A 72089-nucleotide genomic window follows, 5' to 3' on the forward strand; every position below is an offset into this window, starting at 1 on the left:
GGGCTTGTTTCCTTGATTCCTTCTCCAATCCCTCTGTCTTTTCCAATCTTTTTGACTTTCCAGGCTTCCCTGATCCCCAAGGGAATGTAATTTCTGGAGACATCTTGCAACATGAATCTTAACAGATCTTATTAATAAAAACAAACCTGGAGCCAGGTATTGGGGTGAATGCTGAGTGATCAGATAAACAGAATAAGCCACAGTTAACCTCACCTCGCCCACTTCTCAGCCGATCCTGTTTCCTCAAACTGGAAGCCTCTGTGTCCTCATCTGAAGGGATCTCAGTTGAACTGCTGCTAAAGTCTAAAAGCTTAAAAAGCTTTAGTCCCTGGTCCTCACTCCTTATATACCTTTCTGCTTCCTGCCATCACTTCCTGGGATTAAAGGCGTGTGTCTTTTCCAAGGAAGACATAAGATCTCAAGTCTTGGGATAAAAAGGTGTGTGCCACTATGCCTGGCTGTTTCAAGTGTGACCTTGAACGCACAGAGATCTGGATGATCTCTGCCTCCAGAATGCTAGGATTAAAGGCATGTATTACCACTGCCTAACCTCTATGTTTAATATAGTGGCTGTTCTGTTCTTGGAACCCCAGATAGGTTTATTGGGGTGCACAATATATCAACCACAACATCCCATTTAGGGCTGAGTGTCCCAAGGTCTCTCATTCTCTGCACGTTTTTTGGCTGTGGATCCCTGTATTTGATCCCATCTACTGCAGGAGGAAGCATCTATAAATTTTGTATGTGTGTGCTTTTTATTTGGCTTACTTTCTTGTGTTTGCTTTCCCGTTCTGCTTTGATTGTTTTTCAATTTTTTTTTTTTTGGATGACTGTCCGTTGGTGAGAGAGGGGATGAGAGGATGTGAGTACGTGGATTTGGATGGGTGGGGAAGTGGTCAGGATCAGGGAGAAGTGGGAGATGGGGAAACATAACAAGAATATATTGTATTAAAAATCAATTTTCAACAGAAAAATTGTGGTACAAAAAATCATCATGGGATAACCAATGTGCTAAAAGCTAAGTCACACATTGTATGTGTGTTAGCTAAGTTCTTTGCCACACCCAACTTCAATCACGGTTTTTCTACTAGCTGTTAGTTTTCCTCCAAGAAATTTCAAACAGGAGTACATACCATGTTTGTCTTTCTGAGTCTGGGTTACCTCACTCAGGATGATTATTTCTAGATCCATCCATTTGCCTGCAAACCTGCTCACTCATAGGAGGATACTAGATGTAGAACAAGGATGACTGGACTGCTACTCACATCACCAGGGAGGCTACCTGGAAAACAGGACCCCAAGAAAGACACGGGGATCACCCAATGATGGAGAAATGGATGAGATCTACATAAACAGCCTGGGCGTGAGTGGGGGTAACAACGGCGAGGGTCGAGGGAAAGAGAGCTTGGGAGAGCAGGAGATCCCAGCTGGATCAAGAACAGAGAGGGAAAACAAGGAATAGGAGACCATGGTAAATGAAGACCACATGAGAATAGGAAGAAGCAAAGTGCTAGAGAGGCCCACAGAAATCCACAAAGATACCTCCACAACAAACTGCTGGCAATGGTCAAGAGACAGCCCGAACTGACCTACTCTGGTGATGGGATGGCCAAACACCCTAATTGTCATTCTAGAAACCCCATCCAACGACTGAGGGATATGGATGCAGAGATCCATGGGTAGGCCCCAGGTGGAGCTCTGGGAATCCAATTAGCAAGAAAGAGGAGGGTTTATATGAGCGAGAATTGTTGAGACCAAGGTTGGATAAAGTACAGGGACAAATAGCCAAACGAATGGAAACACATGAACTATGAACCAATGGCTGAGGGACAACCAACTGGATCAGGCCCTCTGAATGGGTGAGACAGTTGATTGGCTTGATCTATTTGGGAGGCATCCAGGCAGTGGGACCGGGTCCTGTGCTCATTTCATGAGTTAGCTGTTTGAAACCTGGGGCTTATGCAGGGTCGCTTGGCCTGGAAGGAGGGGACTGGACCTGCCTGGACTGAGTCTACCAGGTTGATCTCAGTCCTTGGGGGAGGCTTTGCCCTGGAGGAGGTCCGAATGGGGGGTGGGCTGAGGGGAAGAGGAGGGGGGGGCGGGAGGGGGGAGAACTGAATTGTATTGTAAAATAAAACAAGAAAAAAAATTTCAAGCAAGACATTTCTTCAAGGGCTTTTTATTTATTTTTAAGTGTGGTCAACTTGAACTTCAGAAAAGCAAATCTGATCATATTATTCCAATGTTGATTTCTTTAAAACACTGTCGGTATTTCTGAATAGCATCCTGATTCTTGATGAATTTCATTTCACCTATCACAAGCATGTTTCTAAACACCATTTTAGCTTTCTCTTATAACTCTTTATAGAATTTGTTTTCCTGACTGTGTGAGAGAACACAATGACAAAAAATAGCTTGTGAAAAGTAAGTTTATTTGGCTTATGATTCAAGAGGGGTCCATAATCGTGGGGAGGTGTGACAGAATATGTCAGGCACAGTGGCAGCAGAGATTGGCTGAGAAACCACATATTGAAACATTTTTTGAGGCTGAGTCAGTACACTAGAATTATGATGGGCCTATAATCTCCCCAAGTCCTAGCTCCCCCCCATGATATCCTTCCTCTAGCAAGCTAAATCCCCGAAACTTCCTCTAAACAGCACCAGCAACTTGGGACCATGTGTTGATATACCTGAGCCCATAGGGGCATATCCCATTTCAATGGCCATAGCTTTTTCCCCTTGTTATTGAAAACAGATTCTTTTCTCCTACAATATATTCTGATCCCTCTAATCCTACCAATTTCTGCCCACATCCCCTGCCATTTGGATCTACTCCCTTCTTCTCTCTCGTTAGAAAATAAAAGACTTTGAAGAGATAACTACAAAACACAACAAAATAAAAATATAATAAGATAACAAAAAAAACCCTACCACATTGAAGTTGGACAAGGCAAACCAACAGAGGGGGAAAAAAGCCCCAACAGAAAGCAAAAGAATCAGAGACCAACCAGCTAAAATATTTATGCTCCAAACCTATGCTTACTGCTTCAGTAACTATGAGTTCATATGAGTTTTGTTCAGTTGATTTAGAGGGTCGTGTTCTCTATCCCTTCTGGCTTTAAATTCTTTCTGCCTCCTCTTTGAGGTTCTCTGGTCTCTGAGGGGAGAGATTTGATAGAGACTTCCCATCTATGGCTGCATTCCAAGGGCTCTTTCTGTAGTAATGTCAGGCTGTTGGTCTCTGTATTTGTTTCCATTTGCTGCAGTTGGAAGCTTCTCTGATAATAACTGCATAAGGAAGTGATTTATGAGTATAGCAGAATATCATTAGGAGTCATTTTATTTATACTATTTGTTTTTAAATTAGGAGTGTCTGGTTTTACCCTAAAACTCTAGGCTGTATATCATGTGGTTCTTGGTCACTCAAGCAGTGTCAGGTATGGATTCCATTTCATGGACTCAAACCACAGAATCTTTTTAAATTGCTAGCTAGTCAACATTATTTCTGACATTGGCTCTTAGCTGTTTGTCTCCACTATTCCTCAGGCATAGTAATCATTTCCCATTCTTTAGTAATTCTCTCTATATAGTCTATGCATCTTTTCCTGCAGGATGTTAACATCCTAGGTACTATCTTTCTGTCTAACTGTCTTTCAGTGCCACACAAACTGCAATGCACTTATCTGTGTCTGTCTGATTTAAGGTTTAGCTTTATAGCTCATTGATCAGAAGATTTGGTTATTTGAAGTGCAATGTGTTCATTTTTCAATATCTACCCCAGCTAACTTACCCAATTTACCATATGTCACTGTTTAATTACTACTCTCTGCTTCATTTTATACTTTAATTCTATAAGTATTATCTGCAATATTATCTTTTAATAACATGTGAATCTTTTTATGGGACCATTAGAAATCGTATGATTGCTCATTACACTTGGAACTGCAACTTTGTTTTACATACATATGCTGCCTGGTCCTCTCTTACTCTCCTACTTTATCTCACCTTCTTGCTTTCTGCCTCATGCCAGTATAAGACACAAGTGATATAAATAAACATTCTTTGTCCCTGGAAGAAAATGTATGTTTTTGTCTTATTTGATTTTATCATTCAGGAGGAAATATTAATCATTGTTCTTCCTCTGTCTAGATTCCTTTTATAACCACGTTTATTTTCCTGACCTGAAACTTGCTGTGTAGAGTATGGTAGACTCAATATACTGAAACAGCCTACCATAGGCTGAGATTAGCGGCATGTCCCATGCTGAAAATATAATTTAGTTTTCTTTATTGTTTTGGAATTTAGTGGTTCCAGGTGATACAATGTCGTTTCATTCTTTTATTGAAAGACTATAATAATGAGTCCACAGGGGATGGCAATAAGGTGATATAAGGAAATTTATTACACAGAGTTGTCTCAAACGATGAAGAGGTTGACAAGCCTAAAGAACTACAAAGTAGGCTGCTAGACTGGAAATCTGAAGTGCTGGTGCAAGAGTTTTGATACAAAGCAGTTACACTGGACATCACATCAAAACTAAATGCGCTCAACTGAAATACACTTCATATTCATTTGTTGTTTCTCTCTCCACCCCTTCCTTTCTCTACACCTCCTTCCCTCTTGTGATCCTTTCCGCTTTCCCTTCAATGGGTTGGAGGCATCCTCAATTCACTAATATTCTGGAGCACAATCTCATATATTGATGAAAGACTCTTTAATTTCTCATCAAATCCTTGGCATGAGCTTTTGCAAGTTTGACACATTAGACAAAATACACCAAAATGTTAGGTCTGTCCTTATGTCTGAACTACCCTTTGACAATTAAAATCATAGGTTTACAATCCAAATTTCAAATCTTCTCTTCTGAAGAAATTATTGTTGTTTTTCTTTTTCAGATTTACTGTAGTATAATATAGAAATAGATATTTGCATTGTGTTTAATTTCCCCTCACATCTTTTCTACATCTCCAAATTTGAAAAAAACTTGAACATTTCCTCCATGCATGATGACATGACAACTGATGATGTAGGAGCTTCCCACTGGAGATGGGTAGACATTGAACTTGACTTTTTTGGCTCTTATTTTCATCATGTCCATCAATCATTTTTAACGTGCCATTTCTATAAAGAAAATATTACCAAGAGGTTGTTATCTGCTTTCTTAGGATAAAATTCAGCCCTCCAGAAAGCAATATTTCTTTCCCTTTAATAGCAATTAGCCAAATAGTAAACAAAACTGAATGCCAATTGCAAATGTTTGTTGCCCAAAACTTAGAGAGAGTGCAATATGGGTCAACACTCAATTTTTGCTTTATTGTGTGAATGGCATAAATATAATGTAGATGATAATCAGAATTAAAGCCCACATTTACCTTTAATCAAGATCCATCTGCTTCCTTAGCTGTATGATATACGAAGCAAATGCCAAAATTTCCCACTGAATCAGTAAGAACATCAGCTCCTTGCCTTCTCTACCATGATGAATTGCACCCTCAAATTATGAGCAAATACTCCCTCCCATTAAGTTGCTTCTTTGAAGTATTTTATCATATCAATGAGACAAACAATGAATACAATAATAAAAATAAGTTGTATTAACTTTATATAAACATTTTATGATTCAAATGTATTTCTATGGATAATTTTCAAGAAGGCTCAAAATAAAATTGATTATGAACCCTTTATGTGATAAGAGTATACTTTTGGCTGGGCGGTGGTGGCATATGCCTTTAATCCCAGCACTTGGGAGGCATAGCTTGGCGGATCTCTGTGAGTTCGAGGCCAGCCTGGTCTACAGAGCGAGATCCGGGAAAGGCGCAAAGCCACACAGAGAAACCCTGTCTCGAAAAACCAAAAAAAGAAAAAAAAAAAGAGCATGTTTTTGGGCATTAATTTTGAATAAAAGAATGTTCAGATATACCCTGTCTTCACAATTTGTTTTTGGGGTATCATGAATAATTCAATTATTGTCTCCTGGCACAAAATGCAAGTATTGAGAAGGAGAGGGTGACCAGCTAAGTTTCATTTAACTTTTAATTAGTTTGAACTTTTTTTGACTTCAAGATGCTCATAGTGCCCTTTAAAATTTGGCTTCCTTTTTACAAATATTATCTAATGAATATTAGTTTTCAGTATTAGTTTTGACATACTATTTGTATAGCATTGTAAGACTTATTTGGCTTTCTTTCTCAAAGACCCATATCATTACTCACATCTTTGGTTATTTGCTTCCCTTAGAAAAAATGATGCATCTTTTTAGTTCCTACTTGATAGCTGTTTTGTATTTTGCTTACATTTTGTCTAAACATACTTCTATGACATTATTCTGTTTTTTTTTTCTGATTTTATCAGATTTAATTTTATATTAATTTGGACATTTTTAATCATTGAAAACATTTAATCTAATATCTGAGCATTAATAATTGTGATTTATACTTTTATCACATATATCATGGTATTTTCCTAAATTATCTCAATATATTATGAATTATTAAAATAAATTTAAGGACAAATGTATTATCTACATGTATATGTGTCTGTGTGTGTATGTGTGTATGTGTCTATGTGTATCTATGTATGTTGTCTGTGTGTGTTGTCTGTGAATGTATGTGTATATAACTGTGTTTGTATATGTATGTATGCATTTATACATATCTTTCTATATGTGCAAGGATATATATGTATTCTATATCATTGGTCTATCTATCTGTCTGTCTGTCAGTCTATCTTTCATCTATATCTATCTATCAATCTCTCTCTCTCTGCATATGTATGTGCCTAGCTGTCTGTCTGCCTCTGTGTCCATAACTTCTATATTGTTTGTTCCTAGTTCTCACAAATCAGATGCACATTACAGAAAGAAATCTGTTTTATTACTAAAGAAGGGTTATTTTGCTTTGTACATTTCATGTCCAAAATCAAATTGTCATGGAAGACTTAATGGAGACAAATGTCCATTGAGATTTTAAGTTTATTGTTGGTCTGTCCAGTTATATAGTTCCCACATCTTTCTTAAAGAGATGGTCTCAAGTAATTTTAGAGTTCCTGAAACATCCCAATGTTAAACTGTCTGACAGCATCATCTCTCACATCCTTTACCCTTTCCTGACTTAGTTTGTCTCCATTCCCCGTGTTTTCCCTTAAGCTGATAGAGTTTAACTCGATCCTCAAAGCTCATATAACCTGCCATTTGTTCACCTGGATCACTTCTAAGTCAGGAATGCTAAAGCTCACAACAACATCTTATCACAGGTAGTTGTAGATGATATTTTTCCTGGATTTGTGTCATTGTTACTTTAGATGTTTTTCTAGCTTATTTGACATAATTAAATCTTGAAAAACTACAATGTTCACATAACCCTGTACAGCCAACTCTAATCGGTCTTAATAATAAAAACCCAGAGTCAGATACCAGGGTGAAAACTGAAAAATCAGAGAAGCAGAGCAGCCAGTCACTAGAGTTCTTGCATCTACCAAATCCTCAGACCAAAAGGGTGAACTCCTGTCTCTTTCCATCTTATGATCCTCTCTTCACCCAGCCATATCACTTCCTGTCTCCACCTCCCTAGTTCTGGGATTAAAGGTGTGTTCCTCCCAAGTACTGGGATCAAAGGCATGAGATCCCAAGTGCTAGAATCAAAGGTGTGTGCCACCACGGTCTATCCTCTATGGTTAATTAGTGGCTAGCTCCGCTCTCTCATTTCCAAGCAAGCTTTATTTGTTAGAGCACAAACAATATATCACCACATAACTCCTCATCTCATTTCATTCCATGGTGAACTTTTGAATAACCTTTGGTTGCCAAGTACTGTGATATATTGTGTATACAGTAAAGTCCCCCTCTTTGCTTTCTTAATTCTTTTTTCATTAGTTTTATACAATGCCTTATATAACTCAGCCTGCTTTATAAATTGCTAAGTACTGAGGCTGGAAGTGAACTAATGACACCCGGGTTTTTATCTCCTGAGTCCTGGGATTATAGATTTGTCACCAGACCCAGGTCATGTATTTCTTTCTTTTACAAATTAAACGTGGAATAAAAGAGAAAAACAACAGATTTGGATAAATTTCTTTTGTATAGCTGATGACCAGACTAATGTCCTTCTGAATCCCAAATATTTCCTCTGATTATAAATTGTATATTTATTATACAACAAGGAAAAGAACAGGTATCAAAAGGAGATAGTGGATGACCAGTGGGACTTACTGTGACATTTTAACAAATACACTCGCAGTGGACAATGACAGGTAGCAGATCAGCATTTAAGAGAATATCTCTCCCAGAATGCCTGACTAGTCTCCGACTCTTCCAAGTAGCTCAGGTGTTCTTAGTGTCTTCTAGGAAGACATTTTGTCTGAGAGTCTTCAAAGATACTTGGTTAGTCTGAAAGTGTCTCTTGTCAGCACTAATTGTTTATATATAAGGGAAGAGAGAGACCTAGTGAATCTGGTCAGTTTCAGGGTCTTCATGAAACTTTTGAGCTGTTTACTTATTAATATTAGGGAGATTGAAGTATGGAGTGTTTCTGATCCCCAAAGAGCATTCTGTGTCTAAAGGAGCATCTCTCAGAATAGAATGATTTATCTCAGTGGAAATTGCTGAGAGAGAAAATTATAGCATCAGGGAATCAATGGGAAAGTGTTAGAAGGGAGGAAATAGGAAAAAAAAAAAACAGGACAATAGAATGAATAATGTAGCAGGTGGCATCAGATAACACATAAACCACCCATCGGGAGTCTGATAGGGCCTACTCAAAACTACATATTCTAGCATCTATGTATTATTTTGCAGGAGAATCAACTGACAGTATGTTTCCAGCTACTCACTCATGTATTTATGCATTTCTTTATTTTGAACATGAAAATGAACTAGCCCACCTAGCAAAGATCTTTTAAGTGTTATAAGTCTAAAACTTATGGTAGAATAATTCAGTAAAAAATGAACAAAATGTCATTACTGATAATTTTAAATTAAATACACTAAAAACATAAATTAAATCTGTCATTATATGGTACCTAACTCAGTTGTATTTAATTTGGGGGTTATTATATTATTAAAATGCAATCTATAATAGGGATTTCTATGACCATACAGATTTTCTTTTATTTTACAAGAATGCTAGGCATGTCCCTTTAAGTGCAGTTTAATACATTATATTAAAGGAATGAAAAAAGATGTTCTCATGCTTAGAGTTTTTCGTATTTCTCATATTTCACTATTCATAATATTTTTTAAATATTTGATAAATCTGATGAGAAAAGATAAATTTTATATATTGTGCTAGGGATAGAAATTAAGCTTTGCTCCTCTTCAGCATGAAGTCTACCACTGAGGTACATCAGGAGCCCTCTGTACAGTAATTTAAATAATTCTCTTTAATGCTGCCTGGACTTCTGATCTTTTTTCAGAACTGCTGATACTGTAATTTGTAGTCAGAGTCAAATCATTTTTAATGAAATAAATGTGTCCACTTGCCCTGTATTCCTCCTCTTTGTGTATTCTCCAACTTTCCTTCATCTAGTTTATCTATATATAATGATGCATTTTATTTTATACTAAATCCTCAAACTATCTGGTCTGCTGACAACACATTTCTCTATTTAGATTATTATGTGTTTACTTATACATGGATTTATTCTCAATTTAATTCTAAGAGCAATATAAGAAAGTGTCTGCCCTTCATTAAACACAGATCATCAGGGTCTGAAAAACATATTCTATGAATTTTTGGATTGATGATAAGTTTAAAGTCTGAATCAAAATTTATTATTAAAGAATGTTCAAAAGTAGGGAAACATTCATGCTCTTATGTTGTATTTTATATTATAATTATTTTAATAGGACCAAATTATAAGTATGGCTTGAGTATCAATGTCACTCCACCAGTTTATGGTGATTAGAGAGATGAATGTCAATATGCATACAATCATCTCTATTGTAATGTAAAGGCATATAATGATTACAACCATCAAGATTTCTTTTCATGTGAACAGAGGGACAAAATCTTCAGCAATATTTTTAGTAGCCCATACATATGATGAAAAGTAATCTAATATTGCTGGCAGCACATGAATATGCATTGCTGTTTTTGATAAATTTATTCTCCAAAATTAATGAGTCTAAATTCATTCCCAAATTATTTCGGATTATGTCATTTAATTGGGGGTAATTAATTTGGAAAAATGTTTCTTTTTTTTTTTTTTTGGTCCTGATATAATGACTCAGTCAGTAAGAGCACTTGCTGCTCAAGTGTGCAGATCTTTGTTCAATTCTTGGTGACTGTTTAAAAGGGTATGGGGTCTAAGTGAGTTCATGTGATACCAACACTGTGGAAAGTGGAGATCATGTGGTGAACCCAACCATAAATTATTTCCTTTACTAGTTTATAACTGTAATTTTTGCTATTGTTATGAACCATAATGTAAATATCTGTGATTTCTGATTGTCTAAGAGACCACTGTGGAAGGGTTATTCAAATTGCCCTAAAGGAGTCACAACACAATGGTTGAGAACCTCTGAATTAGATACTCTGTCACAAGTAAATAAGAGAGAGAGTGATAAAGTACTTTCTGCCTCTGTCCTTTCTGTCTCCTTCCACAGAGACACAGACAAACACACATAGACACAGATATAGAAAGAGAGAGAGAGAGAAACATACACACACACACACACACACACACACACACACACACACACACGCGCGCGCGCGTGCACATACACGCTCACATGCGTATTAACACCCACCCATGCACAATTAATACATATACACCAAAAGTAAATAAATAAGTAAATAAAGCAATTAATTAATAGATGTTTAAATGGTTATGATGTTGTGGTTTCCTTCTTACTTTTGCTTCTCCACTTTATACCATGTCATAAAGTAGGAAAAGGACCTAGCCAGGTACAGACAAGGTGATTTTGGATTTCTTTTACTCTGGAACACTGAGCCAGTGAAATTAGGTTCATTATAAATTAGTGAACCTCATTTGTCTATTATTTTAACCCAAAATGACTTAAGAGAGAAACTGGATATAGCAAGAGGAATAACCATGATCACAAATCTGTGTGAAGGAACACTGTAAAACGATTTAGAGGGACATTCTATAAACAAGACTATATTACCATGAATACAGAGCTAAAGATGAGATTAGTAAGCATTTAGAAGAACTAGATAGCTCCTGCAGAGTCTCACCTGTCATCTTAATCATACATCTTGTAAGGCAGATGATGATGGTGGATATATGCATTCAAAAAATATTCTGATGAGATATCACATGAGGATTACAAAAAGGAAATTGAAAGAAAGACCATCCTTGAAGTAAGGGACAAGGATTTTTAACTAGCTATATTCATGCTGTAGGGCTTTGCAGAAAGGAAAGAGTTTACAGTGATGACCTAGGATGTCTAACAGAAAAGCTATCTCAGTAGCAAAGCACTGAAGGAGCTAAATAGTGGCCAATACTGCATAGTACGATGCATGAGGAATGAAGATCTAAAGCCATTATTTTGAGTTAAAACTATTACATTTTAATCAAAAGAAAAATAGAATGTATAGATTTTGTAAATGTCTGATCTACCCGTGGGTAGAATAAAAAGATATGCTTAAGATAGCGTTTTGTTGCAATTTTTATACTGTATAAATGTAAGTTTCCAATTCAAAAGGCAATTCTAACTTTTTGTAAGTCCATTAATGTGTATAGATTTTGGATATGATTAACTTTGATATGTGATGATTTTTTGTTGCGAGATTTTTTTATATTAATGTTTATAAAACAATATAAAAAAGAGAAAGCATACTGAGGTTATTGCCAAGTGACTATTTACTAATAAGTATAGCTAAGTAATTGTTAGTAATATTTGTCAAGGAAATTCAGAAATGACTCCAAAGATATTAACAAAAATCTTTCCAGCTCCTATTTCAGTCAAAGGCCAAAATACTACAAATTTGGCTTCAAAACATATTTTCAAATCGAGGCACCAATTGGGTGCTCCTGACACCTTTAAGTTTACCTTGCACTTTCACCTTTGGTTCCATTTCTTGGAATTGAATAATACGCTCTTCAGCAACCAAACTGTGCCTCAAAGTGTCCCAGGTGTGTATTTGGTTGGAAATCAGCAAATACAAGCTTTAAACATTGTCAATATAAACAATGTACAAATTTTACCAATGTATAATATGCAATACTGAAGGATTATGGAACACCCTAAGAGTCTCTGCTAAAAAAAAGAAAACAAAGAAGCGAAACAAACAAAGCAAAACAAAAAAACAAATGGCTGATTAAAGCATCAAGTGAATCTGTGATAACTAGAGTTGTGAAGTCAGTTTAGAACACCAGTCAGGAAGTTGTAAGTTAGAAACTCCATTCTGTATGACAAAGGGAGGGATTAATCAAGTAAAACACTTTATTGGGATTCACAAATAAAATATTACCACAGAGGGGAGCTAGGAAAAGGGGAAGGAGGAATACTGCTATGGAATGTCATTCTTTATGCTGTGAATGTGTGTTGCTCTGATTGGTTGATAAGTAAAATGCTGATTGGCCAGTAGCCAGGCAGGAAGTATAGACAAGATAAGCAGACAAGGAGAATTCGGAGAAGAGGAAGGATGAATCAGGAGTCACCAGCCAGACACAGAGGAAGCAAAATGACAAGGCAGAACTGAGAAAAGGTACCAAGCCACATGGCTGAACATAAATAAGAATTATGCGCTAATTAAAGTGTAAGAACTAGTCAGTATTAAGCCTGAACTAATGGCCAAGCAGTTATAATTAATATTAGGCCTCTATGTGATTATTTTATAAAAGGCTTCAGGAGTATGGGTGAAAGATTTGTACTGATCGTCGGCCAGGCAGGACACAGAAAAACTTCCAGCTACAGGGTACCTATGGTTTGGATGTATTGAATGAGAGAATAATCTATTTTTCAATCAAAAAATAAATAATGCATATTATTTTCTGCAAAGGTGAAAAAAATTGCATTGGCCAAATCTAAATCTAAATATATTGTTCTGTTATAGATACTATACATGTAAATTATTAATCCATAATTATATTTTTCTAAGTAAAACCTTTATTTTATTTTTGTAAAAGAATAGACAATATAAATGGAAAGTAGAAATTTAGCTCAAGAATACATACAAATTAAGGAATATTTATATAATGCATTTCTTTTCTTTTTTTTTTTTTTTTGTTTTGTTTTGTTTTGTTTTGTTTTTCGAGACAGGGTTTCTCTGTGTAGCTTTGCGCCTTTCCTGGGACTCACTTGGTAGCCCAGGCTGGCCTTGAACTCACAGAGATCCGCCTGGCTCTGCCTCCCGAGTGCTGGGATTAAAGGCGTGCGCCACCACCGCCCGGCCCTCCCATTTCTTTTCTTTTTATAGTGTGAGATGCTTGCCTAAATACATGACATTTTTATCCACTTGTTTTATTGACATAAACAACAGTAACAATAATAACAAAAAAAACCTCTTTGTACAAATTCCATTAGATTATACAATGTATAAGAATGGAGGTTTTTCTGTATACAATTCTTACTTACACATTTTAAAAAATTTTAACAAAACAATTTGCTCAGATATTATTGATGTATTAGGGATATTTTGAGTATATGGAATTTTTATATTATCTTATATGTGATTTCTTTAAGGGACCAGTAAATTGACAGAAATAATTCTACCCAGTACAAACAAGCCTTCCTGTAATGCAAAAATATGTGTATATAGACACACAAATATGTTAAACACGCAAAATTTCAATTCCCAACAAATTATGATTCACTTTACTTGATTATGTACTATTGGTGCTTCTATTTTGCTTTTGATTAAATTTAATTCTTTAAAAATATTTTTATTATTTTTAATTGTTAGTGTCTGTGATTCATCTGTATCTGTGTTTAAATATGTACCCATGAGTGCTGGTGCATGTGGTTGTCAGAGGCATTAAATTCCTTCAACTTGGGTTTATAAGCAGCAGTTAGTCAACAAATTTGGGTGCTGGGAACCTACCTCAGGTCCTACAGATGAGCAGTAAGTGCTCTTAACTGCTGAGTTATCTATCTACATCCTTAGTTCCACTCTTGAATTCATATTCCAGTTATATTAATTCCCAATAAATGAGAATATGGCAATTTATGACAAATACTTATAACTTAATCTCAAGGTATTCTAAAAGTGCTATGTCGTATGTTTCTCAACCACTGAACATATGCATCTAAGTTCATAAGTTTGTTTCTTTAACTCAGTCATCAAGATTGGATGCTATTAGTAAACAGGATTTTATAGGCTCACTTTTATGGATACTACAATGTTCAAGAACATGTGTGGTGATGGTTACACAGCCTTCTTGCTTCTTTATCATATCATGCTGGAAGGAAGGGCAAAACTGTAAAAGTAAATAAATATCTCCTATGATCATTTTTTTTTTTTTTTGGTGATGACCTGAATCTTTCAATATGGCTAACTCACCTGAGTTTAGCAGGACACATTAAAATTATAATTTTCACCTTATTTTCCCCCAAATCCATGTCATTTTATATGTAAGTATATTAATCCCCTAAAAACAGCTTCACAGGTCTCAACACATTACTTCATTGTCTTGAAACATACACCCATCTCTCATCTCAGCATTGTTTAAATCTTAATTTTCTCATCATCCTATATATTCTCTCTTAATTGTATTCTTATGAGACAAAAAGGCATATTCTTCTAAAATCAAATGAGATTGTGAGTAGTGACAGGACAGATATTGTTGTACCAAAATACAGATACAAACAATAAGAAAAACATAACAAAAAAGGACAAATCACCCAGAAGAAATGTCCCAAGAAAAAGAGTAAATTGGCCTATTGGTATATCACATATCTAACAGCATAAAATTTCGTATGTCTTTCTCAATGTTTGTCCTCTACAGACATATAACATAAATGGTCTTTATGTCATTCCAGTTCAATTTTTAAAAATTAAAGTTGACTTTGGAGTTGGATAATGGCTCTCTCCTTCTCTAAACACAAACATGCTTGCTAAAAGAAAATGCAAAATCTCTGTATCATGTCAGAAGAGCCATCTGATATGGGAAGGAAAAAAACCAAAATTAAGGGACCATTCTATTGTCACTAATCTGATAATTCTTTGGTTTTATTTTGACTCTTTAAAAAACTTTTTTTAAGGTATGAATTTTATATCAAAATTTGTAATATGTATATATTTAATTTTTGGTCATTATTAAAGGTCATATAGAGTACTAACTAATTCTAGAAAAAAAGCCTTCACTGTACATGATTTTGGGTTTGAGTCTCTATCAGATTTCTGCAGGGAACCATAACTATGCCTAACAGTGACTTTGAAGTCTCCAAAAAGATGATGGGGCCCCACAATGATGATTCCATCAGGATGATGATAATACCATTAAACTGACAAACACCACCCAAAGATCAGCTTTGGACTACAAACTGCTCAGGAAAATTTTGAGGTGGCTAGCTGAGATGATCCAGCATCACAGACTACTCCAGTAAGGACTTGAAACAAGCCCTGCATTATTACATTATGCAGAGACTGGACAACAAATGATATAGCTACCTCTCCTAAGACCTGATAATTAACCAAAAAATTTTCTTTTCAGGATCCTCTAAAGAAGCCTTCACCTCCAAACAGCAGGGAATAAATTTAAGAACACGATGCCCACATTCCCAAGAGGTGAGATGGGTGGTTTTTAGTCATTCAATAGATTATGAATGATTGTTCTTTATGATGGTTGGTTACAAGTTGTCAATTGTTAATGATCAGGAAAAAAGTTGAACAAAGAAGATTAATTTTAGGAGTCTTGTTTAAAAGGAAAAAGAGAGGATATAGATAAGCGGTAGATTATTGAATCTACTCTGAAAAAATATAGAAATGATAGAATAAGGGGTAGATTATTGAATCTACTCTGAAAAGAAAAAAGAGAGAATATATATATAAGATAAAAAGGCAGATTATTGAATCTACTTTTAAAAGGCAACTACTAGTTTTAAATGTTTTACATTGGATTGGATTTTTATATATTGTATACAAATTGAGCATATTAATATAAATTTGAGATAGATTTTGTTAGAAAATACTGTACATGTATTTCTAATCTTGTTCAAATTTTTGTACCTCTACAGTTCATTTAAGAATGTAATGCCATTTTCTAATCCTTGAAAGTTATTGGCAACTATTTAGGATAATAAAGAAATGCAGGTTAGTAGTTAGTCATTACAATCAACTTGTAGTCATATTATTTTTGTTTTCAAGGTCAAACAGAGATATATTTTAGATAGACAAGTCATCTTCAAACACTTCAGAAATCTGCAGACTATGGCATTTTAGATGTTTTAATAACATAGATTTTTTTTTATGACTATGAAACATGTCTGCTCCTGGAAGTATCAATCTACTTCAAAGAAGATGACAGACATAGAAGAAACTCCATATGAAGTTTACTTTCATTATGGTAAAAGTTAGCCACTGAGCAAGAAAGTGCCCTCACCTCGGTTGTTGACAGTATGCTATCCAAAATGGACAAGCAGGACACAAAAGAAAGGACAGCCAATCCTTGCCAAGACAAGGTGGGAAGATTTTTTTAGAAAATCCTGCTGTCAGATATGGTAGGCCTGTAGGCCAAAGATGGATGCCCCAATGTTGCAGAGAAACCTTGGTGACTGTCCAGGTGACCAGCTGTTTCTGTCATAACTCATATTTTTGAGAAGTCGCTTATTTACACTTCCTGTTTAACTAGGTAATATTATTTCCTTCTCGGGTCTCTGAGGGAGCTGAAGATTAGATGGTTATAGTTATAGTTTTCCTTGTTAAAAATTTCAGAAAAAAACACACTAAAGAGGTGAAAAGTGAATATGTTTGAAAGACATCAAAATATAGTTTTCAGTTGGTAATAAATTTAGAATAGAAAGTGAATTAGGAAACTTTTGGACACACCAAAAAAGGATAGATAATGGGATATTTTCACTGAATTTGTCAAATGTAAATGGACTAGACACTGTTGATGAATTTATTGCCTACATATATTATATGTACTTATTATACTTATTGTATATAGTTTTTCTTAGATTAGTTATAACTTTTTTATTTTAGACAAAAAAAGAGAAATGTAGTCATATTTTATTTGTGCACCCCAATAAATCTTATCTGGGGATCAGAGGAAAAACCAGCCACTATTTAAGTATAGAGGTCAGGCAGTGTTAGCATACACCTTTAAACCTACCGTTCGGGAGGCAGAAATACATTTGGATCTCTGTGAGTTCAAGGCCACACTGAGAACAGAGTCAGGCATGGTGGCACACACCTTTAATCCCAGTGCTAGTTAACCGTAGACGTCTAGAGGTCTGTATAAACAGACAGGAAATGATAGAGCTGGGCGGAAAGAGGAAGTATTGTAGCTGGGTGGAGAGAGAAAGTAAAATGGCAGGGCACAGAAAGGTATATAGGCATGAGTATACAGGAAGTAGCTCTCTCTCTGGAGGCTGAGGAGTTGGTAAGGTGAGATGGGTTGTAGCTTGTTATATGCCTCTGATCTCTCAGTTTTCTCCTCAATATCTGGCTCCACCTTTTTTTTTAATAATAAGACTGTTTAGCAATTTTTCTTACACCCCTTCACTCCTCTTCTGTATCAGAAAAGTGTCTCTAAGAGACAATAGTCCAAGAGAACAAAATAAGATACAATAAGACATGGCAAAAAAGCCATCATATCAAGCCTGAACAAGGCAATCCAATAGGAGAAAAAGAGTCTCAAGTGCAAGCAAAAGAGTCTAAGACACATCTGATCCCGCTGTTAGGAGTCTCACAAGAACACAACACTAACAGACATACATAACATATGCAGAAGGCCTGCTGCAGACCCTTATATTCTCTGTGCTCACCATTTTGGTCTATGTGAGCACAAGAAAACTGATTAGTTGATCCAGTGAACCATGTTCTCCTGGTCTCCTTCATCCCCTCTTATCCCTACAATCTTTCCTTCAACATTTATATGGGGTTTTCTGATCTTTGAGGGGAGGGAATAGAGACCACTAATTTGCTGTGGGATGTTCTGTATGTTAAATGTGTTGCTCTGATTGGTTAATAAATAAAACACTGATTGGACAGCAGCCAGGCAGGAAGTACAGGCAGGATAAGGAGAGAGGAGAATTCTGGGAAGTGGGAGGCTGAGGCAGAAAGATACTGCCAGCCGTGGCCATGAAAAGTGAGATGTAAGGTACAGGTAAGCCACAAGCCATGTGGCAACTTATAGATTAATAGAAATGGGTTAATTTAAGATATAAGAACAGCTAGCTAGAAGCCTGCCATGACCATACAGTTTATAAATGTTGTGCCAAGATCTCGACCCCCAAAGAGACCACTGAGGACAAGCATACCAGAATACAAAAGCAAGGTTTTAATTTGGGATATCCACGATCAATACATGCCTAGGCAGGGACTTCATCCAACATACCCAAGGCAGTGGAGGCTGGAGGAAGTGCCTGCCTCTCTGCAAGCTCAGTTTTTAAAGGCAAAAATTATAAGGTTATATCATTTAGGGGTGCTAGTATGGGTACAAATCTGATTGGCTTGTGTCTAGGAATTCTAGAAATCACGATTCAATTTTCCTTCTAAGGAGGTGGAATTCTGTCACCATTTCTCATTGGCTGCCCCCAGATGGAGACATCTGGTGATTTTACAGTCACTATGGAGACTAGAGTTGGGACATTCTATGGTCAAACAGTTACCTAGGGAACTAGGTAGAGGACATCCCATAGTCCAGCAGTCATTACCTCCTGACTAACTTGTGACTCTGTATTTTTACACTTCCTGGTTTCTGGAATCTGGACTGACTGGTTTCAGTAACTCATGACCTATTCCAGTAACTCATGACCTGTTCCGGTAACTCATGGCCTGTACCTAAAAGGAGAGATCTTAGGCCTTAGTTTTAGGGCAAAAGCATTTTGGTCTTATTTTTGTTTCCACAATAAATAATATAAGTTTCTGTGTGTTTACTTGGTTGGGTCTGAGTGGCTGTGGGACTGGTGGGTGAGAGAAATTTGTCCAGATTGTGGGCCAGGCAGGACCAGAAAAACTCCAGCTACACTAATTTACACTTTCCACATAATATCTGGCTAGCTATGGGTTTCTGTACCTATTCCCTTCTACTTCCAGAGGAAGCCTCTCTGATAAATACAGGACAAGGCATTCATCTATGAATATAGCAGAATATTCATTTTAATCATTTCTTTTTTTGCCAGTTATTTTTGCTTCTACTCTTGGTCTCTGGGTTATCCAGTGTCCAGGTCCTGGTTTTGGCCAAGCAGTGTTAGGCATAGACTCTCTCTTGTGGTATGGGCTTCAAGTTAAAACAAACATTCATTGGCCCCTCTTACATGTTCTGCACCACCATTACCCCAACATATTGCAGGCAGGACAGATTGTAGGTGGGTGGGTGGGGGGGTTGTGTCTAAATTTCTCTTTCTATAACTTGTAGAGTAGCTGCTCACATCAAAGAGACTAAAATGTAGGGATAAAGGCTCCATGTCCACATCAGTTTGAACTCTCTATGTTCAATGAGTTGAGTGGAAGTTGCCCTCAGAAATAGAATCCAGGAAATTTCCACTGTACAAGTTTTCCATCTCCCAAATATCCCTAATTCCAGCTGTCTCTCTCTGTATTCTCTTCCTTCCATCCTTCCTCCTTCAATGTTATCCCTCCTGCTTCAGTCTCTACCTGCCTCCAGGTCACTTGCAGAATCTATTCTAATTTCCATTCCCAGAAAAATCCGTATTTTCCCTCAACATTCTTCTTTTTTACCTCTCTGGGTCTGTGGATTGTTGCTTGATTATCATTTACTTAACAGCTAATATCCACTTTTAAGTGAATACATACCATATTTGTCTTTCTGACTTTGAATTACTTCACTCAAGAAGATCTTTTCTAGTTGCATCCATTACCTTCACATTTCATAATGTCATTGTTTTTTAAGCACTGAGTATAATACTCCACTGAGAAAATGTACCACAATTTCTTTAAGTGAGGAAAATATATGTTGTTTGCATTTTCTTACAATTATAAATAAAACCACAAAAATGTAGTTGAACAAGTGTCCTTGTGGTAGGATGGAACAACCTTTGATTTTATACCCAAGAATTATTGTGGTAGTTTGAATGTGATTGGTCTCCATAATCTCATAGGGAGTAGTGCTATTAGGAGGTGCGGCTTTTTTAGAGTGGATACGGACTTGCTGGAGAAGGTGTGACACTGTGGGTGATGGGCTTTGAGGCCTTTTGCTTAAGGTTCACTCAGTGTCAACAGTTAGTTGATTTCCTGTTGCCTGCAAGATGCAGTACTCTCAACTACAGCACCACAGCAGCCATGCTCCCAGTCATGACAGTAAGGAAATGGACTTCTGAAGCTACAAGTGAGCCCCCTCAGTAATGTTGTTTTTCTTTATAGAAGACTTGCCATACCATGGTGTCTCTTCACAGCAATAAAACTCCTGACTAAGACTGGGTCTTGAGGTAGATCAAATCTCAAATTTCTGAGGAAACATCATATTGATTTCCATAGAGGCTGTACAAGGTTTGCATTCACACAGCAACACAGGAGTATTGCCTTGTGCCACTTCCTCACCAGCTTGAGCTGTCACTTGTGTTATTGATCTTAGTCATGGTTGCAGCTGTAAGATGGAATCTCCAAGTAGATTTGATTTGTATTTCCCTGACTGTTAAAGATATTGAACATTTCTTTAAGTGCTTCGCAGCCATTTGAGATTCCTCTATTGAGAAGTAAGTTATATCTTTAAACAATTTGAAAACACTAGAAGTGGTTAGTCTCTACTGTGTCAATTCAGATGTTTCCCTGAGTCTTACAAGAACCTCACAACAACAGTAACTTCTCTTCCACAGAAGGTGAAGAAAGGCAGCATTGAGAGATATTCCTGGTTTCCAAGATCTTGAGTCTACAATTTATCTACATTAAGCATCTAAATTTACTGCATGGTCTCTACAGTCCTTGGCAAAGGCAAAATTCTGTTGGAACAAGTATCATATGTCCTTTGTAACACACATTTCATAAAATTTACAAAATTCATAAAACACTCTTTTTCAGTCTAGGAAGACTAGGCACATTCTATACCAATTAAACCATATCCCCACTCTAATTAGTCATTATACAGGAGGACTATAACTTTATATTATTTTCACAATAATCTACCCATGATAAATTACAACCTTGACTTTTCCACTCAGGTATCAACATTGTTTGCTCAGAATTGCTTAATTGGTTGTTGGTTACATTTCTCTACTTATCATTTTCTGTTTCAAATACCTGTACTTCCCTCATTTAAATTTTATTTAATCACATTTCAAAAGTTTCTGTCAATTTTACTGACATTTATAATAAAATTATGCCTAATGTATATAATTTCAAAAGAAATGTAAATTGTTACAAACATTTATTCATATGATAAGCAATATAACAATTTAACAATAATAATTGGAAGAGATTTAAGAAAAATCCATAGCTAACATTTATAATGTAAATGAAGTGGACAACAAACATGTGCATATGTAAACTTTAAACACAGTATAAAAAAATTATCTGTTTTAACCTTATATACAAAATTATTGAGCTCTTATAAATATACAGTCTCTGATTGCATTGGTTGTTGGTTACATTTCTCTACTTATCATTTTCTGTTTCAAATACCTGTACTTCCCTCATTTAAATTTTATTTAATCACATTTCAAAAGTTCAAAATAATTTTTAACAATTACAAATTATAACGTATCAAGTATATATATTTAGAAATTTAGTTTTTTTTTACATTTGTGTGATGATATATAGTTCCTGCCTGCTTTGCTCTTCCTTTTACTCATTTGAGCACTTAATAAAATCAAATGTTATTATTATGAGTAAATTTATGCTCACATGGAGTAACATTGAGGGACCATAAAAATATTTCTGTTATTTTGATAATAATTTATGTCTAATCTCTTCAAGCATTTTGTTTATTATAACAACACATTACTAAATTTAAAATTTTTTAAATTCTTGGGATAGTGGTCTTTTTTCGCCATGAAAACAACTACTTAAGAAATTATGAAGTTTGCAAAGTATAAATATCAAGACATTGAAGATGCTCATTTTAAAAATAAGCATAATCTGAAAGGAAAAATACAACAAACTTAATAGAAAACAAAGTTTAAGATAATATGACTATAATGCAAAACAAGAGGTACAAAAACATTCAAGAATTTATTTTTATAATCAAGAAGAGGGGTAACTAACTTTAAAGGGATGTTAAAAAGTCATAGCACAATAAGCTTTTAAAATACATACATATATAAGAGGAATTAAAATGGAATCATCATAAAACAGCAGAGATAATTCCCTATCTACACATCATGTAGTACCAAACAATACCCAAAGTATCAGGAATTGGTCACATCTTTTAGTGTCACTGGCCAAGGGTCACATAGTCAGGGGTCACGTAGATCATCCACAGCATTCCAGGCTGTGGCCAGTAATAATGATAGCCATCTGCAATCTGATGTTAAGACATTTCTGGATGCAGCACAGACTTCTGTAATCAAACATGGAGAAATGGAGTTGGAGCTCATCTAGAAGCCTCACCGTCCTGACCAGCATTCCTGGAGCAGGAAGGTACTATACAAGCTTTTGGAGAAGACAAGTAATCCTCATTCACACCAATTATGAACCCTAAATGAACTAAAATGGCAATTTATACCCACTGTAACAATAATGGAACAATTGATATGGAGTAACCATGCACATCGTGTTGGAATTTAAGACCCATTTCATGAAATGCAATATATTCCTGACATTATTTATGAGGCCTAGAACAGAGACTACATAGGTCCCAGTCCTTAGAAAAAAAAATCTACTAAAATGATTATCCTAAATGAGCATGCCAATAAAATTACTTGTGACATATTGTTATACCCATAGAAAATGAGTGGTTCAAACTTCGTTATAGAAGTGTATACTTGAATTAAAACAAAATTAACATGGAGACACATGACTGAAAACTGTGCAGAGAATCATAGTTTCTACCACTTACCACTAAGTGAAATATATTTTTCACAACATTTTCTCCAAGTCCCAGAGACCTACGATGATAAAGAGGCAAAAAGATAATAAAGTAGTGATTAAAGAACAATTACAAGGCAACAGTGTTTTCTAGGTAGAACATGGCTTGTGGAAATGTGAGCTAACAAAACACGACAGTGTGTAAGTAAAAGCCCCTCACAAGTTCAAGCTAAAAAAATTCCTGGAAAGTGGAAGGGGATGTAGATAGGAAGGTCCCCCACTAGCCACGGAGATATTTGCAATTGATAGCTTTTGCAGAATGAAAAATCAGTTTTCTTCAGCAGAGTTTTACAAAACTGGGTATATCAGACACAATTCAGGGCAGATCTTATGCCCAGGAGGAGTTGCTAAAAAAAAATAGACTTCAAGCATTTTGTTTGTTTGTTTGTTTGTTTGTTTTTGCTGGGGGAGGATCTGGAAGGAGTTTGGAGAGGAGAAATAATATGATAACAACTTATTATATGAACATTTTAAAATTTAAAAAAATGAAAATTAAATTGAAGGGACTATACTTAGTGTTTCAGAAAACTACCTTCTATCCACTAATATTTTGAAGAAGAAAATTTCAGCCTCCACTGTGAAATTCAAAACTGTACAGCCGGGCGGTGGTGGCGCACGCCTTTAATCCCAGCACTCGGGAGGCAGAGCCAGGCGGATCTCTGTGAGTTCGAGGCCAGCCTGGGCTACCAAGTGAGATCCAGGAAAAGGCGCAAAGCTACACAGAGAAACCCTGTCTCGAAAAAAACAAAACAAAACAAAAAAAAAAAAAAAAAAAAAAAAAAAAAACTGTACAAAGACAGTGTGTACTTACAGATGGTGTCAATTTATATGATGTCAATAATAGTATTATTTCTAGTTAGAAAATTATTTCCTTAATTTAATTTTTTCTTTAAATTTTCTTTATATAATATACATAAAATATTAATAACATATATATATTAGTTAGTTCAGAGGAATACAACTGATATTGAAATGTTATTGTATCTTAATAAAAGACAATTTGATTACCTATATTCTTCACAGAGGTCTGTAAGTCAAATGTGTTGCTGATTGGTCAATAAATAAAACACTGATTGGCCAGTAGCCAGACAGGAAGTATAGGCGGGACTAACAGAGAGGAGAATTGAGAGAATAGGAAGGCAGAGGGAGACACTGCCAACTGCCGCCATGACAAGAAGTATGTGAAGATGCCGGTAAGCCACGACCCATGTGGCAAGGTATAGATTTATAGAAATGGATTAATTTAAGATATAAGAACAGTTAGCAAGAAGCCTGCCATGGCCATACAGTTTGTAAGCAATATAAGTCTCTGTGTTTACTTGGTTGGGTCTGAGCAGCTGTGAGACTGGCGGGTGACAGAGATTTGTCCTGACTGTGGGCCAGGCAGGAAAACTCTAGCTACAAAACCTTACCAAGTAGCAAAGTTTCACACACACACACACACACACATACACACACATACAGTCACTTGTAAATTACTTTGTTTGAAGAGCATTTTAGTCAGCTCATGTTCTAGATTTTAATGGTTTGGAGATTAAGCCAAATGAGTGGTTGGAATTTGAGAAAGTTCTGTGTTTAATTTTCATGCCATGTGAACTCCCATCAACTTATGATGGGTTTTGATTTCCACCATCTACAGTCTTTTTTCTGTCCCATCATTTACTCTAATTATTGCCTATTTTTCTTATCATCTGAATCACAGTATTTAGATAGCTATTACCTCATTATTCATTCATGAAGCCAGATGTACTAAGGCAATGCTGATAGTTTTAATATTTCTAGATAGTATGAATAAACACCCCTTAAGGAGCAGTGTCCAGTAGAGAAGTCAATGCTGTATAGTTTTTGGACACATAAGTGTAGCTTTGTATGCTGAGGAATTGATTATTAAGTTTTACTTAATTTTTTTTTACATCACACTATGATTAATAATTAGTCTAGCAGAGAATAATTTTTTAAGTTAATCATTTCTATCTCTTTAATCAACACGTATTCCTCAGGTTATCTAATCAATTTTTACTACTTAAATATTCACTTTTATGTTGAATAATTTTGAAACTCTGTCTCCAGGCAAGATTTTGCCATCATTTCAGGGACAATACAACCTTCTTTCTAATCAACCCATTATTCCTTGACCCCACAATGCTTTATCTACTGATGCACACATGGTTTTTCTCCCAGTAATCATTTACTTTTATGAGTACATATTTCTTTTTCATTGACATCAGTTTATTTCATGAACAACAGGTTCTATTGAAATTACGGCAATAATACCTTTCTCAGCTTTCCAATGCTTATCTTCAGTTCATAGCATGCACATCACAGATGTAATAAAAAAAAAAAAAAACATCTATTTTATAAACATGATCATCATGCCCTAATACATATGTTCTCAAACTGGTGATTGCTTTACTTAAATTTTTGTGGCAATATAATGGAGAAATCTATAGATATGGAGATAATATTTAGCTTTTCAGTTTTGATCTTCTGCCAGGCTAGTGATAGGAAGTGCATATTCTGTCATGGTAAGAATGAGATACTGTACAGTGTATTGATTTGGTAATTTGTGATATCTTGTAAGTTAGGTGTGTACAATGAAAATTTAAGATAAATTCTAATTTATTATGTCTATATTAGTTATTCTTTACCACTGCTGGGACAAACATTCTGACAAAACTATTTAAGGAAAGCAGAGTTTATTTTGTATTTAGGTTTAAATATAGAATGCATCCTGGTGAAGAAGTCACTGTGAATGGAAATTGAAGTGTCTGTTCACTTTCTGCTCAGTGTGAGGAGGTAGAGTGGTCAGTGCTAGGTCACAGCTATTTATCTCCTTTCTGTCTAGTCTGCCACTCTACCCACCTTTAGGATGGGTCACTCCAGTTCAAATAACCTCATCTAGAATTTCTTTCATAGATGTACCCAGATATTTTATTCTACAGAGATTTTACCTTGCATTGGATAATCTAGATTAACCTTCACAATGGAGTTATTGGGGTAAAATCCTTGTTTTATGTTGAAGAAAATCTGTATTTATATTAATTCAGGCTACATCTCTTTCTTAAAAGTAAATCTAATTGAATGGTATCATCTAAGGTTTTTTTCTGTTTTATAGACCCCCCCCTTAGCATATCAATATTTACTTTTTAAAAGTAAATATTAATTTTTTTCCATTATAAACTTCTTCCCATACTGTGACCCCAGTCACTTTCAAAGAAATGATCAAAAGCTTGGAGTTATATCAAAACCATGGCTGGGCCAGTAGTCTATTTTCACCATACAGCCCTAATCTTGTGAGATGTGGTATTCCATACCAAGTTAGGCTTTTATTATGTCTTTCATCCAGTGTTACAATAGACACTTGACAAAAGTAACTCTTTCTTTAACTTTTACCAGACTTCCAAGAACTTTGAGTATGGGACAGCCAATAAGACTATAGGAGGATTTGGAACTATGTAAAACAGTTACCTTGGGATGGAGAATAGCCATAGAGACCCTTCCTGACCAAAGCAGAAAACAGGAATTTCATAATCGAGTTTCTGGTTTTCCTTGTTGGGTTTTAGGCCTCCTTCAGAATTGCTATTTTGTGCTCCATGATTCCTTCTGTGTGTATCCCAAGCCTATTATACCATTTTAATTTCAAAGCACAAGACTTATTGATTTTGTTGGCTCACAACCAGAAGGAGGAGAATATTGTATTGTGATGAACTTTATATTAACATTCCCCCATATTCAATTTAGAGGGTACTTAAAAGATATTCATGCATGCTGAATGAATAATACTTTTGGAACAACTCATTTGAAATTAACATAGTTTGGATGTGAGAAGGATATGAATAGACAGTGGTCTATACAGAATGCTTTAGTTTTAATGTTGGTATCTTTTCTAAAATTCACATTTAAGATTTATCACTCATGAAACAGTATCATGATGTATGTTCTTTAGAAGGTTTTTGAGTCTAAATGTTTCACCTTCAACAATGATATTTGTTAGTTTTATAAAAGGTTTTGGCCAGGTGGTGGTGGCACACACCTTTAATCCCAGCATTTGGGAGGCAGAGGCAGGCAGATCTCTGTGAGTTCAAGGCCAGCCTGGTCTACGGAGCGAGATTCAGGAAAGGTTACACAGAGAAACCCTGTCTCAAAAAACAAAAACAAAAAAAAAAAAAAAATTGTGCCATTTTTAATCTGTTCTTTTTTTCCACATTGGAATATAGGGTCCTTCCATGCTATTTGAAACAAATAGGAAGAAATATGATCGAGGAGAACCAGCACCACACCAATTTCACCACTCAGCTGACACATCACAGCTCCACAACTATAAGATAATTCATATCCATGATTTCTAAATTTTTCAGTTTTATATATTTCATTGGAGAAACACAAATGGACAATGGCACTGAAAATTTGGAATGAAAACTTGTTCTGTGGTGAAATTTTGTTTGTGCTTTAATAAATAAAGCTCACCTAGAGATCAGAGGAAAAAGGTCAGCCATTATAAGTAGATAAAGAAGTCAGGCCGTGGGAGCACATGCCCTTAATTCCATCACTTAGCAGGCAGGATCTTTGTGTGTTCAAGGCCACACTAGGGAACAGAGCCAAGCGTGGGGACACATGCCTCTAATCCCAGTACCAACCATAGAGGTCTAGAGGTCTATACAGACAGACAGAAAGTGACAGAGCTGCATAGGAGTAGGAAATGATGTAGTTGGGCAAAGAAAGCCAAGGAGAGAACAGAACAGGAAAGGCATATACATGTGAGTATACAGGAAGAAGCTCTCTTGGGAAGCTGCAGAGTTGCTGAGGTGAGGTTTGCTCATGGTTTGTCCTATTCCTCTGATCTTTCTCTCAAACTTTAACCCAAATTTCTGGCTCCATGTTTTTTTTTAATTTATTTAGACCTTTTAGAAATTCATGTTAGATTATTTCACAGAATCTATCATTTACATCAAGTTTTCTATATTAGTTTCCTAAAATATACAAACTTTGTTGTTTCATGTCCATATATAAATTCATTTGATTTAAAATATATTAATTTGGAGTAATTAAATATATTGAAAATCACATATTTACTTCCCAGAAGTTGTAATGTATTTTTAAATGGGCAAAGATATTTTCTTATTTAACACTTTATAATTGAAAGATAAAACTATTAAATATATGCTCTTATATTAGTTATAAATTATATTCATTTATATTTTGGAGTTCATATAAATTGTGCTTTCTTAATGTATGAACGAGATAAGTCTATCTGGAATTGTTTAGCTTTCACAGGTGCAAGCGAGTTTAGTATGTGGATCTTATAGTGAATATATTGAGCCCTAGAGCCATGAAGTTCAAATTAAAAAACAGCTGTTTGGCAGTGTTTCCTTACATGAAATGAATCAGTCTATAGGAACAGTAGAGAACACTGCAAGATGGGAAATATCAGTTAAAATATTTATCTTAAGAAAAATCTGTTCTTCTGGGTATTATTTAGCTTGCATTATTCCAAAACATTTCATGGTTATTTTTGTTGTTGTTGTCGTGGGTAATCTACAAGGGAGTGTTCTTTCTCAGTTCTTCAGCATTCATCTGAAAATTCAGTTTTAGATATGGTTGTTACTGATCTATCTCTAGTGTCTTCTAAATTTAGTGTTTTCTGCTAAAAATCAGTGCCTATTTAATTAAGCTTCTCTTTACTTAAATTCTTAATATTAGATACAATATCTACTTCTACTTGCTAGTTATCTGTAGAATCTGACAGGATACATATAAATATTTCTTTGATGTCCATGCACACATTCCATTTGAGTTTCCATGGGTTAGAATGGAATTAATTTAAATTAATTTAAAATTACTCAGAAATGTTTTTCCAGAATTTCTTAACAAATACACACATTGCTTTTTAGTCTTGATAATTACATTAAATACTCAAGTGATGAGATTTTCTTGTTTATCGCTGTCTTATTGATCTGTCTATGTGTCTAAGAATTAGGAATAAATGTGATACTGTACATAATGAAGGATAGAGATCACATTATTGTTTCAGTAGATACAGAAAAAGACTGTGGCAAAGTTCTACATCCATTCATCATAAAAGTATTTAAGAAATTAGGAATAAAAATAATATACCTCAAGGAACACTGACCACAGACCGTTTACTCTCTGTGTGTTCCTCCAGGTTCAGTGTCCCAGTCTAGTCCTTAACACTGCAATTGGACACCATGGTGCCCATATCTCCTGCTGATCCTTCAGAACATCCTCTCCTAACCCCCCCTCATCCAACTGCAGCAAGATCTCATCAACCAACCGCAGGAGGCAGTGCCTGCAAAACCACAAGCCATGCCTGTCAGGAAACAAAGTAAGCTGCCCATAGGGATGTTCCCCCAGACGCAACCTTAGTCTCATCCCTAACACTTTAACACAACACCAGATTCAACTCTTCCTTACACTTGCCCACATCTTCGGTGGATCCCACAAAGCGTCCCCTCCTAACATCCTTGCCGCACCATGTTGCTTTGCCCAAATAATAGCAGGCACCCTCTGCTAACCCAAGAGCTGCACCCAGGGCAAACAAGTGAGATGAAAGAGACCCTCATTTGTAGCTAGAGTTTTCCTGCCTGGCCCACAGTCAAGACAAGTCTCTGCCATCTGCCAGTCCCACAGCTGCTCAGACCCAACCAAGTAAACACAGAGACTTATATTGCTTACAAACTATATGGCCATGGCAGGCTTCTTGCTAACTGTTCTTATTTCTTAAATTAACCCATTTTTATAAATCTATACCTCGCCACGTGTCTCGTGGCTTACCGGCATCTTCACATGCTGCTTGTCATGGCGGGGCTGGCAGTGTCTCCCTGCCTCAGCCTTCCACTTCCCAGAATTCTCTTCTCTGCTTGTCCCACCTAAACTTCCTGCCTGGCCACTGGCCAATCAACATTTTATTTATACAGAGTGATATCCACAGCACTTCCCCTTTTCTTTTTTTTCAAAAAGGAGGGTTTTAACCTTAACAAAGTAAAATTACATATAAATGGGAATTTGGGCGTAGCTTCTCTTACTACTTCCTGCTGGAGGGAGGCGCTGTATCTTATGGGAACACAAAGAAAATTTTAGGCTTATGGGGTAGTCCGTGAGGTTGTATTGTCTAAGCCAGTTGCCTTAAAACCATTCTGGATGTTGGATCATCTGGGCCATGGTGTCATTGGAGACCATTCAGGGCGTCTAGGCTGGTCAAACCTGATGTATCTTAATCTGGAACAAATCCATAGCCTTTGGCTTTTTGTGGAAACAAAAGCAGAGCCTCCTTTCCAAAGCAACATATCCTTACATCCAAATTTTGAAGTCAAGGTACCTTTAAAGTATACATTTTGACATAACTCAACAGCTTTTATAATCAAATGTTTTTCTGCAATTAAAAATCCCAAAGACAGCATAATCCAGATTCTCTGTGTGATATCCATCTTTACATGGCTTATATTTTATATTACCTTGAACCTATTGCTTTAAACTGCAGCATTCTAAGACTGAAACAGCACTGTGACTGCTGGCTCTGCCCACTTCAACTTCCCAACATGGTGGTAGTAAGTTTTCCGCCAGCTCTGAGAGCCATCAACTCTCAGAAATAGTGGGTCTATGTATGCTTCTATCAAAGCAGCGTGTAGCCCCGAAACCTCTTTTTTTTTTTTTTTTTGTACTAGCAAAGGCTAAATCCACCACGAAGCTTAATGTGCCATTTGCAGAGGCCTCATTCCTGCCATACTGCAGGTCAAACATGCATGCCAGGAACCTGCCATAGTAGCTCCAACGCACAGGCTGCTGCTAACTTGAGAGAGACAACTAGGACCTATTTTTAGCTCAGTTTTAGAATCTTTTTTTCTCAGGTTTTAGGTGAAAACTCTTGCCCCACGTTGGGTGCCAGATGTAGCAGGAATCTTAGAGAGTCTTATTAATAAAATCAAACCTGAGCCAGGGATTGGGTTGAAGCTGGAAGATCAGAGAACCAGAATAAGCCACAGCTACCTTGCCTCACCAGTTCCTCAGCTGGTCCTGTTTCCTTAGACTGGAAACTTCTGTGTCCTCATCCAGAATGGCTCTCAGATGAACTGTGCTTCTAGAAGCCTGAAAGCTTAACTAGCCAAATGCTTAACCAGAAAAAAGTGGTCATCAACCTAGCTATATAACCTTTGACCTGTAGTCTGTCCAGACTAAAAAATATGCTAGGGCAATAGTGACACAGAAATGGTGGGAGTTGCCAAAAAATATGTGATTGGACATAAGGCCCACTCCAAGAGAAGGAACCCATACTTGACACTCCTTGGGTCACAAATAATTAAAGACTAGAAAGCCCAGAGGCCTATTGTAGCATGAATCTTAAAAGGTCTTATTAATAAAAACAAACCCAGGGCCAGGTATTGGGGTGAAAAATGGAAGATCAGAGAAGAAGAACAAGCCACAGCCACCTCACCTTGCCAATTCCTCAGCTGATCCTGTTTCCTCAGACTAGAAACCTCTGAGTCCTCATCCAAATGGGTCTCAGCTGAACTGCTGCTAAAAGCCTAAAAGCCTAAGCAGCTCTAGTTCCTGGTCCTCACACCTTATATACCTTTCTGCTTCCTGCCATCACTTCCTGGGATTAAAGGCATGAGTCACCATGCCTGGTTGTTTCCAGTGTGGCTTTGTACTCACGGAGATCCAGATGGATATCTGCTTCTGGAACACTAGGATTAAAGGTGTGTGTGCCACCATTTTCTGGCCTCTATATCTAGTGGCTGTTCTGTTCTCTGACCCTAGATAAATTTATTAGGTTGCACAATATATTGGCAAAACCTCACACAACTGGTCCTTAAAAAAAACAAAGAAATTATTCCTAATTATATTCTACTATATTCATAGATCAGTGCCTTGTCCAGACATCATCACAGTGGCTTCCTCCATCAGAGATGGGAATAGATGAAGATACCTACAACCAGACATTATGTGGAGTGAGAGTCTAAATTGGACATATCTATCTATCTAATCCATCAGCTCCAAGCTCAGGGAATCCCATGGAAATGGAGACAAAAAGTATAAGAGCCAGGTAGAGTAGAGGACAGAAGGAAAACAAAACACTCTGAATTAAAATAAACCAGGCACTTTTGAGCTCTCAGAGACTGAAACAGAAAGCACAGGCCATACATGTATCTACACCAGGCAGACACACACACACACACACACACACACACACACACACACACACACACACACATGCAAATATATAATAGATATTAGCTTAGTATTTTTATGAGACACATGATTGTAAGAAACTGGTTCTCTGTTTTGATACTTAGGACTCTTTCTCTCTTGTTAGTTTGCTATTTCTAACTTCAATATGCTATTTTTTGCTTCATCTTTTTGTATTTAATTTTGTCATGTTTGGTTGTTATCTCTTAGAGGCATGTTCTTTTCTACTAAGAGACGGAAGGGAGTGGAGCTAGATGGGAGAGGAGGTGTGGAGTAACTGAGAGGAGCAGATAGAAGGAAACAATAAGCTGAATATATTGTCTGAGAAAAGAATCTATTTTCAATAAAGGAAAAAAGAGTATAAAAAGAATATATATCAAATAATTAATTTTTAAAGGAAAAACATGACCAATTTTGTACCAAGTGGGGCTTAAACAATATTGTTTTCTTTAAAAATCAGGAACATTAAAACAGTGTTGGCTTTCTACTATTCTTCAACAGATTGCACAAGCTTAGCCAGAGTAGTAGGGCAAGTTTAAGAAATAAAATGCAATAACAATAAAAGGAGAACTCAAAGGATGTTTGTTTACATAAAACATGATTATACTTTCAAACTATTCTAATACTTTCAGAAATTTTTGATATTTCATAAGCATCTTTAGCAAAGCTGAAGGTTTAGCAAAAGGAGCTTGCATGATTGTGTGATCCAGAAAACCAAAGAGTTTACTGGGAGGTTATGTCTCCCAGTAATGTGAGAAGCTACACCCATAAAGTTTCACCAACATGACTGCTTAAATATGAACAGAACAAGTAAATAATAGAAATGACAAAGTGGATGGGGGGGAATAAGTACAGAGAGCTAATAAAAGCCAAGAATAGAAGAAACAGTCTTTTTCAATGGAGATTGCACCAGTTCATTAATTATTACAAAATGGTCAGTCCTGAAAACATGTCTATTCAGACTGACTAGATTATATCTAATAATGTACATGTATATGCATGCACATATATGCATGACACATTGTTTTAAAGGGCTATGATTTTAAATAAAAACAGGAGGAGCATATGAGGAAATATACCTTTCTTTTCCTCTTGGAGGGAGGAAAAGAAAGGTTTATTTAAAATACTAAATAAAATGAAGATTAAAAATTGTGGAGATAGACTTGATTGCTTCTTACCTTATCTGACCACTTTCAATCAGTTAACATAGTTTTAACATCTAAAAATTTGATCAATTTTTCTTGTCTTTGAAATTCTAATTGAACCCAAGTAAGTAAAATTATCTTTTCATGATTTTAGTTTCAAAAAATTCTACATCTCTCCATTTTTCTTCTTTAGACTATTTCCCTTTAATTGTTTTGATTATATCATTCCTCTCTTCCCTTTCTTCTCTTCAAACCAGCCCATATATTCCCCTTCCTCTCTTTCACCTTCCTGGCCTCTTTTCCTTTAATTATTGGTATTCATACACAGATACATACATACAGAGATGCTATGGGATGTTCTGTATGGCAAATGTGTTGCTGATTAGTCAATAAATAAAACACTGATTGGCCATTGGCTAGGCAGGAAGTGTAGGCGGGACAAGGAGGAGAATAAAGCTGGGAAGTGGAAGGCTGAGTCAGAGAGACACTGCCAGCCGCCATGATGACAAACAGCATGTGAAGATGCCAGTAAGCCACGAGCCATGTGGCAAGGTATAGATTAATGGAAATGGATTAATTTAAGCTGTAAGAACAGTTAGCAAGAAGCCTGCCACGGCCATACAGTTTGTAACCAATATAAGTCTCTGTTTACTTGGTCAGGTTTGAGCGGTTGTGGGACTGGCAGGTGAGAGAGATTTGTCCTGCCTGTGGGCCAGGCAGGAAAACTCTAGCTAAAAATGGCGCCCAACGTGGGGCAAGAGTTTCCACCTAAAAACTGAGAAAAAAGATTCTAAAACAGAGCTAAAAACAGCTTCCTAATTGTCTCTCTCAAATGAGCGGCAGCTGCTGATTTGAGCTACTTGTAGGTTTCTGGTGTGCGCACTCGACCTGCAGTTTGGCGGGAATGAGGCCTCTGCAAGTGGCACATTAAGATGCATAGTGGATTTAGCTTTTGCTAGTACAAAACAAAATAAAAGAGGTTTCTGGGCTACATGCTGCTTGGATAAAAGCATAGACCCACGATAGCTCCCAGAGCCAGCAGTAAAGTACCACAGCCATGTTGGGAAGCTGAGGTGGGCGGAGCCAGCAGCCACAGCTGCTGCAGTTTAAAGCAATAGATTCACAATAAGACAGATTCAGATGTAATAGTTTACAATGTGTGTAAAATATATGTAGGCTTAAAAGAGACAAAAAAGGGTAATATATACAGTTATATAAACAAATACATAGTTTTAAAAAATAAAGTCTGTAGCTAGAGTTTTCCTGCCTGGCCCACAGTCAGGACAAATCTCTGACACCCGCCAGTCTCACAGCCATTCAGACCCAACCAAGTAAACACAGAGGCTTATTTTGCTTACAAACTGTATGGCCGTGGCAGGCTTCTTGCTAACTGTTCTTACAGCTTAAATTAACCCATTTCTATTAATCTATACCTTGCCACGTGGCTCGTGGCTTACCGGTATCTTCACATGCTGTTTCTCATCGTGGCAGCTGGCAGTGTCTCTCTGACTCAGCCTTCCACTTCCCAGCTTTATTCTCCTCCTTGTCCCGCCTACACTTCCTGCCTAGCCAATGGCCAATCAGTGCTTTATTTATTGACTAATTAGCAACACATTTGCCATACAGAACATCCCACAGCACTTCCCTTTTTTTTTTTTTTTTTCAAAAAGGAAGGTTTTAACCTTAACAAAGTAAAATTACATATAATTTGGGAATTTGGGCGTAGCTTCTCTTACTACTTCCTGCTGGAGGGGGGCGCTGTATCTTATGGGGAAACAAAGAAAATTTTAGGATTATAGAATAGTCCATGAGGGTGTATCATCTGAGCCAGTTGCTTTCAAATCATTCTGGATGTTGGATCATCTGGGCCATGGTGTCATCAGAGACCTTTCAGGGGGTCTTGGCTGGTCAAACCTGATGTATCTTAATCTGGAACAAATCCATAGCCTCTGGCTTTCTGTGGGAACAAAAGCAGAGTCTCCTTTCCAAAGTAACATATCCTTATATTCAAATTTTGAAGTCAAGATACCTTTAAAATATACATTTTGGCGTAACTCAACAGCTTTTACAATGAAATGTTTTTCTGCAGTTAAAAGTCCCAAAGACAACACAATCCAGATTCTCTGTGTAATATCCATTTTTACGTGGCTTATTTTTTATACTACCTTTACTGTCTCTTTAAAGACTTTATTTTTTAAAACTATGTATTTGTTTATATAACTCTATATATCATCTTTTTTGTCTCTTTCAAGCCTACGTATTTTTACACACATTTTAAACTATTACATCTGAATCTGTCTTATTGTGAATCTATTGTTTTAAACTGCAGCAGCTGTGGCTGCTGGCTCCATCCACCTCAGCTTCCCAACATGGCAGTAGTTTACCGCCAGCTCTAGGAGCTATCGTGGGTCTATGCTTTTATCCAAGCAGCAAGTAGCCCAGAAACCCTTTTTTGTTTTGCACTAGCAAAGGCTAAATCCACCATGTAGCTTAATGTGCCACTTGCAGAGGCCTCATTCCCGCCATACTGCAGGTCGAGCACGCACTCTAGGAACCCACCAGTAGCTCAAACTGGCAGCTGCCGCTCATTTGAGAGAGACAATTAGGAACTGTTTTTAGCTCCGTTTTAGAATCTTTTCTCAGGTTTTAGGTGGAAACTCTTGCCACCACGTTGGACGCCATTTGTAGCTAGAGTTTTCCTGCCTGGCCCACAGTCAGGACAAATCTCTGACACCCGCCAGTCTCACAGCCATTCAGACCCAACCAAGTAAACACAGAGGCTTATTTTGCTTACAAACTGTATGGCCGTGGCAGGCTTCTTGCTAACTGTTCTTACAGCTTAAATTAACCCATTTCTATTAATCTATACCTTGCCACGTGGCTCGTGGCTTACCGGTATCTTCACATGCTGTTTCTCATCGTGGCAGCTGGCAGTGTCTCTCTGACTCAGCCTTCCACTTCCCAGCTTTATTCTCCTCCTTGTCCCGCCTACACTTCCTGCCTAGCCAATGGCCAATCAGTGCTTTATTTATTGACTAATTAGCAACACATTTGCCATACAGAACATCCCACAGCAAAAGTCTTTAAAGGGACACTAAAATTAATATAAAAAAATAAGCCACATAAAGATAAATATTACACAGAGAATCTGCATTGTGTTGTCTTTGGGATTTTTAGCTACAGAAAAACATTTGATTGTAAAAGCTGTTGAGTTATGTCAAAATGTATACTTTAAAGGTACCTTGACTTCAAAATTTGGATATAAGGATATGTTGCTTTGGAAAAGAGTCTCTGCTTTTGTTCCCACAGAAAGCCAGAGGCTATGGATTTGTTCCAGATTAAGATACATTAGGTTTGACCAGCCAAGACCCCCTGAATGGTCTCCGATGACACCATGGCCCAGATGATCCAACATCCAGAATGGTTTCAAGGCAACTGGCTCAGACGATACAGCCTCACAGACTACTCCATGATCCTAAAATTTTCTTTGTGTCCCCATAAGATACAGCGCCCCCCTCCAGCAGGAAGTAGTAAGAGAAGCTATGCCCAAATTCCCAAATTACATGTAATTTTACTTTGTTAAGGTTAAAAATCTTCCTTTTTGAAAAAAAAGGGGGAAGTGCTGTGGGATGTTCTGTATGGCAAATGTGTTGCTGATTAGTCAATAAATAAAACACTGATTGGCCATTGGCTAGGCAGGAAGTATAGGCGGGACAAGGAGGAGAATAAAGCTGGGAAGTGGAAGGCTGAGTCAGAGAGACACTGCCAGCCGCCATGATGACAAACAGCATGTGAAGATGCCAGTAAGCCACGAGCCATGTGGCAAGGTATAGATTAATGGAAATGGATTAATTTAAGCTGTAAGAACAGTTAGCAAGAAGCCTGCCACGGCCATACAGTTTGTAACCAATATAAGTCTCTGTTTGCTTGGTCAGGTTTGAGCGGCTGTGGGTCTGGCAGATGAGAGAGATTTGTCCTGACTGTGGGCCAGGCAGGAAAACTCTAGCTACACAGAGAGATAGGGAGATAGACAGACAGAGAGATAGATGTGTGTTGCTGGCTCTGCACCTGGGATCCCGCTGTCTCTGATCCAGGGGGCAGGGGGTGAATAGACTCAGAATCAAGAGCACAGGCTCTGGTAGACTCAAGCAATCTTGTTTATTAAATGAAGAACTGAATTATTCATGTGTGTAGTTTTTGGCAGGCTCTACTTCTTGCTGTTGTGGTGTTTCCTGATTGGCTCTGGGTCTTATGTCACCAGTTTTCTGCTTCCTGTTGCTGTGGTGTTTCCTGATTGGCTCTGGGTCTTATGTCACCAGTTTTCTGCTTCCTGTTGCTGTGGTGTTTCCTGATTGGCTCTGGGTCTTATGTCAGCAGTTGTCATCTTGGGAATGCGGTTTCAGGGTCCTCTGGTTCAGGACACTACTGCACATGTCACAGCTCTTTGTTTGCTTAAAGCATGGCCCAGTGCTTTTGGCGTTACCTGCCTCATATATAGGTATTTCTACATACATTTTGTAGAAATATCATAAAGTACATCAGTGAAACATTACTGAAATGGCTGCTTAAACATAATCAGAACAGGGACACCACCAGTGAACATGCTAATGTAAATGGGAGAAAACTCAGGATCCATCCAATCTATACAAAGAACAATGAGAAACTGAAGAAACTCTCTATTTTAATGCATGACACTAATTTTTAATTTGTAGCATTCTATTAATGAAATATGTTAAAATTTGCTACAATATTTCCTTATTATTTAAATCCATTGATTCTCTATGACAGTCTTATTCATAAAATCTTTGAAACTTAGACTACTAGTAAACTTTGTATACTAGATTTTGCCTGTTTTTTTTTCTAATGGTTTCCATGTTAATAACACTATAAACATAGGATAAAATTGATGAACAGATGCTGTGGGATATTTGTACACTGTGAAGATGTATTCCTGTGATTGGTGTAATAAAAAGCTGAACAGTCAATAGCTAGGCAGAAGAGATCAGTGGGATTTCAGGGCAGAAAGAGACCCCAGGGCAGAAGGTGAAGTCACCCACCAGACATTTGAGGAACCAGGATGGGCAGTAGAAAGTAAAGGTAATGGAGCCACGTAAAAGAACATAGATTAAGAGATATGGGTTAATTTAAGTTATAAGAACTTGGTAGGTATAAACAACTGAGCTTTCATAATTAATAATAAGTCTCAGTGTCTTTTTGTGAGCTGATGGCTCAAAGAAAAATCTGCCAACAAAAAGATGTTGGTGCTATACTTTTAACATGAAACATGAGCCCTGATTAATGTGTATCACCCTTTGTATTGTGCTTCACTATAGGTTTGCAACAAGAATACAAAGTATCATTGTGTGTTCCAAGTCGGAGTCAGACAAAAGAATTTTACTTTCTATTTCTTGGATTTTCTTTTCCAGAATGTTATATAATTGGAATCACATAAAAGGTATAGAATTAAGTTCATCTTGATTCAAGTTTGGTGGGTCATATTCATAATCAGCACAGTAGTCACCAGATCCCAGGGTAGTGACTCTTCTTTCCCAGGAACATGTCAGTGGACACTAGCTCTTCCAAGGTTAGATCTTCAAGGACCTTTCCTTATTCAAGCTGTAATTATTACTGGCTTTAGTATGTAATTTTTATTATCATTATTTTTCCTGTAGGGAATGAAAAATATAACCGTTAATGAAAAAGTGGCTAAGGACTTGAAACAGGGTAAGGGGAGCTTATGGGATGGTTTGAAGAGAGGAAAGGGAAAGGAGGAATAATGTAATGTGTTTATAGGCTATTTCATGATAACATTTTAGATGAGAAGGGAAATGATGCAATGAATGTGTTTTGTGCCTGTGTTTCTTGGTTCATTATGATTTTAGGCGGAACTTTAGCCCAGATTTTCAGAGAGTAAGAAAGATCCCAATATAAATCTGCTGCAAAGGTGACCTATAACGCAATAACTTACTGAAATGAGCCCTCAGAGTCCTGCTAGGGTTCTGGAACCCACAACGAAAGATTATTGATGTTTTCAGCTGAAAAGCTGTCAATTAGATGAACAGGTTGCCATAACAGCTCCAGGGTATAGCCTGAACCCTGCAGTAAATTTACTGGATCTTCCCTGAAGCCATAGGGCCAAGCACATAGCTCTTTCCTTTAGGAGATACAGATGTCCATCTTCTTGGATGAATGCCAGAAACCAGAATATGATTTTGACGTACCTTGTTTCTCTTACAGTATTTGGGCCTTGTAGTTAAAAGCTTACTTCAAAAGTAAGTTTGTTTTTGTTTTTAAACTAGAAATTGATGTTTCCAGTGTGTATAATTCAGTAATTCTGAAAATAAAATATGAACAAACTTATACTTACTACTAATTCTGCAACATAGTGATAATAACAGTTATGTAATTTTAAGTTGAGAAAACAGCTAGTTTCATTAAGATTGCTTTTCTATGAAAAAACATGTAGCTTTTTAAATAAGCGTTTTATTCCCTTGTCTGAATGGCCTCATTTCCAATTCACACTGCTCCATGCTCAGCCATCTGGCTCCCTTCCTGTCAATCTATTGTCGCTTTTGTTGCCAAGGTCACTTTTTCTTTTTGTCCCTAATTTGAATGGACCCTTTTCAGACTTTATCTTTTTGAATTCTCTGCACTAGTTCAGGATGCAGCCTGGCCATGTAGGAAAGCTTATGCAGCTGCTGAGTCAGACTGTCTCCAAATCATAGCTTAAACCTTTGAGACTAAATCCAGCAAGGGTTTATGGCAAGAAAGAATCGGTTCAATCTGTTTTGCCTCACTTGGTAGTTTGACTCTGAAAGAAAAATAAAAAAGGAAATCCCTGATGAATGAATATAAATGCATTTGATTTTTAAGAGAACGCTGTTTGCATGAGTATACATTATCTCTCCCAGATAGCCTGTATGCCAGAACATGCTACCCTCAAAGGAAGTCAGTCACAGTATATATATATATATACAGGAGTGGAAACAGGACTCAGCTTAGACTTCACATTCCTCTTCACTGGACTAGAGGATAATACAGGGTTAAGAAAGAACATCAATTTGCACTCCCACTTACAGTAAACAAGGTGAAGCCATGCCAGCATTTGTCATCATTTCTTTGTTTGTTTGAATTTATCTTTGTCATTTTGGCTGGAGTAAGAGGAAATCCGAGAGTGCTTTTAATTTGCATTTCTTTAATGGCTACAGATGTTGGACCCTTTTAAAAAGGTTTCTTAAACATTTGCGTTTCATCTTTATAACTCTGTGTTTAGTTCCATGGTCCATTTTTAATTAGGTTTGTTTTCTTGAAGCATATTTTTTTAATTGTTTTTGTATTCTAGAAGCAAACTCTCTCCCAAGTAATAAATCCCAGAACCAGTTAAATTCTGCATGAAATTGGACTGAACTTCAAAGAATAATCTCTAATATTCCCCAAATGGTTCCACAAGATAGAAAAAGAAAGATATGATTACAAATTCCTTTTGTGAAGCTGGTGTTTGTTACTCTAGTACCAAACTCAGAGGCCTAACCACCCCAAAAATATGTATAACTCTTGAACATAGATGTAAAACATCTCATTAAAATACTTGTAATTTGAAATCAAGAACACATCAAGAAATTATACACCCTGACAAATCTGCCTTCATTCTAGAGATGCAAGCAATGACTTATCATATGTAAATAAATAAACATGGACCAGGAGAATAATATCCTAAGGAACAGAAACCAGATGGTCATCTCATTAAAGGTATAAAGGACCTTTGACAAAATGTGTCACTTCTTGAAAAAAAAAAAAAACTGGACCGTGTAGGAATACAGGTACATATCTCAATATAACAATGGTAATGCATAAGAAGGGTTACATTTGTGCATATTTAAAATTACCTATTTATGTTATCTTTCATTTTAATCAGTAGAATATAGTGAAGAAAGTTTAATTTTGTCTTATTTGCTTTTAAACTTCCAATTTATTTTATTTTTCTTATGAATAATACATGAATGAAAAAACAAAGCAAGTCTAATGTGGATACAGCTAATCAAATATTTCAACTTCATACTAATGTTTTCAATGATTTCAGAATTCTAGAAAGGTGAAAATTAATGTAAAATGACAATATTAGACTAATTCTATTTCTTGTTATCATTTAGCTCTTAATGTACATATACACTATAGCAAATATCCTATGGTAAGCTCACAGGGTGAACTGCAGAGAGACGTTATTTGATTAAGGGGCATGAATGCCTTAAAAGTACTGTTTTATTGTGTAAAATATTTGTGGACAGGTAGCTGAATAGGTTTGGGGAAAGGATTATTTCCTAGTCCTCAAATCCTCAAATTTTACATTTCAAATGAAGTGATTTCTAAAACATCATCCACAATTTTCTTCTTGACCAACTATGTGCTCCTTGTTAAGCAAGTATAGCAAAATCATCACACTGAGAGATTTCAAATGACTAAATTAACATTAATCAACTCCTATTTTAATATTTTAATTAAAATAAAATTATATAATTTCCCCATCTCTCCTCCCTCCAATTCATCACATCTGCCCCACCTCAACACTCTCCCAAATTCATGACTTCCTTCTCTTTCACCATTGTTACATATGCACATAAATGAATAAACCTACTGAGATCATTCAGTGTTGTCTAAAGTACACATTTAGGACTGATAACTTGATATTAGACAACAAATCAGACAGTTCATGCCAGGGGAAGACAATTCTCCCCCTCTCAACAGTTGTTAATTGCTTGTAGGTCTTCATCTATGGAAAGAGTCCTGTAAGTTTTTCTCTATTGACATTAGAATGTGAAATTTGAATGGAATTTCCCGGTCTTGGGTAGGTAGCCACATGGTTGAGAATTCTTCAATAAAGCTTCTCTTTCATAACTAGAAGGCACAATCTCACAGCAGACTTTATAATCCTCTGGCTATTAAAATCTTTTCAGTCCCTCTTCCAAGATGTACTCTGAGACTTGAGTAGAGAAGCTACAATGGAGACATATCTATTAGGTCTGGGCAAAACGGGGTCAGTTGTTTACAGAAATTTGACTAGCAGGGGCTTCCTGTAATGCTCTCCTTGTACTGCTGCTCACAGTAGTTTCTTTGGTGGGAGACTTGAGATTTACATCAATCTATGGGTCTAAGAACAATATTTAGAATGTGGTTAAGAATTATCCTGGTTTAGGAAATCAGCTTTAGTGTTTTCTACTGTTAGATCCAAATCACTTTGTCGGTTATAAATATCTTCTGTGTTTTGAGGCATTTTTAAAAAGTCTGTGCTAATGTCTAAGTTTGGAATAATTTTGGCAATCCCCCCTTAAACACTTTGAACAATTAGTGTATTAAATTAAAAAGCCTTTGTTCTTTTTTCTAATTTATTTATTTATTTTTTTTTACCAATTGACAGATACCAATTTGCATTTGTCTATATTTGGATATACAGTTGTAGACCAATTTCTAAGCAGTGTTGCTAAATAAAAAAAAAAAAAATCCAAAAACACAGACCAGAAATAGGGGTGAAAATCTCACAGAGATCAGAGGAATTAGAACAGCCACCAGCTAATCTTACCTCACTATGCTTTAGCTTCCAAAGCCAGTGATTTTCTGTCTAAACAGACACATTTCTTTCCATTCTGCTAACTCATTTCTTCTCTCCATTGAGCTACATCACTTCCTGTCTGTCTGCACAGACCTCCAGAACTCTATGGTTGATCCTGGGATTAAAGGCATGTGTCACTACACTTGGCTCTGTTCCCTAGTGTGACCTTGAACTCACAGAGATATAGACAGGCTAAGGGTGTGTGCTAACATTGCATGTCTTCTGTTTTTACTAATAGTGGACTGACCTTTATCCTCTGATCCTCAGATAAATTTTATTGGGGGACACAGATAAATTGTCACTGCATACAGTTTTCCTAGCATCATTGTTGAAGGTTATTGACTTTCCATTGTCATTTTTCTCACCTTTCTCAACAATTAGCTAACAGTTGTATATGGATTAGTTCCTACTTCCTCTATTCTATTTCATTTCCCTGCATATCTGTACTGTTTTGTTTTTTCTTAATTGCATTCTTACACAATTTTAATCAGATATTTATATCTTTAACATCTCTATTTCTTCTAGGCATTATTTGGGGTATATAGAATATAGTGTTTATAAATTTAGGGTTTTTTTTCAATTTTTATAAAGTAAATCTTTGGAATTTTTGTTGTAATTACATTGATACTGTTGAAAATTTTAGGTAATATTATCATGATAAGAATATTTTGCCAATGTGTGCTTATGGTAAGTCTTAACATTTCAATTTGTTTTTCAAAGGGTTTTAAATTTTCATTATAGTGATCTTTGAGTTTGTATATTAGGTTTCTTTCTAAGTAAGTTTTTATTTTCCAAAGCACCTATCAATTAGTTTTTGTTTCTTCATTCCTTTCTAATCACATTTGTTAGTGGTACATAGAAAATCTACAGAGTTGGGTTGTTATTGTTTTGTTTTGTTTTCCTTTGTTTTATTTTTGAGATGAGAAACATTAAATAAAATAAGGACATTTTCAAATATAGATTCCGTGGAGTCAAAAACAGTACATAAAATTTAATGTTATCAATTGAACAAGAGCTTCTACTACTACTGTTCTTAAAAGCCTATGGAACGAATTTCATGTAGGACAGGTTTCCTTTCCCACTTTAAAGCAGAAATGCATTTCATATTACACAACACAAGAATTTGTCATCAAATATGTTTTGCCAAGTAAGTCTATTATTTTAGCATTTATTGACCGAAAACCATACCCATGTTAAAATTATATTTCACTTGTTCTGCCAGTTTATTAGGTTTCATTTCTTAGTTCTTTATAGAAGCTGATTTGGGTGTCACTGTTTTTAAACTTTTCAAAATACATGGTTGGACAAAAATGGATCTTTCAAATGTGTTTTTTTTTTATTTTTCTATGTATATTAACACGCATATTGGCACACATTCCTAATAGTAATAACAATTATTATTAATTATTATTAATACTTTCTGTGTAAAGTATTCCAGTTTTAGTATGATTATGGTGATTCAAATTTCAATAGTTAAATCCAGCTTTTTCTATGTTACATAATGAGACTTAGGAAATGATCAAAAGAATAAATAAATATTAAGCAAAAATTTGTAAGTTATACTACGACATATATCATCTGCAGTTAGTTATTGAAATTCAGTAAAAATAAATATGAAAGCCTGTGCTGTTTTGTTGTGTTTTGCTTTCAAATCTTCATTTATCACTGTGTATTTAACTGTAACAATAAATATTTAGGACTAAAATGTAGCTTGGTGGTAGCGAGAATACCAAGCATGCCAAGGCATTGAACTCAACCACCAGCCTCACAAACCATAGCAACAACAATAATAGTCTTCTGCAGTTGTATTAAAAAAAAAAAACTGGATGGTGGTGACAGTACAAATGGTAATGGCTGTAAGGATATGGTCGAGTGGGAAAATAACATTTTTTTGTAACATAGAGAGTAATGATTAAAAATGTCTATTTGTTAATTTCATAAAGGCAATTAGATTTATTTTGAACATTTATACAGCACAGAAAGAAATGACAAATGTTTGAGATTGTTATAAGTTCAATTATTATCTGGTCATTATACACTGAATAGATGCACTAACATGACCCTATTTGCTTGCAAGATGAGTCTGTGGTTAAAAACACTCATTGCCTAGCCTAATCACATGACATAGATGAATTTTTAAAAGGTCTTATTAAATAAAGAACACGGAGCCAAATATAAGGGTGAAAGCCTTAGAGAGATCAGGGAAACAGGGAAAGCCACCAGCCAACCTTACCTCACCAACTCTGCAGCTTCCAAATGCGAGTTACTGCCTGTCTTACCCACGCCTTTATTGTCTTACCGTTCTGCCCTCTCATTGGCTTTCTTAGCCCAGCTACCTCACTTCCTTGTCACTGTCTGTACAGACCTCCTGGTCTCTATGCTTGGTACTCGGATTAAAGGCATGTGTCACTACGCTTGGCTCTGTTCCCTACTGTGTCCTTGAACACACAGAAACCCTGCCTGCCAAGTGATAGGATTAACGGCATGTGCTGTCTGACTTTGTTTACTTAAAATGGCTGGTCTCCCCCCACACCCCACCCCCCTGCGATCTCCAGGCAAGCTTTATTCATCAAAGCACAAATAAAACATCACCACACCATGAGTTTCATACTGAACCTCACAGTGTACAAGGAGAAAAACAGTTTTCCTCTGACCTCCATACATGAAGTATGACACTTAAATACTGCCACACACACACACACACACACACACACACACACACACACACACACACATACACACACACAAACAAAACAAGAATTAAACATGTAGAACTTTTTTAAATGTCAAATTTTTACCTCTTAAGTAATGTGCGTATATATAACAATCAAGCATATAAATGCTATATTTATTCATCTGGCTGATTGCCATTGTTTTAATTATTTGATCTGAAAATAAGTTATAACACTTTCTTTGAGATAAATTGATAAGATAATTCCACATCAGTTTCAGAAAGATAGAGTCCCTTATAGGACAGTCCTCCTTTCTGGAGAGACAAAGCAGTATTTTCTCATCAAACTGTACTTAATTTTCATCTCTTTATTCAGACAAATTTGAATGAATACATAACATTTCCCTTTCTCCTGGCTCTTCTGATTTTGTGAATTTTGTATTTCTTCTGTGAATATCATACATGAAAATATCCCTTCTGAAGACTCTTTGCATTCAGTCTGATTGCTTGTTCTCTGCGTCTCTGCCTGTGAGAATTTGCATGATTATCACATCACCAAAGACCATGTATTCACATACTTGCTTGAAAATCTGCTTCCATCAGTATGCTGTGTTTTTTAAAAACACATTGTTCTTTAGAACATATTACAAAACATTGAAATGGCATTTCATGTAGATTCTACTAAAGTAAGTATGAAGAATAAGGCAGCTAAAATATATCGGCAGCATTTTTAAATGTTTATCTAATGTTAATTGTCTATGTTCATGAAAATAATATCTGTATATAGGATGTTGGTAAGCATGTCCTTGTAGAGAGTTTGGTTCCTGTAACACGTACTTAACATCTACTTAAAGTTCTTAATCAAAATGTATTGAAACATTTAACACCATGACTTTAAACATTTATTTTCAGTTCAACAAACTCTTATTCCTTTTCTAACACTCTCTTAACTTTCAATTTCTGCAAATTCCAGGAAACCCTATTTATAGTTCTTTAGTGATCTACTCAACTCTTGAACACATCTTGAGACCATTTTAAATGGATGTTATTGATTGATACCTCTGTATCTTGCCCTGACTGAACATGAATTTTTATAGTCCATGTTAAAAATAGTTCTTAAAGGTAATCCCTGTTGCATATTATCAGAAACTATTTACTACATTTAATCTACTAATCACTTGCATAGTTTTTTTAATATGACTTTTTTAACATGGAAAGATGATGTCATTTTTTACAAGAACCACCCAAGATCAAATTATTACTAAACATGTACAAGTTAATCTTTATCTCAAATTCAAATTTATAGCAGGTTTAAAAAATAATACCTGGTAATTTAAGTTCATACCTACAACTACCTGTGGTTCACAGTAAGTTTCCAAGTAAGGAAGTTGGAACATTTATTAGAAGCAAGACATTTGGTTTTTATATATTTTATAGTTAAAATAAATAGTCCAATGAAAAAGAATTATTTTTAAGTACAACACAAGCTCTGAATGGTTTGAGTCTTCTTTCTTTCCCCCCTCTCTTTCTCTCTCTCTCTCTCTGTATAATTCTGTCTATATTTTAAGTAGATCAATTTTTATCACCTTCAGAGACTTAATTTTGAAGACATCCTTTTATGTGAAGAAGAGGATCATTTAGTTTTCTTCTTATTCAAAGTATTTCTCTCTCTCTCTCTCTCTCTCTCTCTGTGTGTGTGTGTGTGTGTATGTGTGTGTGTGTGTGTGTGTGTGTGTGTGTGTGTGTGTGTGTGTGTGTGTCTACCTTTTGAAAGAATATACTGAGACATTTGAAATTCTGGCACTGTATCATATGAAAACTAGTATATAATTTAAATATTATTTACTTTCCCGTTATCATACAGTACCATTAAGAATAGTCCATGGCAAAGGGTAAAGAATGGTGTCATCCACATCCAGCAAGAAAAAGGAAATCAACTGGAACTTGCAAACACTGAGAAGGGTTAAATAAAGAAAATACATTGTCACCAATATATAAGAAAATAAGGAGGGATAATTTGCAAGACCCTATGTGATATAGTTAGCCACAACCATTCAAGATAAGTAAGAATTAAGAAATGAAGAGGGTGCCTGAACTAGCCTACCCCAGCATTCAGATTACCGAATACACTACACTAACTGTTATTATAGAATCTTCACCCTGTAACTGATTATGGTGATATTGTGTTCCCCAATATAGTGTGCACCCTAATAAACTTATCTGGGGTCAGAGAACAGAACAGCATTAGATATAGAGGCCAGAAAATGGTGGCACACACGCCTTTAATCCTAGCATTCTGAAGGAAGAGATCCATCTGGATCTCTGTGATTTCAAAGCCACACTGGAAACAGCCAAGCTTGGTGACACATGCCTTTAATCCCAGGAAGTGATGGCAGGAAGCAGAAAGGTATATAAGGCGTGAGGACCAGGAACTAGAGCTGGTTAAGTTTTTAGGCTTTTGAGCAGCAGCAGTTCAGTTGAGATCCATTTGAATGAGAACACAGAGGCTTCCTGTTTGAGGAAATGAGATCAGCTGAGGAATTGCCTAGGTGAGGTTAGCTGTGGCTGGCTCTGTTTCTCTGACCTTTCAGCATTCACCCCAATATCTAGTTCTTGGATTTGTTTTTATTAATAAGACCTTTTAAGGTTCATGCTACAACTGATAGAAGCAAATGCAGAGATCCACAGCCAAGCACCAGGCCGAGCTCCAGGCGTCCAGTCGAAGAGAGAGAAGAGGGATTCTATGAGCAAGAGTCATCAAGATCATGATGGGAAAATGTACAGAGATAACCAAACTGAACTAGTGGGAGCTCATGAACTGTGGATCAATAGCTGTGGATCCATGGGACTAGACTAGGCCCTCTGCATAAGTGAGACAATTATATAGTTTGATCTGCTTAAGGGGTCCCCAGCAGTGGGATCAGGATCCATCCCTAGAGCATGAGCTGACTTTTGGAGCCCATTGCCTATGGTGGGACACCTTACACAGCCTTGGACTTGGGGGAGGACCTTGGACCTGCCTCAGCTGAGTGTATCAGGCAGGCTCTGCTGACTCTCCATGGGAGACCTTGTCTTGGAGGAGGTGGGAATGATGTTTGGGATGGTGGGAGGACGGAGGGCAGGGGATTTGTGGTTGGTATGTAAAACGAATAGAAAATTTTAACAAAAAAAGAAATAAAAGACAAGAAAAAAAGAAAAGAATAAAAAAAGAAAAGAAAAGAAAAAATATAAGAAATAATAAGATACAAGATCAAATATTTTTAGGTGGATTTGAGGTTCTCATGGAGTTTCCAGATATATTTAAGGGTCATGCAAAGAAGAACAATACTGGCATAACAAACCCCAACCAACCAACCAACCAACCAACCAACCAACCAACCAACCAACTAACCAAACACCAGAACCTCATTATTACTAGTCATGTTCTCTCAAATGTCCTAGTGTTTCTAGTTTGTCTAAGCCTCCAGAAATCAAAACTATTGGGTCTCATGCATTTTGCACACGTCATTCTCTCAGAACATAGACATAAAAAGAAAATATAAAATGGATCAGACAGGTATATATAAAGTTCATGAAAGCAGAAAATGAAACAAGACACACATGAGAAACTCAAGTCAGTTTACTATCTTTCTTCATTTACTCCATATATTGCTCCTGCTGACACCTTTAATTTTGTAACAAAGATAACTTTAGTTTTAGTTGCTTGCATATCAGTATTAGCTGTTTGCAACATAGCTCATTATCCACCTAAATCTGAATCTATTATCCTCTGCTAATAAAGTTAAGATTATAGGAGGAAATCAATTTTAATATAGTATAGTATTCAGCTGATCTTTACTGATAACAGGTAATTTATAGCTAAGCACTGGTTTGTGCTGATGTCAGCTGTGTTTGGTTCTTTCTATGTCCTTCAATTATTTCTTAGCCTTTAAGGGAGGAAAGGAGAAAAGGAGCTAAGGATGCACAATTTATACGTGAGCACTCCACAGTCCCCTATCTTCTGTATTACTTTATTGAATTGTGTATCTTTGTATTAACTGTATCTCTTGCAAAAAGAAGTTTCTCTGCTGAGGGACGAGAGATGCACAAACCTTTGTGTATAAAGAAAAACTTTGGAAGCAATTTATTTCTAGGCATATTTAGTAAAACCATAGTACTAGGTTATCACATACAACCTACAATCATACCTGTCACAAGTCTGTCAATCTTTAAAGCTAGACTTCTGAGTTCTGTGTTGTGGATCAGGCTTTGAGTCCCTCTACAAAGCTGTTAATATAATATGAAATAATATTCGTATCACTGTTGTACCAATGGGGATATCAGGAAATATTTGTTGTCATTGTAATTCTCATGTTTCACAAGTGGGTAAGAAAGACTGTTGACTATTTTTCTTCTCTGGTAGAATAATAGACGCTTACAACACTATGCAAGCTAACTGCTAGAAATAAAGCCTCCAGGTTGGTATTAGCTTAATTTTCCCATGACCTATGTTAAGAATTTGTAGTGTTTTCAGCAACAGGAATGTACCATCAAGTTCTGTAAGGTAAATAAGCATATTGTAAACAACCTATAAAGATTAGCAGGTCTATGCGGCCCCACTGACCATCAACTTGGAAAATGGTAAATTGCACAAGACGTGAGCCATTTTACTTGATAGCCAATGGTGTTCAGGAGACACAGTCTGTCACTCCTATAATTTAGAATATCAGCTCTTATGTATGCTGAAGTCTTCAGTCAGTTTGGAGTTGAGTTTTGTTCATGGTAAGAGACTAGATCTAGTTTTACTCTTCCACATGTAGTTATTCCGCTTGACCAACACCATGTTTTGAGGATGCTGTCTTTTCAACAGTAGAATTTTTTAACATCTTCATATCAAACTAGGATACAAAACTATTATTAAATATCTTCAAACAACAAAAAACCCACCCTAATTGCCAAACTAACTCAGTAAAAAATTCTGTCAGACCTTCAAACAGGAGCTAAAACTAAGAAGCCTCAAAATATTCAGTAAAATAGATAGAAAAAGGAAAACTTCCAAACTAATTTTTTGAACCTAGAATTACTGCAAGACCAAACTCAGATAAAGAACAAATGAATAAATAGAATTATAGGGCAATATCTCTGATGAACATGCAACAATTCTCAATAAAATACTGAAACACATGAACTATGAACCAATGGCTGAGGGGTCACCAACTGGATCAGGCCCTCTGGATGGGTGAGACAGTTGATTGGCTTGATCTGTTTGGGAGGCATCCAGGCAGTGGGACTGGGTCCTGTGCTCATTGCATGAGTTGGCTGTTTGAAACCTGGGGCTTATGCAGGGTCGCTTGGCTCGGCCTGGGAGGAGGGGACTGGACCTGCCTGGACTGAGTCTACCAGGGGAGGCTTTGCCCTGGAGGAGGTGGGAATAGAGGGTGGGCTGGGGGGAAGGGGAAAGGGACAGGAGGGGGGAGAACAAGGGAATCCGTGGCTGATATGTAGAACTGAATTGTATTGTAAAATAAAAGAAAAAGAAAAAAGAAAAAAAAAAAGTGGGTATTGCCCCAATAAAACAGAAACTTGCTTTACAAAAAAAAAAAAAAAAAAAAAAAAAAAATTGAAACAAATACCTGTTGCCTTCAAAAATCTAACCATGGCTCTCTATATCAATTAGCTAACTAATACTGATCTTTGCTTTGTGCTAACATTGTTTGTTTGTTTTTGTGTTTTACAACATTACTAAATAGTATATACTTCGTGAAATTTCAATATTTTTACAAATATTGCAGATTCCTGAATATCAGGTGTGTATTTCTCATTTTTAATACATTTGTATATAAGGATATTGAATATTTCTTACTTAGGCCTACCCACTTTGTAATGCTATTACAATCAGGAATGTAGTAATTTTACCATCACATACATTCTTCAATGGAATTTCAGTCTGGGCAGTTTCAAACAACGACACTATACAGAGAATTAAGAGACATGAAATAAGACATTTATCATGTGACAAAAAAACTGCTTAAGCTTTTTTTGGCTGACGAAGATAGGTAAAAAAAAATGTACTGTCAGTTCAATAGTTGTATACCAGGTGTCAAGGTCTCTCTTAATTTTCTCTGAGGGAGATACCATATCGGGAAATCCATCTGTGATTGGAATCACAACCTAATTATGCAGATGATAATCAACTGTCATTCTCTTTGACACATCTGGCTTTACACTGTCCAAATAGACATGTTAAATAGGGGTATGGTAAGAATTAGCACTCTTGCATAGTTGCAGTCATTTATGGCTGCACTAATCTGCGTAATTTCTCTAGAGATTAAGTGTTTTTGTTTTGTTCTATTTCCTACATGGGAAAGTTAATCAGGCCCAAATCCAGCGCTTTCTATTTAGCTGTCATATAAAACATCCTTAATTCTATAAATAAGAAAACCACAGAAGGGATTCTGGTAGTTATTCGATATAGTTGAATCCTATATATATATTTAAAAAACCCATAAACCTAGAGTGGGTCTAAGATTATAATTAAGGTTAATGGGACCAAGAGTTCTCTTATCACATTCCTCCATACATTTCCCACTTCATTCTTAATAGGAAGAAGAATGTCATATCTAGGAAATGCAGCTCCATACAGATTCCGTCTTCCATTCAACTTAAGAAATTTTAAAAGAAGATAAAAGATAGCATATTAGTGATTATACTAGAGTGTTTTTCTTGAATAGATTCTAATTTTTTCCCAATTAAGATGCTCCTGAACTTTGAAATGGCTTTGCTGTTTAAGCGGTTGAGATAGAGGTTTACTCCATGAGGACTCAAATAAGGTTTTGTTGCCGTCCACAACAAATACTTCTGTACCTCTCTCTATGCATTAGCTCTGTAGTGGTTGGATAATTTCACCTGCTTCTAAAACATTACTAACTAAATAACCCAGTAAACAAAGTAAACAAGCATACAAAAACAAACAACAACAATGAAAATTAAAATCAACCTCTACAGAGTTGTTTAAAAACTCTATGAACAAGATAAGAAAATTATGGAAGATAATCAATATTGATAGGGAGGGAGCGATAATTTAGGATAATTTAGGTTAAGGAGAATCCTAAAATCAATTAGAGGAAAAGGAAGCTGGCACACATGTGTTTATTGCATTCTTTCTAATACAGTTCAGTGTTTGTCAAATCTTGTACCCGTGGACATCACAGCTCTTTGCAACCAGAACTTCATAATTGGACAGGGATTGGTTATTCTCCTAATAGACATCATGATCTCTGGCTTTTCAATATGTAGGTAGCTACTGGTGAACTATCCAGCCATATATTAAAAATCACCAATCTAATCTCCATATGAGTACATTTCTAAGATTTTATTTTGCTGGTGCTTTATCTAAAGGACATTGATAATAAACACATATTCTATAAGCCTTTCTCAGCACCGTACATAGACTACCCCAGTTAACCAAAACTCCAGCCTCTGTTTCCCTTGCCAGTGCACATTATGTCCCATTGAATGATTGTATCTTGCAGCCTCTTGTCACATGGATCTATAACCAATAAAATGAAAACATAGACTTTTATGAACCACAGTTTCAGCACACTGTATCTCACCTGTTAAAGCAGCTAAGCCCCACATAATGGATTTTATTTTCCTCCTTATCCTTTTCATACAACAACCGAGAGGATATATAAAATGAGTGATAGGAAAGAAACTGAAATCTATATATATTCATATATACTCCAATATCTAAAAATGAGGAGGCAATATAGGAAAGAGCAATTTGGCAATGACATAGGCACCGCAACTAACATCATGGCTGTAGATGTTCGCATATTGATAAGCCATGTCTAACACCATAAAAATGCTATTACAAATTTTTAGTCACTTGGTTAAAAAAAAAATAAGAGAATACATAGAAGAATCTATATTACTAAATGCATAACCAGGTTTAACTTTTTATCTACCTCAGGTTGCATTTTTTCTTCTGTAAAATGAGTAATTCTACTAACATCCCTGTCTGATTATTATGATAATGAACTCCTATATTCAAAACTTCATAACTTTTGTATTACTGTCCCTTTAAATAAACCAACTGAACCACTTTTTGCTTTATTTCCACATCTAAGCCTTCTATATCCTTGAAATCTCATTTAAAATATGCCCTTGATGTTTTAAATCCATGGGGAAATCAGGAAATATTCAATTATTACTGTGACAATTTTCTATTGTGAATAAAATTACCAGAATTTATAGCTCATGCTATTCATTTTTAATATATATATGTGTGTGTGTGTATAGTAATATGTAATATATATATGTATACATGAACTCAGTGTAATATATATAAAGAGTATAGAAATATCATAAGAAAATAAAACAAAATTGTATATGAATATAGGAAGAAAGGGCTTATTCTAAACTTGAATACATATATAAAAAATGTTTGACAAATCACATATATTTGAAGTAAAATTTGATTTGTGAATAAACTTAAATAAATAGTTAGAAATTAATAAATTATCTGTAAATTAATATTGGTTATATTTCTTAGAAATAGACCCTATCTCCAAAACCTAAAATGCAGAACAGAGAAAGAAACCTAATATTGACATCCATTACAGAGAGAGAGAGAGAGAGAGAGAGAGAGAGAGAGAGATGCATTGTTCCAGAGCTCTGCTTTAAGAACTAAACATGATAGGGATGTGGGGGTTGAGCAGATGACTCAGTGATTAAGATCAAATACTATTCTTGCATAGGATGAGTGTTTGGTTTCTAGCATATCAGATGCCGCACAAATAACCTGTAACTCTAGATCCAGCAGATCTCACAATTTCTTCTGCCTTCCATGGCAACCGGAACACATATGCACATCTATCTATCTATCTATCTATCTATCTATCTATCTATCTATCTACCTATCTATCTATCTATCTATCTATCTATCATCTATCTATCTATATCTAGATCTATATATACATATATACATATACATATATATATGTATATAAATATATAAACACAAATAAATGAATTCAAAAGAAAGGAACTACACATAGAAACCTATAATTAAAACATCTTATTTAGCCAGGCGATGGTGGCACACACCTTTAATCCCAGCACTTGGGAGGCAGAGGCAGATGGATCTTTGTGAGTTCGAGGCCAGCCTGGTCTACAGAGCGAGATCCAGGAAAGGCGCAAAACTACACAGAGAAACCCTGTCTCAAAAAAAAAAAAAAAATCTGTCTTAAATTCATATGAAAATGTTTTGGTGTAAAGAAACCTGCCTGCCTAATTTTTGGGAGCTTGAAGTACTGTTGTCTGACAATGTCATATATCGAGTTTAACCTTATGTAAATATAACACTTTCTTGACTCCTTTCTGGAACTCTGAACTGTGGAAAGTTTCAGATAATAAACATATAATACATTTGGTGATTGTGCAATGTTTTCCTTATGCAGTAGTGGAAAATTAATGCACAATCCCTTCTAAATAATAACCAATACTCTTAAAGATTAATAACTAAAATAACTCATTTCTTCTATAATGAATGACAAATTATAAGTTCCAACAATGCTAACAAAATAGAATTTGAAAAGAAAGAGAAGAGAATGCAGATGGATATTAAACTTCCAGGTGTCTGGCAATTGTTATTTGTTACACCCAGCAATTGACAAAGATGTTCAATCCAACATGGCCTTTATTAAAAGTCAAATAAGTACATTTTAAAAAATATGGAATTAAATTACAAAAATGTGCCCTGTCTCTCCTTTTCCTCCTAAAAATTCATGGCAGGAAAGAGATGTAAATAAGCAGGTATTTGGTCATCAGTTATACATATATTGAGAACAAATCTTTGTTTTAATTCATCATTAGGTTCATCATGCACTCTGGTTTTTGTAAATCTTACCACTTTGCCCTTTGGTTAGTGACATCTATGTCAATATTAATTTATTCTTAATATTTAAGATATAATGAGCAACTAAAAAATCATTCCAGAATATATTCTTGGAAAAGCTTCTGAAGAAATAAAACATGTAAAGATTGATAAGATCAGCTGGGTGGTGGTGGCACACACCTTTAATCCCAGCACTTGGGAGGCAGAGGCAGGCAGATCTTTGTAAGTTCAAGGCCAGCCTGGTGTACAGAGTGAGATCCAGGAAAGGCACAAAGCTACACACAGAAACCCTGTCTCGAAAAACCAAAATAAAATAAAATAAAATAAAAATTGATAAGATCAATAAAGAAATAAATTATCAAAAATGCAGTAGTTGTAGCTGTGTTTCATTTCCGAAGACTGTTTCACCAACATACTTCATCATAAGTAGTTTCTTCCGTGCCAGAGTAATAAAAGCAAAAAGAAAATATTAACTGCTTTCAGAGAACTTAACATTAGATGAGACTGAATACCTCAACATTCAGTATTCAGACAGTTTAGAGAACTATATGATACTTTACTATTTTCCTAGTAGTTTGAAATATTAGACAAATATATGTGAATGTCAAAAGTAGACTGAAGTATCTTAGCATATATATAAAGTGTATATTATTTGGTAAACTTCAAATATTCAGACTGAGTTTTCAATACTTTGCAAAGATCTTTGCAAATATCTATGCTCCTGTGAATTAGAGTGGAAAATCCTCTGCAATCCTGTGGGAAACCTGACAAAATTCTGAATGACCATTCAACTCTATGAGACTTGGAATATCCAATTGATTCCTGGAAACACATTTCCTCACAAAGTTCCATGTAAAGTAAAGGACATAGGAACTTTGTGCACATTTAATAAATACATGGATATGGAGCAGTATCAATATTGCACTTTATTATATGGGCAAGAAACTCCAAAATACTCACTTTGGGAGGAAATAGAAATAAAAGCAACTGGAGATACCTTCATTCTACCAAGCTTTTAGCCAAATTCCACTGCATACTCCATGCCCAGGAAGAGATTTTTTTTTTTTTGGAGGGGGGGATTCTTTTGATTTTATTAGTGGACTTTTTATTTTGTTTCATTTTTGGTAGTTATTATTGTAACTTGCTTGTTTTTATGTGTTTTGATATGTTTTTCATTTTGGAGGCAAAGTAAGAGTGAGAGAGAGAAAGAGGGAGAGAACATGAACTTGGGTGGATACTGAGGATTTAGGGTAGGAAAAGAAGTCGTTAAAATATATTGCATGAAAGCATTAAATTAAAAACTAGAAATCAAGAAACCCATCAGGTAATTATTGTTTAAGGACATCCAAGATTTGGTCTTTGTATGGCAAATAGTTACTTCAATGGGGAAAAAGAAAAAAAAAATCTTGCAAAAGGAACTCCTGGGTCTCAGAATATAAAACTGTTCTCAAATAGTAGTGAAAGATGAAGAAAAAAAGAGAAGTTTTCCCAAAGTGTCAAAGTATTTCAAATTTCAGGACACTTTAGTAAAATAGAATCCCAATAAGATATTGAGTTCCTAGAATTTGGAATCCAGGGGTATGTCACACAGTATGAGAGCTTGAAACTCACTGTAAGACTTAATAAGAAAATATGTGTCTAAACACTATTTTGCTCTAGATAGAATTCTGAGTGCCAGGGAAGATGTATATTCATACAATTCACATGTTATAATGACATTCTCTTTTATCATCAGACAGGAGGATGCAATTCAGTCACAAATCTTGAAAGATTTCTATGTCTTCTTCCCTCTGGGGAATACAGTGTAAGAGATCAGGAAAATTCATATCACTTAAATATCAATACCAGAAAAAGATTATGGCTTCATGAAAGAGAGGGCTATGTGGACAAATATATAGTAGATTTATACATAAATACATACATACATACATGCACACACACACACACACACACACACACACACACACACACACACACATATATATATATATATATATATATATATTTCTTCCTATTTAACACAAGAAAAGATATTTGCGGCCTCTCAGTTTATCAGCAAATGAACAAATGAGCTGCAAGCAGGTGAGTAGTCATCATAGATTTTGCTCCTTAGACAGATTCTAAAGTAAATTGTGACTGTGTTGAAAGTTCTCAAGTATTTCTGTACCAATTTGTCTTGTTTACACCCTCTGAAGCACTTTCTGCAGCTTCTGAAAAATATTCTGTGGCTTCTGAAAAGAGATCCCTGACTCCAAAAGCAAAGAGAAAATTACCGACTTATTGAAAGGAGAAAGAGAAGGCTGAATTAAATTGCTTTTCCAGGGGACAACACAATATAATTACATACTAAAGGGTCAAGGTGTACAACATATGTAGCAGGCATAGTACTTCAATGTTGTCTGCCAAAACAACATATTGGTGGATTAAGGTAAATGTAAGCCAATCATTATCTATAATTGGGCACTTTCTAGAAAATAAATGAATGTTTTCTAAGCCATTATTGAGTACAATTGCTAAAATTTGTTTTACTGTTAAAAAAAAATTGTTAGAAATTTTATGTAGACACAGTTTAACTCTCTTCTTTAAAAAGCGTTCATGATAAAATTTCCAATGAAGTTATAATCTAATTTATCTTCAGTTTTCAACCTGCAATTGTACTTCCACCCATAGAGGATGTTACACTTTAATTTCCTCATTTAAATTAGTTAAATCTAAAGGCTAATCAAACAACTTCACTTATATGTGAATATTTTACAGGAAAGAAACAGAAATCTGTCTTCATTTCAAGTTATTTAGTACTTGTTAGTAAATTATTCAATTTATATCCCTTCTCCCACCAGAGAGTATATATTCCTTCCTAATCTTGTATCTCAAGCATTGTTCTCATGATGATCATGAAAAACACTGATATAAACTACGTTAAGTCTGATGTATTTTTTCTACACAACACTTGGTTAAACTTGTCTCTCACAGTTTCCAGTAATTGGCCTGGTGTGGCTGAAAAAGAGACCTCTGTACAGAAGTTCAGGTGGTGATTTATCATTCAATAGTGAGATGAGAATTCTGTTACTTCTTTAGGTTTAAGCATGCAATTGATTGCCCACTAACACTCCAAGAACCTAAGTCTATCTTTTAGTATGGTAGTTTATTACCTACTGTGTAAGTGATGTAGAGGGACTCAGTATTGTTGAGTATTATCACTTTTGTATCAATGCTAAATTTTATTTTATTTTTTTCTATTGATGAAACTCCCTGTTGGGTTTGACTAAAAGAAAGAGTCCCCAGCTCATAATTCTTCTTACCAATCTGAGATCATTTGAATAAATATAATCACATTTTTTACTGGAAAAGAAGTCTCCAGGTTACCTTAACATTTACTGTTCTGCATAGCTTTATGGAAATGTTATATGTATCATATTCCCAATTTCTAAAATTTTTTATTCTTTCTGGGCATCGCACAGAAATCAATGAGCTTGTGGTTAATGATGAAATGAATTGGAATACATGAAGTTTTGGTCTTTAACACATTTATGTATGTTTTTTCAAAAGTTAAAATTTTTAGTATGAGATTAATTAATAACAAGATTATTAGACGCTAGTAATTCAATTACTTGTAGAATCTCTGTATTTTCTAGTAGAGGTCCAAAACAGAATTGCACACACACACGCAAACCAACTTTATGAAGATGATAAAGGTTTTTAAAGAGGAACTGAAGAAATGCCTTAAAGAAAAAGAAGAAAAGAAAACAAAAACCTGGAATAAATCAATAAAGCCTTTAAAGATTGCCAAGTAAACCAAGAAAATCAAACTAGCAGGTGAAGGAAATTTTCAAGACATGAAAACTGAAATAGAAGCAATAAAGAAAACATATATTGAGGAAATTCTGGAAATGGAAAATCAGAGTAAGCAAATAGGAACTACAGACACAAACATCACCAAAAGAATACAAAAGATGGAAGAATCTCAGCCATTGAATATACAATAGAAGAAAATTCCTAACACAAACATCCAGACAATCTGGGACACTATGACAAGACCAAACTTGGCAAGAACAATATGAATAGAATAAAGAGAAGATTCTCAGCTCAAAAACCCAGAAAATATATTTAACAAAATCATCCCAGTTCAAATACTTACCATGTATTATATGAATATATTCAATACCCCACAATATATAAAAGTATCATTATAGTTTATTAGCAGTTAAAAATTATGTGGGGAATAAATGGCATAGTATTTATTTATGGGGAATTATACAATTTAATGTCAGATTAAAATATTTTATCTGTTTCTGTCTCTATTATGTTATTAGTTGTGAGCCTATCCTTTAATAGTTGAGCCTTATCTCAAGGCCAAAATCTGTTTTCCATTGTAACTTCCAGAAACAGCTGAGAAAACCCCATTCCTGACTCCCCAAACCCTGTCCTCTAAGGGAAACCACCAAAAGTCAAGTGCCACCCAGTTTGTGGAAGACAAGTTGTTGCCCTGTGCCTACACTTCACCCTACTCCTCCTTCTCCAAACTCTGCCCCTTCAGAAAGACCACCAAAAGTCCAAGCTCCTCCCCTGAAGCTCAAGAACAGGCCTACAGGGTATTTAAGCCCGGGTCCCTAAACTGGCCATGTGATTTCTCTCCACTTCTCATTCCCGAGAGCCATCTGTGAGTGCCGAGCTTTACTTTTTAATTCAGTTCAGTTTGGCTTAGTGCATCAGCAGAGAAACCTACTACCAGGAATTAAAAAAAAAAAAAAAAAAAAAAAAACTATCAGTTACCTCAATTTACTGAGGATTGTTTACTATTAAATTGCACTTTGTTTTTAATTTGCATACCCAATATATAATACTTAATCTAATTATTAAATTTAATCCATGTATATAGTATGTTACCCTCTAATGCTTTCTTTGCTGTGGAATAATCCTCTTGCACACTTGTAAAGATTTATCACTTGAATTGTTTTAATAAGATGCTGATTGGCCAGTAGCCAGGCAGGAAGTATAGGCAGGGTGACCAAACTAAGAATGCTGGGAAGAAGGGCAAAGTCAGGAGTCTCCAGCCAGACACAGAGGAAGCAAGATGGGAATATTGTACTGAGAAAAAGTACCAAGACATGTGGCTAAACATAGCTAAGAATTATGGGTTAATTTAAGTACAAGACCTAGTTATTATAAGCCTGAGCCCTCATCCAAGCATTTACAAGTAATAGTAAGCCCCCAGTAATGTTCGATGTGACTGCCAGGCATTTAGGAGTTGCTGGACAGACAGAAACTTTCGCCTTCATATGTTGCCCAAACATTTGGCAAGACTTTCCACATAAAACGAGAGAAAGCTTAAAACGGGGAATCTAAACACACAAAAGAACAGAGTCCAGCAAGTCATCTTGGTAGTAGCATTTTCTTGGGTGGGTTCTGTTTGCTGGTGGTAAGCAGAGGCAGGGCTCCTTGGAGATGCAGCTTCCTGGTTCGTGCAGGCAGCATGGAGGGCTTTAGGGAGGTCCTGCTACTGGAAACTTAAATAGGGCTTATGAGCAGCAAGCAGCACAATACTTGTTGACAGCGTGGATCCAATTTTCCCTAGAGTTGGGGTAGTAAACGTGGCTCCCATCAGTACCTGTGCCACGAAGCTAAGCTCTCATAGACCAAGGAGCCGGGCACAGCCAATTGCCAAATCTGTTTTAGTCCTAGGCTTGCTCCCTTAGCAGTTTAAATGTTCTTGTGGTCAGAAAAAGATAAAGACATACAGTAAAGACAGATTCAGACAAAAGAAAAACAAACAAACAAATAAAAAACTTCTAAGAGGGTATAGTGTGTTTAAAAATATACATAGTTTTGGGAGAGAAAGAAGAAAAAGGGCAGAGGAAGTCCTCAAAAAAGAAATAGAGTAATAAAAAATATAATAAGCCACACAAGATGGAAAATACACAGAGTGTCAGGATACTATATGCTATTGTGTTGTCTTTAAAATTTTGGTGGCTAATAAATAAATGGTAACTGCTGAGAGACATTTGATTATGAAAGCCGCAAGATTAAACCGATTTACATATTTTAAAAAATATCTTGACTTCAAAATTTAAGTCAAAAGATATCTTACTTTGGGAAAGAGGATCTGCTTTTATTTTCAAAGGAAATGAGAGGCTATGTATTCATTCTGGGTTAAGAAAAATCAAGTTTGATAGATGAAGACAGACCCCCCGCCCCCGAAAAATCTCCAATGGTTTTGGATGGCTCAGATGATCCAATGTTTCAGAGTGCCTCTGTTGCCACTTTCCTCTGAGTTCTGCATTCCAGAACAGCTTCAAGGCTGTTGGCTGAGATGATCCAGCCTCACAGATTACTTCAGTAAGGACTTGACCATAATCCTAAAATTTTTCAGGGTCCCCCAAAGAATACAAGCACCCCCAATTAGCAGGAAGTAGTCTAGAGAACTATGGCCACATTCCCAAAATATTTGTTATTAATGTTTGCTTTTCTTCAAGGGCAGTTGGTTACAAATTGTTATTGGTCATAGTCAATCTCTTTCCAAAAGATGAAAGGGGTATATGATATAGAAATGATGAGATAAAAGGATAGATTATCGAATCTACTTTAATAAAAAAAAAAACCTCTTAATCTTACACATTTTACATTGGTATGAATTTTGGTTTATTTGTACAAATTTAAAGTTAATTTTGTTATACTGTATGTATATTTCTATTTTTGTTTAGGGTATTATGTTAATATAGCTCATTTAAAATGTAATGTATCTATTTCAGCTAGATAGGCAATCTTCAAATATTTCAAATGCCTATAGAATATGGCATTTAAAATGTTTTAAGGACTTAGATTTTTCTCAACAGTGAGACACATCTGCTCCTGGCAGCAACAATCTACTTCAGAGAAGATGATGGTATCATAGAAACTCCATACAGATTTAGTTTTCTTTATGGCAAAAGCTAGCAACTCAAATAAACTGCTCTTGCCTCAATTGCTGACAGTTACTGTCTAATCTGAACCAGCAGGATGCAAGAAAGGCAATTGCCGAACTTTGGCAAAATAAGGTAGGGCAGTCCTTTAAAATTCCCTGCTTCAACGGAAAGTGTGTAAGATATGCTAGGCCTGTAGGATGAAGATGGATGCCCCAGTATTGCAGAGAAACTTTGGGTGACTGTCCAGGAAGCCTGATGTCCCTGGCAATAGATAACATTTCACCCTTCTGGGGTCTTTGATGGAGTTTAAGACTAAATAGTCATAATTATAATTTTCATTTGTTATAATGGAAAGTAAATTAGACTTTAGACTCACCAATATAAGATAGATAATTATTTTCTGTAATTTTGCCAAGTGAAAATAGATTGGGAGCCGGGCGGTGGTGGCGCACGCCTTTAATCCCAGCACTCGGGAGGCAGAGCCAGGCGGATCTCTGTGAGTTCGAGGCCAGCCTGGGCTACCAAGTGAGTTCCAGGAGAGGCGCAAAGCTACACAGAGAAACCCTGTCTCGAAAAAACCAAAAAAAAAAAAAAAAAAAAAGAAAATAGATTGGATAGTATTACTGTAATTCTTACTTAATAATTCTTTTTGTTTTATATAATCTTACTATGTTAAAGTAAAAACCTTCCTTTTTAATTAGAAAAAAAAGAGAAAATTTTGAGGAATAATCCTCTGGTATACTGTAAAGATTTGTCACTTGAATTGGTTTAATAAAGTACTGATTGGACAGTAGCCAGGCAGGAAGTATAGGCAGAGTAACCAGACTAGGAGAATTCTGGGAAGAGGAAGGGTGGAGTCAGGAGTTGCCAGCCAGATGCAGAAGAAGCAAGATAAGAATGTTGTACTGAATAAAGGTACCAAATCGTGGCTAAACGTAGCTAAGAATCTAAGAGCTAGTTAGTAATAAGCCTGAGCTACCAGTCGATGATTTATAAATAATATTGTCTCTGAGTCAATGATTTGGGAAGTGACTGCCTTGGAGTTGATGGAAGGACAGAAACTTTCACCTTCATTTCCTTTTATCTTCCACCAATGTCTCTCTTTTGTATAATATTTAATGGCCCAACCTTAAATTTATACAATTCCAGGGGCCCAGGAGAGACACTACCATCATTGGGGGAATGAATCCAGTTGCTCAGAGCTCTTTAGTTCAATTGGTTTATTCCTCAGTCATCATCCTTCAGTCACCAGTTCAATTCTCCAATCTCTCCTTTCCTTGGTTCCTTTTTCCCTTCATTCCTGATTTTTCTAAATTTCCTTAGTTCCAATTCTCTTAGTTTCCCTAGTACCAATTCTCTTAATTTCCCTAGTTCCAATTCTCTTACTCCCCTTAAATTCTTAGTTCTCTCTATCCTTCCTTCCTTCAGTTCTTACCCCCTTCTCCCAGGGTTCCTCTATATCCTATCCCAGGCAGTAACACCTTATGTTTTTTATACAGCACAAGATTGTAGGGGTCCCTGCTAGAGACTTCCTGGCAATTTTATTTGCAACCCAAAAGGGGAGGGATAAGAGTGGAGTCAATTAACAGTTGAAATAAATCAGAAAAGGAATTTGTGTGCTAGAAATATATTCTTATTGTGGTTAGGTGAAGGCATTACAAGTCTATTATAAATGTGTTCAACTATAAATGTACAGGTGATAGGGTAGGGAAAGTCTGTGGATCACACTAAAATTTAAAACTGTCACTTTTTTCCTCTGCTGCCAGTTTCCTGACAGGGTGGGAGAAGACTATTGATAGCTAGTCAATCTGCATCACAGCTTGAAACACATTGTTAGAGGAAAGCCCTTTTTGATCTAAGAGGTGCTCTGGGGTAGTGAGAGAGAGAGAGGGGGGAGGCCTTGATTTGCACAAGAACAAAGCTTATTTTTCTAGTTGGTAGGCAATTGACCTGTGAGACCTGTAGTCTCAGAAAGGACATTTTATCTTAGTTTGGGGGTGGAGGGGTAGGGGTATGGGGGTGGGATGTTTCAGGCATCCAATAGATGTCTGTTCCTTGCTTGTCTTTAAAGGCTTTGTTTAGGGTTGACTCTATCTTAGGAAGTAGCTCAAGGAGGGTATTTGCAAAAGGCAGATAACCAAAACAAATGCTAAAGAGGGGACCTGGAGCTCAGAAGCAGAAGGTTCTGTTTAAGTGGCTATACAGGTGCTTTGAAACTGAGATTTATACACACATGCACATTTTAGAAGAATTATGAGCAAAAGGAATTCATAGCAAGGCACAACTGAATATTAAGTTGCATAACACCAATAGTCCTTGCTGATTGGCTTTCCACTCGACTGACACTTGGTCTTGTCAAGGTATAGCTTATAATATACAGTTGGACTTCAATTTCATATTCCTGTGGCTCTCCACATCCTTCCACTATCTCCCAGCCAGTCTTTCATTATCCATTATTTATTTGTCTATGTTTATTTACTTATTTATTTTAGTGTGTTTTTATTTATTTACTATTGTGACCAATTGAACTCAGGGTTATTTCCAAGAGAGTAGACATCTTTCTTGTTGCTATACAATTGAAAATATTGCTTATCTGAGGCAGGTAAGGCCAAAAACACTGGGCCATGCTGTAGCATGAATCTTAAAAGGTCTTATTAATTAAATCAAACCCGAGGCCAGTTATTGGGGTGAATGCTGGAAGATCAGAGAGACAGAACAAGCCACTGCTAACCTCACCTGGCCAACTTCTCAGCTGATCTTTTTTCCTCAGACTGGAAGCCTCTGTGTCCTCATATCCGAATGGCTCTCAGCTGAACTGTGTGCTGTTAGAAGCCTGAAAGCTTAACCAGCCAAATGCTTCTAGTTTCTGGTCCTCACGCCTTATATATCTTTCTGCTTTCTACAACCACTCCCTGGGATTAAAGACCTGAGTCACCATTGTTGGTTATGCTACGGCGGCGCTGTCCCTCATGGCTGGTGACCGCCCGCGGCGGCCATGCCCGCGGAGGAGCGTGCTGATTAAAAGAATCATAGCCATGGTTATCTTTTTAGAGCTTTATTGGGGGGGGGAGAGAGACAGAGAAAAAGAGAGAGAGAGAGAGAGAGAGAGAGAGAGAGAGAGAGAGAGAGAGAGAGAGAGAGAGAAGGGGCGGAGAGGGAGAGAGGGGGACCGACGGGGGAAGGAGCGCAAAGGAGAGGGGACAGAGAAAGCCCACAGAGGGCTCACCCGCTTTTTAGGCTGGGAAGCCGGCAAAGGCTGATGAAGTAATTAAGGACGTAAATAAGGACCAAAACCTTACAACCATGCCTGGCTGTATCCTTGAACAGATGAATTTCTGCCTCTGGAATGTTAGGATTAAAGGCATGTGCTACCACTGCCTATCCTAAGTATTTAGTGGCTTTTCTGTTCTCTGACCCCAGATAGATTTATGAGGGTACACAATATTTTGGGGAACACAATACCACCACACCATGCCTTAAGCAAACAAAGAGCTGTGACATATGCTGAGAGCACTCTGGCTGGAGGACACCTGATCCATAAACTCCAAACTGGAAAGGATGATGTATAGCTTGAGTTTTCCTGCCTGGCCCACAGTCAGGGCAAATCTCTGTCACCCGCCAGTCCCACAGCCACTCAGACCTGACCAAGTAAACACAGAGACTTATATTGCTTACAAACTGTATGGCCATGACAGGCTTCTTGCTAACTGTTCTTACAGCTTAAATTAATCCATTTCTATAAATCTATACCTTGCCACATGGCTCATGGCTTACCGGCATGTTTCTCATCGTGGCAGCTGGCAGTGTCTCTCTGACTCAGCCTTCCACTTCCCAGCTTTATTCTCCTCCTTGTCCCACCTATACTTCCTGCCTAGCCAATGGCCAATCAGTGTTTTATTTATTGACCAATAAGCAACACATTTGCCATACAGAACATCCCACAGCAATGATGTGCAGCCTGGAGCCAACCAAGTGTGATGTAACAGAAATATCCTATTTAGGACTTAATGTCCCAGGCTTTCTCACTCTCTGCATATTTGCCAATGGTGGGAATTTGCATGTGTTTCCATCTCCTGCTAGAGAAAGTTTATCTGATAATGACTGAGCAAGACACTGATCTGTGAGTATAGCAGACTGTCTTTGGTAGTCATTTTATTGCTACATTTCTTTAGCAGAATAATAGTATTTGGTTTTCCTCTGGGACTATCTAGTCTCAGATTCTTGGTCACCCAGACAGTGCCTGGCATACTTTCCATCTCTTGGAAGAGTTCTGAATTCAAACCAGATGATGGGTTGTTACTCCAACAGTAGTTGTTTTAGTATATACCTGTTGGGTTTTTTTGCAGCACCCTTACCCTGCGAGAAAACGTCATGAAACATGACAGAATCTACTAACAAGAGTTTTATTAAGATAAGGGAGAGGGACAGATGTGCACAGGCCTGTGGAAAGACACGTAAGTAAAGTGGGGCCAAGAATCATGGCACCAGCTTATAAAGGCTGGGCCACACCTGCGCATACAGGCCCATGTGGCTTTTCCACACATGCGCGTAGATCACATGGTTGCTCTTCACACTTTTCTCAACCACGCAAAGCCACGGGGTCCTGATCATGCAAGACATTTTGACCCAGCAATGAGAAGGCAGAAGTGACTAGGTCCTGCCAGGCGTGCATGACCATGTCCAACCATGGGGCACGTGTTGTGAATCCATATCAGCACCACCATATCTTTCAGCCAGGACACCACTGAAGTTTGTAGTTTGTTTGTATTACCCCTGTGGTAGTGTGCAGAAAACCTTCCCATACTGTGAACACTAGTCAGGAGGGATGAAGGCTCCATGTTGGGACCAGCTTGACCTCTCCACTTTCATTGGGTTGTCTAACTGCTGTCATCAGCACTAAGGCCTTATGCTGAATTTGTGGAGATAAACATATAGCCTTGGCAGTAGCTTGAGTTATTTGGGGGCTTACATAGAGACCTTTTAGCCAGGAAACAGTTTGGATGTAACCCATTCCCCAGTACTGTATGTTCCATTTGGGGACAAGAGATATTTAATCAGGGCTTTGTATCCCCAATTATTTGGTGATTTCAATTGTGTTTCATTCACATACAGTCTAAAATAATTCGCCTTGCAATTTGTAGCATAATTATTTTAAATAATAGCTATTTTCAAAGTGCTCTATAGTAAACTAGTGCACCATGAATAAAAGAATCCCAAACCATTATTTTAATATCATAATTAGTATTGATTCATTTATTACTAAACTGAAAAATTACTAGAACAACCAAGAAACATTACAATACTACTCTGAGGCAGTGTCAGCTCATTACTAATACACTGTACTCTACATTACACACTGAGCTTATATTTGGCTGGTAAAACAGCTTTGAGATGTAATTTCTCACCTTCAAGAGTGCATTTAAATGAGTTCAAAGTGTGACAGTAGTGATAATTCTTAAGAATGGAAAAAATGCAGTGCAGGATTTTGTGAGAGTAGACTTTACTGGAAAATCAATTTATGTGTAAAGAATATGTCAAACTTCATCACATCACAAAATCACACAACACATTTTTTTTAATTTTTAATGTGTGTATTGTGAGATTACTCTAAGTCAAATATTTAAGTTAACTTACATTATGTAAACTACTACATGTAATTCAACATTAGTTATCAGTGTTCTGAATTATTGTCTTTATTATGTAGCCATGTTAACCTTAAAGAGGTGATTTTGCTAGGAAACAGATCATTATCTACAACAGATGCTAAGGTATTTAGAGAAAGAAAATAATTCTATAAATGCAAGTTTAAGATGTTAATGTTATGATCATTTTATCCATATTAACATCTGTTCCTCATTGGGAAGACTTTCCTCCTGGCAAGAAAGGCCATACACATCTAATGGCTTTCAACCAAGTCCAGACTGTGTAGACATCCACTAAAGGAGCTCATCACTACACACCTGTTCAGTCTACACAGCCCAAATGTGACCTGCAGCATGAATGCAGAATGATGCAAATCAGGTTCAAGTACACAGAAGATGTCACACTGTGTTTCCTTAGCTGTTCAAAATAATGAATACATTGCATCATGTGAGAATATAAAGAAACAATGAGCTCAAAATCAATTGTGCCATTAAAAGTTTCAAAAATTAACTTTAAATAAACATAATCTTTAGCCCAACTAAATACTATTTATTGGAAAAGACTTAACTGCTTCATATGTTCTACTATGTATATAGTCAGTAATAACATTTTTTGATAGTGCATGCATGAATATAAATTGAATCTTCTGGTGCTTTCCTTAAATTCATAATTTATGAATTTACTATGAATCTTCTGTGAATTTAATCATCTTACTATGATCTATTCATATTGGTAAAATTTTGCTTCCTCCTTAGTGTTTGGAGTGGCTAGAATCAAAGAAAAAGTTTGAGTCTATCTCTAAAGTCCAACAAGACTCAATTTTATTTATATGTCTATCATCAGAAATTGCATACAAAAGGCTGATTGGGCTCAAAATCTGAAAAGGAAGTTCCATTTTATGTAGTGGGTAGAAATTGCCACAATTCCTTGAGCTCTCAAAAGCTATCTATAGCTCACAAAAGCTTTAGTGCCTAAAGTACCCTTTTCTATACACCAGTATTCTCACATACAGGCCATTGAAAGCAACGTGTGTTCACTCTTTTGAAAACACTTTTTTGTTTTGATGTAAACAAAACAAAACAAAAGTCACACAAGAGAAATAAAGTCTATTATATGTGAGGAAGCACTTGTTCTCTAGAACCAGGATTAAGATGCTTGCTTTTGAGAGAAATACAATAGTTAACAAATACATTTAATTATTTTTATATTCATAAATTAAAGAAGTCAAAGTATTTTTCCATATTCGTAGTATTCTTACAATATCTTTATTTCTTTTCAAGAGGCAACTAATGTATGAGTTTCAAAATTTGAATATTGCTTTTGGCAAAATAAAAACTTAACAAAAAGTCTCTGTCAATTTTCATGTGTCCCTTTGTATAACCTAGGAACTGTGAATCTTATTTTGGAAACAACTTTCGAACCCATTTACCTTTCAGAGATGAAGTCATTTCTGATAATAACTCATTCCTTGCAAGTAGAAATATTGTTTATATCACCTTTGGTGATCTATATACTTCAAGGAAAATATAATTTTTGGATAACATGGAACATTCTTCCAGTGGACAGAAAATGTAAATTGATTGAAGAGAGATATTTTATATTTATTATGTATCACTGTTTTCCAACAAAGAACTCTATTGCTAGTAGATCATTAGTTCTGATTTATACTTCTAGTTTGTGGCATTGTCCTTCTATATAATTTCAATTAACAAGTAAGTGCTATACAATACTTAGACTTAAAAGAATACATGACAGAATGATCTGGTCAAAATGACAAATACCTGCAGACTCAGTACTAAGAAGATTGACGTAGGACAATCATAATTTTAGTGTTAGCCTAGATAACATGCTAATTAAATTTCCCACCCAAAGAATACATGATATACAATGAAATTGTTCGTAATTGTATTCTGCTATATTCATAGATTTTTGCCTGGAAAAATTGCCATGAGAGAGGCTTCAACTCAGCAACAGATGGAAACGTGCCAGAGACTTACAAACAGACCTTAGTCAGACCTTGGCAAATCATGTGGAACAGTGGGAGGAAGGATTGTGAGAGCCAAGAGGGCCAAGGACACCACATGAAAACCACAGAATCAACTAACTTGGGTTCACCTGGCCTCACAGAGACTGAACCGCCCACCAGAGAGCCTGTATGGGACTGATCTAAGCCCTATGCATTTATGTTACTGTTGTGTGACTTGGCCTTCTTGTGGCACTCCTAAATGTGGAGCAGAGACTGTTTCTAATTTTGTTTCCTGCATTTGTCATACTTGTCTCCTACTGGACTGCCTCATCCAGTCTTAATAGGAGAGGAGGTGACTAGTCTTACTGCAATTTGATATACCATGGCTTGCTGATACCCATGGAAACTTGCCCGTTGCAGAAGAGAAAGGAGGAGTGAATGGGGGTAAAGGAAGTAGGGAGGTTGGAGACAGAAACTAGGAGGAGACGGGAGAGGGAGGGGAAACTATGATCAGACTTGGAAAACTAATTAATAAAAATAAATTTAAAAAGAATACATGATATAATGTAAACATATATAGTTCATGTAAAAGGCAGTCTTATATGTTGAACATTCTAAGTGGTTTTAGTATTTTTGGGGGGGTATCTTTCTCCATTGAGCAAACCTTTCTGGAAATTATATGATGACAAAACTGATAAGTATGTGCCTGGGAATCTTATGAATGGGCCAGTAAGACAAACTAGATTATTCACTCTCCATGCTAACTAATACATGCTGAAAGTCAAATTAACTTCAAGTCAGTGACCATCAATTTTACCCATTTAAGATGGCCTGTTCTTTTTATACAGGAGCTCTGCTGTCTTTTCTCTTAAGGGCCACACTATGAATTATCTATGATAGGACTTATTTATCAATTTACTTTCCGTGGTCCTCAAATTTCGTTCTCTATATGTGTGGAAGAAGATTCTGGAGACCATTCACTTAACATGAGTTACCTTGTGACTATGAGTCTTAACTCATCAGGACCTTTCTCAAAGTTCTAACACACATACAGAAAGCAAGATTATGGATGTTATCTTGATCAAGCTGTTGTCCAGTGCTTCATTGTCTCATCATTGTCCCAATCACTGTCTCTTGGCATGTCTTATGAACTGTCCACAATCTATTAAATCTGTTTCTAAGAGTCAATTTTCCATACCGCCTGGCATATGCTTTCATCCAGCATACATTTCTAGGTAAAAGGAAAATTAAAAAAATTGTCCTGCCCATTTTGTTATTGTTATGAGCTACACTTGTTCATAATTTGGTTGTAATATTTAGCACTTTTCTCTAATTTTGTAAGATACATAAAATTGTGCTGTTCATCAAAACTAATGTACTATTTTCCCTAGTAAGACACAGATCGTGATATTTTGACACTTTTTCACAAGTAGTTGCTAATGTAAAACATAAAAATAGCTATGTTTATCCTTTGTGCAGCGATACTAATTGTACCTGGGTGTTTAATATGTGTATTATATTCTAAAATACACAGCTTAACAATATATTCTAAACTAAACTGAATAGTTAATAACCTTACCCTGATATTATGCTTGTGTATTCCTGATTATATTATAACTATTCTCTTTAGAAATTATAAATGTATCCTAATTCATAAAAGGTATATGACTTTGAAAATGTGTAAATATGTGATTCATTTTAATATATGTTTATGCTTAATAAATATGATTTTGTAAAGCCCAATGACTAAATGCTATTGTAAATATTCTGCAGAACTACAATATATTCTAAAGGAATCTAATCTTTTTTGGGTGAACCAATGAATTTATTAGAGTTAGTTACAGAAGCAAGGTAGCCACATGAACAGAGTCCCACCCCAAACACCTTTTCACTTCCTGCCTACTCCGTATCAACCAAGACCACAAGCAGCTATTGTAGAAAGTGCGGTAACTAGAATCTTAATTGAGTG

Source organism: Peromyscus californicus, unplaced genomic scaffold (assembly GCF_007827085.1).
Source record: "Peromyscus californicus insignis strain IS unplaced genomic scaffold, ASM782708v3 Scaffold_18__1_contigs__length_77618521, whole genome shotgun sequence".
In the NCBI taxonomy this organism is placed as follows: Eukaryota; Metazoa; Chordata; class Mammalia; order Rodentia; family Cricetidae; genus Peromyscus; species Peromyscus californicus.